This window comes from Lactuca virosa, chromosome 8, assembly GCF_052849685.1.
Source record: "Lactuca virosa cultivar CGN04683 chromosome 8, Lactuca_virosa_CGN04683_v6, whole genome shotgun sequence".
NCBI classification, from domain to species: Eukaryota; Viridiplantae; Streptophyta; class Magnoliopsida; order Asterales; family Asteraceae; genus Lactuca; species Lactuca virosa.
The window spans coordinates 266,434,922-266,507,010 of record NC_136433.1 but is presented as its reverse complement, the minus strand read 5'-3'; the positions used below and the strand labels follow the sequence as shown (position 1 = coordinate 266,507,010).

The 72,089-nt window shown below is 39.0% G+C and overlaps 2 protein-coding genes across 5 annotated transcripts; one reads left to right on the top strand and one right to left on the bottom strand.

The window, feature by feature from the left end:
* The first annotated feature begins 31,567 nt into the window (after positions 1 to 31,567).
* Positions 31,568 to 33,248, top strand: LOC145128763 (uncharacterized). 4 transcript variants are annotated; one of them, XM_079063568.1, is made up of 2 exons: positions 31,568 to 32,367; positions 33,136 to 33,248. In XM_079063568.1, the coding sequence occupies exon 1, from the start codon at positions 31,670 to 31,672 to the stop codon at positions 32,354 to 32,356; it is 687 nt and encodes a 228-aa protein (XP_078919694.1). In that variant the 5' UTR covers positions 31,568 to 31,669; the 3' UTR covers positions 32,357 to 32,367; positions 33,136 to 33,248. The 4 variants fall into 4 exon arrangements, with proteins under 4 accessions (XP_078919694.1, XP_078919693.1, XP_078919695.1 ...); XM_079063567.1 differs by lacking the exon at positions 33,136 to 33,248 and adding an exon at positions 32,550 to 32,679; XM_079063569.1 differs by lacking the exon at positions 33,136 to 33,248 and adding an exon at positions 32,545 to 32,679.
* A 3,085-nt stretch (positions 33,249 to 36,333) lies between these two features.
* FLA21 (FASCICLIN-like arabinogalactan protein 21 precursor) lies at positions 36,334 to 37,465 on the bottom strand. Its single transcript, XM_079068849.1, has one exon. It carries the CDS (start codon positions 37,369 to 37,371, stop codon positions 36,334 to 36,336), a length of 1,038 nt encoding a protein of 345 aa, XP_078924975.1. The 5' UTR covers positions 37,372 to 37,465.
* Between the last annotated feature and the right edge of the window lie 34,624 nt (positions 37,466 to 72,089).

The following is a 72,089-nucleotide window of genomic DNA, read 5'->3' as shown; positions in this document are numbered from 1 at the left end:
GCTAAATGGCGTCTAATAGATATAGTCAGAATAGAGTTGTGAGCATCAAGAAGATGTAAGAGGATGGAATGAACGTCTCCCACGGAACTTCGAATTATTTCCCTCTCAGACTTCAAATCATTAAGCTCGGTTGTGGCAGAGCGAAGCTTAAGATTTTGAATTTTGAGCTGAGATGTGCGTTTGTCAAGCTCATCCATAATTCGATTTTCAACAGGCAGTTCGGCTTCCAACTGATTCAAACGCTCCTTGACATTATCATGAAGATTCTCATTGACAGCTTCAATGGCCTGTTGAGCGACCTCAAGATTAGCCCTTTTGTTTTGAAGAGACCGCTGGAGATTCTCAACTGAAGCATTCACTGTCTGAGCGTTTTTTTGAGCGGCAGCCTGCAATGAATCTAGGAATAAGTTAGCCTCATAAATTAGTTTTTCGACTTTTGCGGTCGCCTCTTTGCATTCTTTAGATGAGGCCTCAACAGCAAGCGAGGCCTTCTGACATTGGGAAGTGGAGGCATCAATGGCCTTTGCTGCAGTGGAGAGAGATGCATCATGCTCTTTGACAACAGAAGAAAATAATTTCTTAAGAGCAGCTTCGGAGTAAGACCCAGCTGAAGAAAAGGAAAGAAGCTGATCAAGTTTGTCAGTAACAGCCTTTAAATGGCGCTTGGTAACAGGTGCATCGTCATCGTCATCACTTTGAACACGGTAGGGACTGAAGTAAGTAGAATCAAACTCCAAGTCCTCACCGCCAAGAACAGTGTTGGTTTCGGTAGATGGGGTTGGTGATTATGGTTCGGTTGTTACTGGAGGTTCGGTAGTGACAGGGGGTTCGGTTGTGATTGGAGGTTCGGGTGCCGAAGAACGAGCCCCCGTATCAGATACGTTGGTTCGAACTCCAGTAGTGGTGGTAGTAGTGGACTCAATGAAGATGGGTGTAGGAATGGGAATAGTAGAGGATGGTTGAGATGTAATGATAGGAAAAATCGGAGGGATGGAGACAGGAATAGAAACCAGTGGAGGAGAAGGAGCATGGGACCGAACGGGTACCTCTGGTGTAGGTGAACGTGGTGGTGTATTACCACGAACCGAACCTTCATCCTCTGAGCTTTCGCTGTCAGATGTGCTTGGAGGATTCGTTGGTTGATTAGGAGGTACATACTCTGAATCAGAATCACTTGATGATTGGAGAATGAGCCGACAAGTAGGTTTCTTGGCTTTCTTCGCTTTAGGCTGAGCTGGCGCTGCTTTCTCCAACTTGCGCTTCCTAGGGGTTTGAACTTTGGAGACTTGGCCCCCCTTATCCCCCTTTTTCACTTCTGGCTTTTTGCCTCTTTTCGCAGGTATGTCTGCGTCTTCGATTGACTTTACCATATCAGCAGTGAGTTCCCTTGGACCAGAGGAGGGAAGCTTCTTGTATTCCTGAATAATTTTGCTTGAAGGAGGCACAGACGCATACATCGACTCAGGACTGGAGCCAGTGAAAACGAATTTTGACACATGAGTAACGATGATGTTGGTAGTGTGAAATGTAGCGATGGAAGAGAGCATGGAGTCTTACATGATTGGAACATGAAACCGATCCATTATCCACTGAGTAACAATAGTCCAGAATCGAGTACAGGAAAATTCGGTGTGGCAAGATGAAGATGATAAACTCTGAATCAGTTGATGCCATAGAACCGTTCCAAAATCTAGATTAAGACCGTGGTACACACCATAAAGAAGAGACATGAAGTACTTACTCGCACCGTCAGAACCAGCACTTCTTTCAGAGAGCCCTTTGAAGAGTAGTGTGAAGAGGCCATTCCATTGAGGAGGAAGGCAAGACTTTTTGAACCTAGTTACGGTCGTTAGGGTTTCAGTATAACCCATGTTGTAGAACATTGAGAAGAGTTGGCATGTGGCAATAGAATCAGGATTAACCATGGAGTCTTCGATTGCAAGCCCTAGAAGAGTACATAAACGATTCTTTGAGATTGAAGCTTTTTGATTGAGAATATCGAAGAAAATTTTGTCTGTCCCTTTGTCATATGTTGCAGACGAGTAGATTTGAGAGAGACAAGACATCGGAACAACTTCAACTGTGGTAAGGGCTATGACGAGTGGGGAATACTTCAGACATTCCACCACTTGATATATGTACGTATCATAAAGAAAAGGAGAGAGATCGATCAGCAGGTTCTGATTAGGCTTGATCGCAAGAAGAGTGGAGCGTGCAGTAGTCTCTTGAACTGATGATGATTCTGCCATTGATGAAGGTTGTTGAGGAAGAATATGAACAGTGAGAAATTGATCGCCTGCGTTTGCTCTAGTGAATAGAAGTGTGGTAAGGAACAATCGCAGTGAAAATAGTCCTTATATACGATCTTGGAGAGAGAAAAATCGTAAGTGATGATTGCTGAAATCTTGGAAACGGCTGCTGAAAAGGCGTGATTTTGACAGCTTGCATCCCCGATATAGTGGAGATGACGCATGCTGACTAAATCAAATTTTGGCGCCTTTTAATCTTATCCTTAATTCAAATCGTTATCCGTTTAAACTTCCTGCTGAGTCATCGAATCAATCTTCAATAAAAAGCGATTACCATAAGATTCAAAAGGCGTTACACCAAATCGTCGCTTTTAATTTTGAAACCATCTGCATTAACTTGTTAAGAACTGAACAAGACCTCTTTGAGAATATAGAATGTGTGTGCATAAGGGTGTAAATGAGAAAGAAATAAAGCAAAGTGTTTGTGGGAAGGTGTGATGTCTATTAAGACATAAAGCTATTGATCACGGGCATGAATCTCTTCCTTCAAAGTCATGAGAGACTTCAAAGTGCTTGTGTGGCTTCCCCTTAAATAACGATCAAGTACTTGTTAAGAAGCATTGAAAGGCATCTTTTTAATTAAGGCTATAACGGGTGGCTTTCGCTTCAATTCATGATTTCGATACTTGATATAAGATCGAAACATAACAAAGTACTTGTGAGACCAATGTGGCCTGTTAAACAAGTAGGTAGGGAACGTATTCAGTGACTTGTTGACAATTGTTGACAGGAAATCTAAAAAAAATAAAACTGGATCCTTTTGGAAGAAATAGCTTGGTGAAAAAAAATTTCATAAAGATCTCGCAAAAATAAAATTTGAGATTTCCTAAGGTGACAAATAATAGCTAGAACTTTGGAGAGTACACCGTTAATTCATTATGAGAGTTGGATTTTGGGTTTCACTTGATTCGTGGTGGACAAATCAAAGATCATTAACACAGAACTTGTGTAACCATAAACCTCAGTGGTTATTTCTGAGAGTCTCAAGGGTTACATAATATGATACGAACCGTGATGGAGAAAAATAAGATGGGTAAGAGAACCGAATGTGCCTCTGCTAGAAAAGAGTGACAAAGCAGAAAACTCTTAACTCAATTTGAGAAGAGTAAGGCAGCTCATGATTAGAGTAAATGTGACAGCCTGATTGGTAAGACAAGATTTGTATGTATCAAGTCATTAAGGCTTTACTCAAAATCGTTCGAGGCTTTGGTCAACATACAGCAACATGCTTCTAGGGACACTTAGCTAGTACATAGTTTGAGATTGATACCTGCCCCAGCTGCACTAGTGAAAGATATTCTTGTACACAGAGAAACGAAAGAGAATATTTTTGGATTTAAAAAAAATATACTGAAAAAGAATTAAAAAAAAACAGAAAGAAAATATTTTTGAAGTTTATAAAATATACTGAAAAAGAATTAAAAAAAAAAGAAAATATTTTTGGATTATATAAAATATACTGAAAAAGAATTAAAAAAAAACAGAAAGAAAATATTTTTGGATTTTATATAATATAGTGAAAAAGAATTAAAAACAGAAAGAAAATATTTTTGGATTTTATATAATATAGAAGAAATGCACACAGGAACTTGCTGGAAAAGAGTATACATACTATACAACCGAAACCATAAGATAGAAAGAAGAGGCGAAACGAGCCCGGTGAAACCGAACCCGAAATGGACCGAGCGTTCGGGGTATTTCGGTTCCTAGAAATGGACCGAACCCAAAATGGACCGAACCCAAAATGGACCGAACCCGAAATGGACCGAACCCGAAATGGACCGAACGTTCGCTCTATTTCGCTTCTAATTTTTATTGAAACGTTGGAGATTTTGGTACGGATTCAGCTTCCATCATTCCTAAGCCTTGCAGTATTTTATTAAAACTTGCTTCAGGCAAGGCCTTAGTGAAGATGTCAGCCAATTGATCAGTGGTTCTTACAAAATGAATTTCAACGTTATCATCTTCCACATGATCTTTGATAAAATGATACCTCAGTGCTATGTGTTTTGTCTTTGAGTGTTGCACTGGGTTGTAACAAATCCTAATTGCGCTTTCAGAATCACAATATAGAGGGATTTTCTTCATATTCAGGCCGAAGTCACGAAGTTGACTTTGTATCCAGATGACCTGAGATGTGCATGATGCTGCGGTAATGTATTCTGATTCGGCAGTGGAGAGAGATACACATGTTTGTTTCTTCGATTGCCAGCTCACGAGTTTGCCATCCAGAAATTGACATCCTCCAGTGGTACTCTTCCGGTCGAGTCCACATCCCCCAAGATCAGCATCTGAAAATGCTTGAACAAAGAACCCTGATTTGGCTGGGTACCACAACCCGAGAGACGTAGTTCATTTCAGATACCGAAAGATATTCTTTACTGCCAGTAGATGAGGTTCACGTGGATTTGCTTGAAACCTGGCATAATAACAAACAGAGAACATTATATCTGGCCGACTAGCAGTTAGATACATCAGAGACCCAATCATTTGACGATAAAGAGTCATGTCAGCGGCCGATTTGTCCAGGGAAGGCGTTAACTTTGTGCCGAACGCCATAGGAACCTTCACTTTTGAATCTCCCATCATACCAAACTTGGCAAGCAATGTCTTCGTGTAGGCCTCTTGATTAATGAAAATGCCTTCTGGTCCCTGTCTTATATTCAGACCAAGGAAAAAGTTAATAAGACCCATTGAACTCATTTCAAATTTAGTTTCCATCAGCTTCCTGAACTCAGCAGTTAAGCTTGGATTTGTGGAGCCGAAGATGATGTCATCAACATAAATTTAAACGATCATAAGGTGGTTACCCTCTTTCTTACTAAAGAAGGTTGGGTCAACCGAACCTTGTTTAAATTTGGACATTTTCAAAAATCTAGTTAGAGTTTCATACCAGGCCCGTGGAGCTTGTTTGAGACCACAGACTGCCTTGTATAGGATGTAGCAGTGATCTGGATAATTTTCGTTTACAAAGCCCGGAGGTTGCTCTACATACACGGTTTCTTCCAGTTCCCCGTTCAAGAAGGCGCACTTTACATCCATTTGAAAGACTTCAAAGTTTTTGTGTGCGGCATAGGCGAGAAATATACGAACCGATTCTAGCCTTGCCACTGGAGCGAAGGTCTCTTCATAATCTATTCCCTCCTCTTGACAATACCCTTTCACGACCAGCCTTGCCTTGTTGCGTATCACGTTCCCTTCTTTATCCATCTTATTTCTGAACACCCATTTTAATCCGACCACAGAAGCATCTTTTGGTGTTGGAATCAGTCTCTACACTCTATTTCGTTCAAATTCATGTAATTCATCCTGCATTGCTTGCACCCAATCAGAGTGATCAAGTGCTGTCTTGACTGTTTTCGGTTCAACTTTAGAGACGAAGGAATTAAACATGCAAAATTATACTTTAGAGAAGAGTGTTGTTCGTTTCTCTTTTAGTTGAGAGCGTGTGAGAACTTTTTCTGTGGAATCACCAATAACTTGTGACTGGGGATGATCTTTGGTCCATTTAATGAGTGGAGGATAATTGGGATCGTATGAGGGATCCAATTCAGCATTCCCTTCTACTTCACACTCCGACTGAGTGTCATCATCGTTTGTGTTCATCTTCTCCCCCTCGAATGATGATACCTCCTCGGTTGCAGGATTAGAGGTTTTTACTTCGAAAGACGAGACTTCCTCAGTTTCAGGATCAGAATTTTCCCTTTGGTCTAGACTTTCGGTTGCAGAGTTCTCCCCCTGGAATGTTGGATCTTGATTGGGAGGATCAGATGAACCCTCCCCCTGAGACTGAGAGTAATCCTTTTGAGGGTCACTCGTGTCTGATCTGCCGGATTCCATAGGTTGTTCTTCTTCCATATTCGCTGCAGCGTCATCGATTATCTTCTTCAAGTTATCTACCTTGTTGTCTGCAGCTTTGGATTCAGAGAGAATAGCCTTTTCAGGCTCATCAAACAGCAGCATGTATTGTTCAAATAGGTTTGAAATAGGTATTGTAACCTGACCAAAGTTTGGAAATATGTCCCCAGCAGAACCTTCGGTGGTTTTGAGCCTCTTGACGTAATTATCATCGAATGTAACATAATAGGTCTCCTCGATTTTCTTTGATCGTTTGTTGAGAACCCTATATGCTTTGGAGGTTAAGGAATAACCTAGAAAGATTCCCTCATCTGCTTTCACATCAAACTTATTTCGGTGCTCCTTTGAATTAAAGATGAAGCACCTTGAACCGAACACATGAAAGAACTTGACATTTGGCTTTCGGTTGTTTAAGATCTCATAAGGAGTGATCGAAAAACATTTGTTGAGATAAGATCTATTCTGTGTAAAGCAAGCAGCAGCAATGGCATCAGCCCAGAAATACAGAGATAGTGAAGCGAAGCTCAACATTGTTCGGGCTGCTTCACTCAGAGAGCGGTTTCGCCTTTCGACAATGCCGTTCTGTTGTGGAGTGTATGGGGCCGAGAAGTTGTGAGTTGTCCCTTTTTCTGCAAGAAACTCTTCGAATTCTTCGTTCTTAAACTCCAACCCATTGTCACTTCTTATGTTACGAACAACCTTTCTCAACTGGACTTCGACCTGCTTGATGAAGAGCTTTAGTTTAGGAGTGGCCTCTGATTTCTGTTTTAAAAAGAATACCCAGGTGAATCGGGAGAAGTCATCTATAATGACAAGTATATACTTGTTGCCCCCAACACTTTCGATTGAAGATGGACCACACAAATCAATATGACGTAATTCAAGTGGTTCAATTATTTTTGTGTTGACGCGAGAAGGATGACTCTATCGACTTTGCTTCCCCATTTCACATGCAGCACAAAGGTGTTCTTTATCGAATTTCAGAATAGGAAGACCCCGAACATGATCTCCAAGCACCAATTTGTTGATGTCTTTAAAATTCAGATGGGAGAGTCTTCGGTGCCAAAGCCAGCTTTCGTTTGATTAAGCCTTTGACAACAAGCAGATAGCTGGTTTTCCCCATATGGGATTGAGATTCAAAGGGTACATCTCTCCTTTTCGCTTTGATTTCAGCAGAACAATGTTTGACTTCTTTTCAGTAATCTCTGATCCCTCGTCATCAAAAGACACCTTTAGTCCCGTTCCAACCACCAGTTGAGAAACACTGATAAGGTTGTGTTGCAAACCCTTAACATATGCCACTTTTCTTATCGAGAACTCGCCATTGGTAATCATACCATAACCTTTGATCATGTCATAGGAGTTGTTACCATACTTGACACTTCCACCATTCGTAAGAGACCAAAATTCTCTCAGTTCTTCCCTTCTACCTGTCATGTGACGTGAGCAACCACTGTCTGTGTACCATTCATCATCAAACTGCTCGTCACGTATAACCTGCAAAAGTTAAGCAGATTTAGGAACCCAAAGTGTCTTGGGCCCTCGTGAGCTTTTTACAGAACAAGGATTTGTAAGTGAAATATCAACTAAAAAGGTTCTTTTTATTAGCGTTGTTTCATCTTTTCTCTTTAGGGTGAAAACTCTGATTTTATTTTTAGGTGGAGTTGCCGAATATGTGTAATTTACGTTAGCATACTTTCGATCAACATTAGGCTTAGTTGACGAATCCTTTGAATTTGCTGGACAAAGCTTTTCTTTTCCTTTTTGATTATTCTGTGAGAGGAGGTTAGAGCTAGGAAAATGAGATTTGGAAACTAAGTTAGCCTTTTCGATATGGCTCGTTTGTGATTGAGAGTGAAGATTGCTTTCCTTTCGTTTCTGCTCACTGCTTAGACTGGAACCGAAACCACCCTTTCGGTTTTTCTCATTTCGAGAACCGAAGCCTTGTGTTTGGTTGACATCCTTTGGCAGACCGAATCTCTGTTTTCGGTTTGTCTGATGTTGAGGACCGAAACTCTGCTTTTGGTTGGTTTGATTTTGAGGACCGAAACTCTGCTTTTGGTTGGTTTGATGTTGAGGACCGAAACTCTGCTTTCGGTTGGTTTGATGTTGAGGACCGAAACTCTGTTTTCGGTTGTTTTTGCCATGAGTGTGAGTGCTGGATTTTTCTTTTCCTACCTCATTTTGCTTAGAAGATTTTTCATAGCGAACATAGTTGGGATTTTGAGAACGCCAGAACTGCTTCCTTTCAGTAAGGTTTTTCTTGTACCTCACATTCCTTTGATGCTTTCGATCTTTCACCTATTTTGGATTTCTGTGAATATTAGCCTTTTTCTCAGATTTTTGAGCACAAGCTTCACTTTTAAGTGAAGAGGTTTCGCTTGAGACTGCGACTTGTTCGGCTGAAGGCTTTTTGGTACCACTTGTACTAGGCTCATCAAAACGAGTAGGATCATTAAGAGGTTCGGCTACATATCTTCCTTTCACTCTCCATGAAGTTTTCTGAGACAAACCCACAGTTTCATCTACATTGTCAATGGGTGCTGACCAGAAATGTTCATCACAGCCCTCAGCATTATCTTCTGCAACAATTGCTGTCAGTTCGGTTGTTTGTTGCAAAGAAACTCCATTGACTTTGTATACCTGATTTGGAGTGGTTTGAACTTTTTGATACACAATGGCCTTTTCTTTAAGGACTTTGGTCTTGTCTTTGGATAAACGAGCAAACTCAACCGAATTTTTCAGAAATAAGATTTTTGTTAGTTTCGGGTTCGCTCTTGACAAATTCTGAACAATCAACCACATCATCTACAGAAATGTCACTCATATCATCATCCTCATCGAATTCAGAAGTATGTTCAACAACAATTTTATTCTCTGAACTCAACTTAACATTCAACAAGTCAAATTTCTGTACAGCTTCAGTTTGGATTTTCAATTTGTCATTTTCATCCAATAAATTTTTGAGCATGTCCTTATGGTCTTTGGACTTTATAAAGGACTCTATTTTGTCAAGACCAATTCTGTAGGCAGGAGAAATATCCTCAGAAGAAACAACGTTTTCACTGTCGTATGCGTCGGCATCAATTTCATCCTCCTTTAACTCAAGGAAGGGTAAAATCATACGATGTATCTTCTTCCCTATTTCACAATCAAGATGCAATTGAGTAATATTGGAATATAACCGCTTAGCAATTAAACAAAACACATTTCGTTGTTTTAAAAGCTTCAAATTATCTCTTTGCAAATAAATTGTTTCATCCCTAGACCTAATCAACTCCTTCTCCTTCTGCTCAATCCACATTCGCCTCTCCTCACTCTTCGATGACACCCTGCTGATTTGATCAGTTAGGTTAGAGTTTGTGATGCGAGTTTGAGTTAAACTTCCACTTAAACTAGAAAATTTAGATTTTAAATTATTAAGTTCATTTTCGTAGTCAGATATTGGAATTTTCAGAGAGATAAAAATAGATTGTACCTTCTGGATCAACTCGTCACAATCGTTGATCTGCTGACTTACAGGCTTTGCAGCGAAACAACGGTCTTCTCTTTCCTTCTCTCCATCATTTCCTCCATCAGTGGTATAGCCTCGCAAGTGTGACACTCCAGACGTCACCATCAAACACCTTCCTGTGTTGTTCTCTTCCTTCACCAACAGAGCCTTGCCATGAGTCGGTTTCCTCACTTCTTCGTCCTCTGAATCAGTCGACCAAATTTCAACGCCTCCAAATTCATCATCGATCGTATTTACCTGCACAATAAGAGCATTCATGGTGTTGTTAGATCCTGCTTTCTTCTTCCTGATTTCCTCCAAACGCCTTGTGAGGTTCGCTTCCTCGTCCTCATCTTCGTTCTTCTCAGACATCTTTCTGAGCATGCAGTCTTTTGCAAAGTGATTTTTGCCTCTACAGTAGTGACAGGTAAAGCCCGAGTCACCTCCAAGTTTTTTTTCCTTCTTCGGTTCTTCCGTCTGAGAAACACTTTTCGGTTCCTCCTTTGCTTTCTCTGCACTGTAACTGCCTTGCCAGTTTTGGTTTTTGTTTGTTGGAAATCTTCTCTTGATGAATTTCTTGGGATTTGACACCATTAGAGAATACTCTTCGCTTGTTAGATCATATTCAGAGAGATCTAAATCTTCCTCTTCCTTAGCAGCATTCTTACCTTTGGATATTAGAGCCAATGATCCCATGCCAGAAACCACATTAGCTTCTTTAGTCAAGGCACTCTCGTGTGACTTAAGTATTCCCACCAATTTGGCAAGAGAGTAACTTTTGAACTGTTCATGAGCCTTCACTGTTGACAATACAGCCATCCATTCCGATCTAAGCCCATTCATGAATGTTACCTTTTGTTCAATGACCTTCCTCTCGATTCCATGTTTAATCATCTTGCTTAAGAGATGATTGAAGCGATCGAAGGATTGAACTAGCTTCTCTTCAGGCTTCTGCTTAAAGTCACCAAATTCTGAGAGTAGTAGGGTCTGGATAGAGTGCTCAAGATCTTCATCCGTAGAGTACAGTTCCTTCAACCTGACCCATATTTCCTTTGCTGTCGTACATGAGCTCACCAGCCGAAATGTGTCTGACTGTAATGCAAACCTTATCATCCTTAAAGCTTTGATATTGCACTGAAACTTTTCTTTCTCTTCCTGAGGTATATCTTTCACGTCACTGATGAGTTGATTATATTCCTTTTGAGTTTTAACAACTCTTGAGGTGCTTGCATGTACGAACGGACCAACAGTAATCACCTCCCAAATTAAGTATCCATTATCTTCTGAGCCAATCACGTAGTCTTCGAAGTGATTTGCCCAGATTTCATAATCTTGAGTGTATAAGATAGGAATCCTTGTTGTCGATCCTATGCTGTTTGAGATGTTGATTGGGTTTGACTGAGAATCGTCCATGGATATGTTGAAGCTTGTTTAAACCTGCTTAAGATCAGACTTGTAAATAACGTTAGGGTAAGATCAAATATTCAAAGAACCACGTCAATAGCAGATGACGGCTCTATAAATATTAATCTAAGCGGAAAAACCTAAGATCTTCTTCAACAGAAGAGATGTGTATGAATTACACAGTCTCCTGCTCTGATACCAATTGTTGAGTTGAAAAACTCTTAGATCGATTAGATCTTCAACAGATTAAACAATAAAATCAAATAAACACAGAGAACACAACGTGGAATCAAATAATGTTGAATGATTCAAACGTAGTCACGCCTCAGCAGAGCTCGACAAAGAACTTCCACTGTAGAGGCGAGCTAGGGTTTCGTAGTACAACTCAAAACAATAATTATCAAAAGCGCCCCTAATTAAGGTTGCATGCATGCACCTTATATACTAAACCCTAAACAAAACAATCACAGTTGGACAGGCCCAAATTGGATAGGAAAACTGGGCTAAGGACCGAGCCCATGACGCAACACTATATAACCCAACAATTGGCAATAGTCTTTGTGACTTTGGTGCTATGACATTACGAAAGGACCGTTGCATAAAGTGTTAGAATCTAACATATTCTATAAGTGGCAAGAATTTGGTATTCTTACACCTGTGGTAAGGATTGGGAATTGTAAAATGAGTGTGATTGAAAATGTTATTCAATTATACTATTTCACAGAGTAAGGACCATAAGTAAACATAGTGTGCATGCTAAGAGCATGGGACAAATTGTCGTTATAATTCAAGTAAGAAGTTGATTAACCGAAACAACAAATAATGAGTAATCAATATGGTGATTAAATAAAAGGTGTTTTATTTATACTCAAAGTTTAGGGCCATATAAGATTAGTATTATTCTTATGTTTCAATTTGCATGTTTTGACTTCCTAAATAATTGAGTTATTTGAGAATAATCGAATTATTTGAACGTTCCACAGTCGCTCATACTTTGGGAGTAGGTATGAAAGAAGATTCTCATGAATTGGTTTGTAGATTGTCTAAAGTGTATTAGACATAGCAAAAGTTTGCTACAACGTTCATGAGTGTTTACGAATATGATTTGAGCATTAGATTAAACCTACGCTCTCTTGGATCGTTTCATGGATTTTATCACGAGTGATTGGTGAGACGATAATATCTTATATTCTTGAAAACGAGATGTGTGAGTTGTATCTTGCGAGTCGGTTACACATTGATAATATGTAAACGCACCAGTAAATTGGTGTTATAAAACGTATTGTTGTGTGTGATTCGGTGAGTGAGTACAAGCGGGCATTGAGTCGATGTTTATCCGTTCCTTTTACCCAATGTTGGATAAAAGCAATATTTGTGGTCCCCTCGATGATTTAGTGATGACAAAGGAAAGTGCTCGGTCGGGCCAGGACTGATTTGATTTGTTCAATTAGTCAGTTGTCATAAATCAGAAATCGGGAAACAACACATAGACTGAGAGAATGATTTCAATCCATGTCTCACGTCTATACGATATCTAGAATGGAGGAATATATGATTCCTTATCTAAAGGACGTGTATCTGATAAGATCAGAGTTGACAGCGGCTTTTGAAAGCTACGATTACAGATCAGGATCTGAAGTCATATGTAGAATGGTTGTTAGACTTATCCAAGTGGGAGAATGTTGGATTAGTGTCTAAGTCCATAACTATTTTGGTATGTACTTGACCCGATTGTGAGCATGGTCCTTTTGGGTTGCTTTCACCATAGCAATATGTAGGATGAATTAAGGAGAGAAAGGTTTAATTATGATTTATTAATATATTATGAGAATAATATATTAAAGGAGAAATCATATTGTTTAATTAATATTAGTCAAGAATTAATTAAGAATTAATTTTGTGACTAAAAGAGATTAATTAAACTTAAGGGACTTATTGTGTAATTATAAGATAATTACATAGATGGGCTAATGGACTCCATAGAAGTTGGAGTGGACGAATTCTTTGGGGAAACCCATTAGAAATCGTCCAAGGCTTCTAAAGAGGGAGTCCATGGGCTGCTTAGGGCTTAAGCAGTCAGATTAGGGTTTCCTAGCTGTAAACCCTAATAGCCAGCATATATAAGGAACCCTTATGGCCCCAAAAGCGTGGTGAATACTTCTTTTAAGGTTTCCAGCCATTTTTGGTGCCTCATCTCTCCTCCCTCTTCATCCAAGTTGCTTAGTGGTGTTTGTGACTCCATTAGAGGTGCAACACTTGAGGCACTAAGCTTTCTGAAGCCAAGGATTGATTGTTACTATTATATAACAATCAAAGGTAAGATCTAAACCGTAATTTCAGTTATACTTTATTAGATCTAGGGTTTATGGCTTTGGATTATCAATTGCATGTTCATTAGACAAACTAGATCCAAAGCTATTAGGGTTTGCATGTACACCATAGGATTGATGTAGTGCTCAAAACCCATCAGTGGTATCAGAGCCTAGGTTTGTTTGTTTGATGTATTTGATGCTATATTTGGCAATTCAAGCTTAAAATCGAAAAATTTGGGTTTCTGAGGGCTGGACTCGCCGAGTCCATGGCTGAACTCGCCGAGTCCACTGTGAACTAGACGAGTCCAGTGCTGACTCGACGAGTCTGAGACGCAGAATGCTGTTTTTGCGGGATTTTGACCCGTTTTGGCTGTGGATAATTACCTAAAACGTTTTTTGTCAATAAAATACGAATTTTATCTATATTGGGTGATTATCCTTGCCAAAATAGAAGATAATTGTCAAAATTTAGATAATCTTTTGTTTTATTAGATAAAGATTGATTATTTGTAATTTAGATTTGAATTATCTTGTGGAAAAGTTTCAATTTTCCCCTTTAGGTTTTATAGTTTAAATTTGAACTTAAAAGTTTTGTTTTTGAAATTTAAATAGTTAAACCCTAGTGTTTTGAAAAGTTTCAAAACTTGTCCTCAAGTTTTGGAATTTAAATTTTTGATTAAAAGTTTATTTTTGAAAGATTTAAATTCTAGACCCTAATGTTTTGAAAAGTTCAAAACTTGCCCTCAAGTTTTGGAATTTAAAATTTTGATTAATAGTTTAATTATGTAATATTTAAATTCTAAAACCCTATTAATTTTTTTTTTTGAAAAAGTTCAAATTACACCCTTATGGTTTTATTAATTAATTAAGGTGTATAATTAAAAGAGATTTAATAAACCCATAAAGTTTTGGTTTACATTTAATTAAATTAAAAGTATAATTTATTAAATTAGACCACCTAGTACTTTAAAAGTGTAAAATACACCCTATACTATATATAACATTAAAAGTCTAATATTATATATGTATGAGTAAACAGTCAGTCTTACCGTTATTAGGCCTCATTCACGAAGCTAGTCTATAAGGGGTGTTTAAGGAAATTGCCTATAAAATGGCGATTGAATGAGTATCCACTCTTACCCACCGCACTCTTGACTAGTGAAGGGTCGTTAGCCGAACGGGTAGGATAGGACGAAACCTTCCATTATAAGTATAATGAAGTACAAAGTAACTAAATGCTTTTACAAATTCCCAAATCATAGTTACTTTAGGCAAAATGTGAAATTGTATACTAATCCATGGAATTACACTTCGTACCCTTGTCAAACGTTAGTGGAGCGTGCGTGGTTAACCGGCACACTAATTTGGGGTTGACATTGGTAGTGAAGGGTGGCTCGATGTTTATCATAGATCAATGGAGCGTGTGTGGTTAACCGGCACATTGATTAGGTGGTAGTAGCATTGACTGCACCACGTAGATTCGCATGGTTATTCACACCTTATTTGTGATCCTCGGCATCCCAGTCACAAATAGAAGGGCATAATCGAGATTAAACATGCCATTGAAAAGTTCAATGAATCTCAAAAGATCTAGGAGTTTCAATTCATTTAAAACTTAAACTTCTTTTTCGTTTTTCATGGTGGAAATTGGTAAATCGTCATTTACCTACCTTCAAATATTCTGCAACTAGATTACGGCATCCCTCTTCTAGGTTGTAAAATATTGTGTTGGGTCCTAGCCTTGATGTTTCATTTGGGTGTTACATCAAGGACTCTTATCAACTAACTTGAATTTTCTCCCGTTTTGTAGATGTCTAAATCTTACAATGGTCTTCCCAAGTCCCTTGGAACAAGCTTTCCAAATGAAGATGACGTTCCACGATACGATCAAGGAAATGAGATTCATGCTTCACTTCCTCCACCTCCTCCAATTATTCTCCCTAACCCACAAGTTCAAAGGCTTGAAAATTTCAAGCTCACTCAAGCCCTATTGGCAAGTAAACACGAAGATGGGAAACCTGTGTGTGCACACGTCTTGGAGATAAAGTCACACATTGACAGGTTAAGGATGTTGGGTGTCGAGATTTCAGGTGAGTTGGCTGTTAACTGGGTTCTTCAGTCGCTTCCTGAATCATATAGTGAGTTCGTTAGAGAGTACTATATGATGAACCATGACGTGACCCTCATTGATTTGACCTATTTGATTATAGCTGCTGAATCAACAATGATTTGGCGTGCTGATCAAGCAAATTTGTCTGGTGAATCAAACTCCCAAACTTCAATGGACATTGAAAATGGTGACATTGGAAATCCAGAAAAGGTAAATTCTGAGATAGTTCCTTGTGCCATTCCAAAAGAGACCATTTGCTTCTATTGCCAAGAGAAGGGGCATTGGAGACGAAGCTGCCCTATTTACCTGAGAGATATGAGAGATGGGAGAGTCAAGACATATGGCTCTACTTCAGGTAAAATCCATTAACTAACTCTATAAGTTCCTATTCTTTGATTCTTAATACATGATGTGATAAAATTACATTTTGATGTTTTTGCAGGATCCAAGAAAAGAAAGGAAGCTTAAGGAAGAAGCGTGCTGAATCTGATCGTGAAGAAATGATTTTCGATCGCATGGATTCAAAGATCGGATTTTTGAGCTGCAACTTTAGAGTTAGGATAAATTGCTAAGAAATATGTAATAGCATAGTTTTCAGTTGAACTGCATTGTAAGGACAAATTTTTTCCGCAATAAAATAAATTTTGATTTTATCTTATTTATTTATCCTTGCAATGGTGTGTATGAAAAATTGATGTTTAATTGTTTCTATTATTAGCAATAACGGATTTGATTCTTAATTATGTTATTTGTGGAAATGTCGAGAATTTGCCAAATAAGGGAAGATTCTCATCGCCCAAGTTTCAATTGGACAGAAACTTGGAATCATAGAACTTGGTTGCGTGATGAATGAGAAGCTTCATATTTGGAAATTAGACTAATTCTTTGGCAAAGTGTCAAGAGAAGGACTAGGGGATCGAGTACACTAGATTGTGCGTTGATCAAGTCCACCACAAGAGTGATAAAGATATTCATCATGATTTACTAAAGTTTAGTAAATATGGTTATACTTATAAGATTAAGTATAATTATGAGTTGATTAAAAGAGTTTCAATCAATAGCAAAACGAATAAGAAGAATCAAGTAGGCAGAAAGATAAAAGTTTCTCTATTCTAAGAAGAAGGGAGAGTACCTTTTATTGTGTTCTATGATAAGTCTTAATAATTAAGAACCATATCTCAATTGATCCTCCAAGTGAGTCTTAGTGCATTTGTATGTCTAAGAAGAGGAATCGAGAATTGTAGAAATGGTTAAATCAAGAAGTCTATCATACTTCGTTCCAATATCAAGTCTTAGAGTCAAGATTCTGACATGAGTGACAAGTCTTAAGTAGGTTTATAACACTCGTCAAATGTGGAATTTGGAAAAGTTTTCTTATTCTTGCACATTTGAAATTGGTAAGTTGTGATGTCTTGGATAAGACAAAGACCAACCAGGACCAATTGTGTGAAGTGTTAAACTTGACAAAAGGCTACACTAACTCTTGAATATTTGTTTGTCAAGAAATGTTTCTTGACAAGAGAATCTTATATGTCAAGGAGTCAGTGGGAGTCTTAATGGTCTTGAAAAGTTTCAAGAACAAATCAAGAGTAAACCTAGTTAATCATCACTAGCGCACGACTTGAGGTTTATAACCTATCGTGTTAACATTATTTTGTTTCTGTGCCATTCCAATTAAGCTAAATATGTATGTGAGTTCTCATTTGAATGCATAAAGACAAAGCACCTTGATCAATGGAAAGTACATTGATATGTAGGGGTGAGTTGCTTGGAAGACATGGTGGGAATTCGTGCTACCATGAGGCAAGGAATCGAGTTTGAACGAGTTCAGTCCATATGAGATTGGATTTGTCGCGAACCTTGTCTTACGATTATGGTTGTGGCAAATTCACATGGATAGGAACACATACATCATAAAATCTAAGTCTAATAAGGTTTCCCTCCTTCATGAAAATGATTGTGAGGAAATGGTTTCACTAATAGAGATTTTAAGAAGATAGCAATTGTGAAAATTGTATTCTCAAATTCGATTATGATTACGGCATCCCTTTTCATAGTTCGAATTGTGAGATTTGGCAATTGGTCTGAGCATTTGGGACTTAGTAACATAAATTCTGAATTGTTTAGACACACATGTGAACTATCTAAGGCAAAGATGTATGAGCTTAAAAAGCTTAGATAAAGGCTTATCAAAGCACCAAGTGTTAGAAATATGAACTTAAGGAATTCAATAAGCATTTTCTTCTAGAAGTTCAGCTGTTTTCTGAATACATGTCAAAGCTAGTGGGAGCATAAGTGTTATGCTTATATTGTAATAATCATCGTGTTAGTGGGAGCATGATTATTATTTCAAGTATTGCGAGTTAGCAAAAGTAATTATAGAAAACAAAGATTAACTTTGCAAAGTTGTAGGGATTGAAAAGTCGTTTTGCTATAATTAAGGGAGAGAATATTATACTTCGTTTCAAAATCTAAAAGCTTAGATCGAGAAATGTTAATAAAATTTAGTCAAGGATACATAGCACGTTCTAAAAATTTGATTATGATTACGGCATCCCTCTTCATAGTTCGAATTGTGAGAACATGACTAACAAAATATTATGGCAAAAGACTGGTAAAGTACCACGTCTTTATGTAAGACATTATGCATCGTGTTCCATACGTTTCGAGTATAGGATCGATTGCATATGCTATAATATTTGACCGTTCTAAAATTTTTTAAATACCTAGTGCATTAAGAGGGGAAAAGGACTAGAATCGGTTTTGACTAAAATAATTAAACAACTATCAAAGGATGATCCAAAGTTCGCTGAGGATTGGTCGCTTGTGACTAGTTGGAAGTATAGTACTGGATGGACCATATCGACATTATTATGAATAGATAAGATTCTATTTAGAATGAGTTGTCATATGGAAAATATGGAAATGTTTCCATAATTGGGAGTTGGAAATTAAGAATTTATGTCTAGATTAGAAAATTTTATGCAAAAAGGATGTTCAAAGGAATGTACTTTGAGTGAGAGACATCACATCTATATAATTGTTTTGTAACAATATCTGATAGAGTACCTTGTGATTTCATTGGCCGAGTCTTTGTGATGTGTTGTGACTTCACGAAAGGATCGTTGCATAAAATGTTAGAATCTGACATATTCTAAAAGTGGCAAGAATTTGGCATTCTTACGCTAATGATAAGGATCGGGGATTGTGAAATGAGTTTCATTGGAAAAGTTTTTCAATTGATCTATTTTACAAAGTATGGACCATAGGAAACCAAAGTGTGCATGCTTGGAGCATGGGACAATTATGGTTATAATTCGAGTAATAAAGTTGATTTTCCGAAACATTAAACAATGAATAATGAGTAATCAATATGGTGGCTAAATAAAAGATGTTTTATTTATACTCAAGAGTTTGGAGCCATATAGGATTGAGTATTATCGTTGTGTTTCATTTTGCATGTTTTGACTTCCAGAATAACTGGGTTATTCGAACCTTCACAGTCGGTCATACGTTGGAAGTAGGTATGAAGCAAGATTGTCATGAATTTGTCTGTAGATTGTCTAAAGTGTTTAGACATAGCACAAGTTTGCTGCAGAGTTCATGAGTGCTTTGATAAGATTAAAGTATTGGATTAAACCCACGCTCACTTGAATCACTTCATGGATTTATCACGGGTGATTAGTGAGACGATAACATTGTATATTCTTGAAAACGAGACGTGTGAGTTGTTATTTGCTGGTCGGTTGCACATTGATGATAAGTAAACGCACCAGTAACTTGGTGTTATAAAACCTATTGTTGTGTGTGATTCGATTGGTAGGTGCAAGCAAGCATTTGAGTCGAAGTTTATCCATTCCTTTTACCCAAATTGGGATAAAAGCGATATATGTGGGCCCCTCGATGATTTAGTGATGACACCCTAAGCGCTTGGCCAAGCCGGGACTAAGTTGATGTGCTTAATTGTAGTCTGTTGTCAGTCGTCATAAATCGGATATCGGGAAACAATATAGAGAGAATGATTTATAATCCGTGTCTCGTGTCTATACGATATCTTGAGAATGGAGGAATCTATGATCCCTTATCTAAAGGACACGCGTATCTGATAAGTTCAGAGTTGACAGCGGCTTTTGAAAGCTACGATTGCTGATCAGGTTCTGAAGTTATGCAAAATAGTTATTAGACTTATCCAAGTGGGAGACTGTTGGATTAGTGTCTAAGTCCATAACTATTTTGGTATGTACTTGACCCGATTGTGAGCATGGTCCTTTTGGGTTGCCTTCACCATAGCAATATGTAGGATGAATTAAGGAGAGAAAGGTTTAATTATGATTTATTAATATATTATGAGAATAATATATTAAAGGAGAAATCTTATTGTTTAATTAATATTAGTCAAGAATTAATTAAGAATTAATTTTGTGGCTAAAAGAGATTAATTAAACTTAAGGGACTTATTGTGTAATTATAAGATAATTACATAGATGGTCTAATGGACTCCATAGAAGTTGGAGTGGACGAATTCTATGGGGAAACCTATTAGAAATCGTCCAAGGCTTCTAAAGAGGGCGTCCATGGGCTGCTTAGGGCTTAAGCAGTCAGATTAGGGTTTCCTAGCTGTAAACCCTAATAGCCAGCATATATAAGGAACCCTTATGGCCCCAAAAACGTGGTGAATACTTCCTTTAGGGTTTCCAGCCGTTTTTGGTGCCTCATCTCTCCTCCCTCTTCATCCAAGTTGCTTAGTGGTGTTTGTGACTCCATTAGAGGTGCAACACTTGAGGCACTAAGCATTCTGAAGCCAAGGATTGATTGTTATTGCTATATAACAATCAAAGGTAAGATCTAAACCCTAATTTCAGTTATAGTTTATTAGATATAGGGTTTATGGCTTCGGATTATCAGTTGCATGTTCATTAGACAAACTAGATCCAAAGCTATTAGGGTTTGCATGTACACCATAGGATTGATGTAGTGCTCAAAACCCATCACCTATTGGGTTGCCTTCACCAAAGCAACTTGATAGGATGAATTATGGAGAGAGAGGATTAATTATGATTTATTAATATATTATGAGAATAATATATTAAAGGAGAAATCATATTGTTTAATTAATATTAGTCAATAATTAATTTTGTGGCTAAAAGAGATTAATTAAACTTAGGGGACTGGAATTGTAATTATAAGATAATTGCAATTGGGCTATGGATCACCTTGGAATATAGGTTGGACGAAATCTATGGGAAGCTCATATGATTTTCGTCCAAGGCATGTTCCAGAAGGGGTCCATGGGCTGCTTAGGGCTTAAGCAGTCAAATTAGGGTTTCCTTGTTAGATAACCCTAATTGCCTACCTATTTAAAGGCCCCTTGAGACCCAAAAACGTGGCTAATCTTTTCAAGAGGGTTTCTGGACGTTTTGGAGTTCTCATTCTCTTCTCCTTCTTCTTCCTCTTGCTCTTGGTGTTTGTAAACCATTAGAGGAGTGACATTTGTGACTAAGCTTTTAAGGAATAGATTGTTATTGCTACATAACAATCAAGGTATGATCTAAACCCTTATTCTTATGTTAATATTGATTATCACATGCTAGATCTAGGGTTTATGGCTTTGGATGATTATTGCATGTTCATTAGACAAACTAGATCCAAAGCTTTAGGGTTTGCATGTACACCATAGGAATGTTGTAGTGCTCAAAACCCATCATGTGCATCAAGTTTGAAGCTTTACGTATAAAATGGACCCTAGGAGGCCAGATCTATGGTTTTGACGCGTTAAGACCCAGTATAATCGATTGTATAGTGTTGGACAAAGAGGGACTCGGCGAGTCACTTGGGTGACTCGGCGAGTCGGGACGTTTTTTTCCCCAAAACGTCTTCTGGAAATGGTTTAGATTGAGTGGAATGAACACTCAGCCTACTAGGGGTTTGTTCTGGAACTAGAAATCATAGGACTCGGCGAGTGTATGAACCGACTCGGCGAGTCCAAGGCAATCTCCCAACCCATGAATATGGACTCGACGAGTTGTTCATACAACTCGAAGAGTCATAAACTGAACACGTTCGTATGAGGGAGATGAACTCGACGAGTTCAAAGGGAACTCGACAAGTCGGTTGAAGATGGTCCCGATGCTATGGATGAAGGCGAACTCATAGAGTTCTTGCTAGACTCGACGAGTAGAGTCGGGGGTTGTATCACTTTGAAAGGATAGGGACTCGACGAGTTGGTGGACCAACTCGGCGAGTCAAGTCAACTGGATGTTGACTTTGACCAGGGTTTGACCTTGACTTTGACGTGGATTTGGATTGACCCTTGTAAGGGTTATGAGTATGCAATAGTAATCGGAAAAGGGTTGTTGTGTAGGGATTGGGGAGTAGAGACGAGTCGATTCCCTTGCCGAGGACCGTGCAGATACTACACGACATCGAGGTGAGTTACCTTCCAGTAGGAGTGGGTCTACGGCCACAATTCCGGCCCACTAGTAGGAGTTGTTTGTTAGATGATTGTCTTTGTGATAATTATCTGGTGTGGTTATCTGATATGCTTTATGTGCTAGCATGCTATGATAAATGCGTTAGTAGAGGTATGGGTGATATAGCCCTAGTTACCGGTTGAAAGATACCGAAGGGGTAGATAGTACCCATGCATGCCTAGCAGTATGATAATGATATGTTATAATGCGATCAGTATGCTTATGGTATGTTATTATGTGCTAGTGGTAGGGGTGAAATAGTCCCCGGTTACCGGTTGGAAGATACCGAAGGGGAAGTTAGCTCCCGGTTACCGGTTGAAAGATACCGAAGGGGAGGTTAGCTCCCGGTTACCGGTTGAAAGATACCGAAGGGGAGGTTAGCTCCCAATTACCGTTTGAAAGATACTGAAGGGGAGGAAGGTTCCCGGTTACCGGTTGAAAGATACCGAAGGGGAACCCAGCTCCCAGTTATGCCAGACAGATACCGGTTGAAAGATACCGAGGAATAGGCATTATATGGTATGTGGTAGATGGGGGAACTCACTAAGCTTCGTGCTTATAGTTTTCAGTTTTGTTTCAGGTACCTCTTCGGCGAAGGGGAAAGAGTAGGCGTAGTAGCGGCACATCACACTCACACATGATTCCGCATCGAGTTTTCTGGGATTGTACTCTGATTTTTATTACTATTGATGATATGGTTTCGAGACACGTTGTTACAGTTTTATAAATTGATATGACATTGGTAATGTTTTTGGTAAACTACTTTATGAGTTACTTAATTAAAATGAAATTTTTGGCCTTGAAAATTGGGATGTTACACTTAAACCGTTCTATTTAAGTATTATTGTACTTATAATACAGTTTAACATAATTTTAACTATCCATAAAATTATAAGAATAATGTTTTCCGTTTCGTTGGTGAAAAAGTAGTTTTAATCCCATAAAACCATTTTGTGAAGTGGTTTAAAATCCCATAAAGTCGTTCTGTTAAGTAGTTTTAAATCCCATAAAACCGTTCAGTTGAGTTTGTGGAGAGTGATTAATACAGTAGTATTTCTTAAAAAAAAATAAACTACTGGTGAATAACTACCCTATTATTAAACTAGTTAAATAGGGTTAAAATGTGATAAAGTTGTAACCATGCTAGACTAGAATGAACACGACAACCTACTGGCGTCGAAACTGAATATGTGACATTTGTCACCCCATGGCTTGTCTGCCGGACTGTAGCTAGCAGTCGGGATGTGGGATTGTCAGTCTCGTATAGATCTATACACACAATGCCCGCTCTCCCTATAGGAGACTCTGGTTACAAGGATGTAACATAACAAGTATATTGTCATGTCATGAAGACGTACCATCACATTTTAGTTTGAGTAAATATGGAATTATACCCTTTTCTTGACAAAGTAGTTTAGACCTCGTATATTTATCTAGAAAATAGATTTCTTGTTGGTTTCATAAATTATACCGATGATAATATATATGTTCTATCCGATTAGCATGATTTCTCATGAGTGTACCACTTTGCTCAGCGTGATACAAAGGTAATGATACCGATTGAAGTAACCTTTTTATATTCCCATATGTATAATATATATAATTAAGAAGGAAACGGCCTTCGGATAAATAACCCCACCTTAAACCCACATCCAAACAAGGAAAAGGAAATAAGGCAACTCATTAGTCCTAAGCCCTTTAAGTCTTATTTATATACTTATACATATATGAATATGATTTTGACAATTATAAGTTTAAAGAGTTATTAAAACATTTAAAAGAGTTTAACGGTATTCTAAAAAGAGTTTATATGACTTTTAGTTATTATGGAAGTATTTGGTAATCCTTAAAAAAATAATGAAATCTTTTATGTGATTGATATCACATGCAATTATTAACACAATTTAATTGTGTTCGACTTGTATTCCCCCCTAAAAGTATTTAAAATCATTTAAAAGTTAGATTATAGGGATATGAACTCACCTTGTGTGCGGTTTTGAATAAATATCGAGACGAAAGCGGTGACCTTCGGGATATAACACGGGAAAGTTGTCGTGATCCTAATGATTTTAAAACACACAATAGTGTGTGAATAATATGATAACATAAATATAAGTGTTTTCATAAACACTAAATAATATGTATAATACTTACTTAAACTTGTATTTGTTTGAAAGAAGAACAATCTTCTGGAGCTGTTTGATCTTAAGATTCAAAGAAATTGGTTTGCTATTTGAGAGAGTTTGGATGATGTTTTCATTACTGAATGTGCAAATGGATTTCATTTGCACCTTATATATGAAAGAAAACTTATGAGGCGATGTAAAGTTTACGGAGGTTATCTCATTGAGAAGTTGAATTAGATAAGATATGAAATATTTAAAAGGGTTTACGGTTACACTTAGGCCGTAAACACCATTTTGGAATCAAATACAAACCGTGAACTCCCTTTGCTCATTAATTCAAACCGTGAACTCCATTGGAGTTTACTTCTTGGACCGTGAACAACAATGAGAAGTGATTGTCTAGTCGTGAACTACATTTAATGCATTAATTCTCCAACCGTGAACACTCTTTTGAAGTGAATTATTGGGCGTGAACTCCCAATTGGAGTTAATTCTAGGTGTGAAATCCATTTAATGCATTGATTTCTTGGTGAAAACTCAATTAATGGGGGTTATTTATGTTTAAACCCTTAGACTTGTAAGTTATTCTCATTTATAACACTCCAATTTACTTTAAGTTTTCAATCCATACCTCTTTGTTAATTCTTTTAACAAGCCCTAAGGCTATAAATGTTAAAATGCAACAAGAATTGCAATGTGATACTCACTAGAACTTGGTTAGGGTTTAGACCATGTTAGGTCTAAAATTTGGAGTTGTGACAAATACCATATGCTTCCGTTGTTGGCTCGATCATGTATGTTATGACTTGTACTCGCCCTGATGTGGCCTTTGCTTTGAGCATGGTCAACATATATCAAGGGAAACCTGGTAAAGCTCATTGGACTGCAGTTAAGACCATTATTAAGTACCCGCAGAGGACTAAGGACTGGGTCATTACCCTTGGTGGGAGTGATGAATTGAGAGTGACAGGGTATAGTGACGCCAGCTTTCAAACCGACAGAGATAATTTCTGCTCTCAGTCGGGCTGGGTGTTTACCCTGAATAGGGGAGCAGTGACATGGAAAAGTTCCAAGCAGGAAACTATAGCTGATTCAACGTGTGAATCAGAGTACATAGCAGCAAGCGAAGCATCGAAGGAGGCGATATGGTTAAAAAACTTCATTGGAGACCTCGGAGTCATTCCATCCATAAAGGAGCATATGAAGATTTTCTGCGATAATGAAGGGGCGGTTGCCTTAACCAAGGAACCGAGAGATCATGGTAGATCTAAACATATCGACAGAAAATACCACTTCATAAGGCATCAAGTAGAAGAAGGACACCTCGTGGTAAAGGGGATATTGTCGGAGGATAACCCAGCAGACCCCCTTACAAAGGGACTGACTAGGGTCAAGCACTTGCGACATGCGAGGGGTATTAGGCTAACAGACAATATTAGTTTTAGTAATTAGATAAATTGAAACTTGTAATAGCTAAATTGTAATTGACATTTGATGATTAAATAAAAGGAGTTTTATTTATAAGTAAAGTTACTGTCTTGTGTCGATTATTTACTATTGTTTCACTTTGCATGGTTTGACTTCCAGAATAATAAAATTATTCAAACCATCCACAATCGATCATACGTTGGAAGCAAGTATGAAAGAAGACTGTCATGAGTTGGCTTGTAGATTGTCTAAGGAGTTAGACATATCAAAAGTTTGCTACACCATTCATGAGTGCTCCTGAAATAAGATTTGAGTATTGAAATCAACCCGCGCTCACCTGAATTACTTCATGGAATTTATTACGAGTAATTGTGAGACGATAATATCATATAATTCTTCAAGCCAAGATATATGAGTTGTTGACTACGAGTTGATTGTGCATTGATGGCATGAAAACGCATCAGTAACTTGATGTTATAAAATGTGTCATTGTGCATGGTTTGATGAGTAGTTAGTACAAGCATATAATGTCGAAGTTTATATGTTCCTTTTATCCTAAGAGGATTAAAAGCGATATTTTGGGCCCCTCGATGATTCTGTTTTGACTATGTGTCGGTCCTAGTCAGAACTAAATTGATGTGTTCAGTTATGTTCTATGTCAGACGAATCAGAAATCGGGAAACAAATTGCAGGACAATAAGTATGACTACGTTCCATGTGTTTGTCCGCATAGATATCTTGAGAACAGAGGAGTATATGATCCCTTATCTGAAGGACGCATCACTGACTAGGTCAGAGTTCGACAGCGGCTTTTGAAAGCTTACGATTGTTAAGTCGGATCCTGGAGTCACATTGGCAGCTATAGTTATTAGACTTATCCAAGTGGGAGACTGTTGGATTTGGTGTCTAAGCCCATAACTATAACTGGTATGTACTTGACCCGATTGCAGCATGGTCCCTCTGGGTTTCCTTCACCAGTGCAATTTGATAGGATGGACTTTTGAGAATAAGGTTATTTATGGTTTATTAATATATTACAAGTATAATATATTAATATGAAATCATATTATTTAATTAGTATTGATCAAGAATTAATTTTGTGGTCAAAAGAGACTAATTAAATATATGGGGATTGATTATGTAAATCAATGATTCTTGTAGTGTGGTCCAATGATCCATGATTATGTAGATGGGCTAAAGTAATCCATGGATAGTCCATGGAGGTTAAATCCATGTAGCATGAGAATGTGGAAAGTCATGGGTCATTAGGGTTTACAAAGTGTAACCCTAGCATGTGCAACACTATAAATAGAACCCTCATGAACCAAAATCGGTTACACATTCTCTTTGAGATAAGTAACTTATTCTCTCAAGCGTCCTCTTGCATATTGGTGTTTGTGAACCATTATAGGCATCACACTTGGGGTGCTCAAGCTTTCAAAGGTCAAGAACTACTAGTCCTTCTAAAATGTATGTCATCTAACTAGATATATTATTCATTTGGCAATTTGTATGCTAGTTAGGACAATGCTTTGGAAAATTTGAAAATATGCATGTATAATAGAGAAAACATAGATCCAAAGCATTTAAGGTTGCATGTGCACCATAGGAGTGTTATAGTGCTCAAAACCGAACAGTATGCCCATCCTAATCCACGTATGCCCAACATACGTGGATGAGATCCGCGGCCATAACAAGCTAGTACGCGAAGAGTACACTATGGTACTCCATGCATACTAACTAAAAGGGCCAAAATGCAATGATTTTTAAATATGAAGGGTTAAACACGAAACTTACAAATTTCCAAGTGTTACACATACTCACAAGGATGAATCTAAGGACCAAAATGAACCCAAAATACTCCTTAAACTAGATCTAACATCTAGAGTCATCAAGATAGAAACTTTATACCTCCAGAAGATAGATCAAGGTGCACAAAGGATGGATCCAAAAGCTCCAAGCAATCCCACACTTCTCCAAGAAGCTCCTTCTTCTTCAAAGATCACCAAAATGCATGAAATACCACCAAAAGCTCAAAAACCACACCAAATGAGGCTAGGGTTTCGATTCTAGGTTTAAAGGGATGGATGCTGAAGATAATAGGGTTTGGTGGTAAGTTAAGGAGCTTAAATAGGATCCAAGACCCTAAATTAGGGTTTGGGTCTGACTGGAGTACGCCTTACGTACTCCCTTAAGCATCCGCACCCAATCTGCCTAGTACGCCCAACGTACTAGGCTCAACACTAGTACGCCCAACGTACACTTATGTATGCCCCACATACGAAGTTTAACCCTCGAACCACCAAACTTCTGAAGGCCATAACTTCTTCGTTTTAAATCCGATTTGGACGATCCTTACATCCATGGAAAGGTGACAACAAGCTCTACAATTCTATCAACTCATCCTTGCATTAAAACTTCCCGAACTAAAATCCAAAATCAAACAAAATACCGGACTAACACTTTACCGATATACCCCTTGGCTCCAAAACACAAATCGAACACCCGGATCATCTAAAATACATTACCCTCACCCAAATGGGTCTAAATCTCTCTTTCCTAAAGGCCCTAAGCCTTATGACAACCGATCTTTGGGTCACCACCCCAAATTAGGAAACAATTTGGAACAGGGCGTTACAATATTCTACATGATCCTTTCTTTTCTTTCTCCATGTCATGCTCATTTACATGACCCTTTACATATAAAAATACATATATACATACATAAAATGTATAAATTAACTTAAAGAGGGAGAGAGAGAAAGAGAGAGAGGGAGAGAGAGAAAGAGAGTTATAACTCACCTTATCAGTTAAGGAGGACTAAATGTCCCACTTTAGCTCCTTTCAATTAATGCATATTGATCCATATTCTTTGCTCTTCAGCCACATGAGCTTTCAATCATCAATCCAATCCATAACCACCTTTGACCTCAACTTTCTCCTCCTTCCTTCTTGAAATCATCGGAGCTTAACCCTATAGGGATTGGGTGGTGTTTATGACGGAATGAAGGGATTAACAGCCTTTGTTCTGTCTCGTAACCGCTCCATGGTTACCTATTTGCCGCGCTGCGACGACCTTTTGACCTCAATCAATGGACATGCATTTGCTTGCCATGCTGTGACATTCTTTTTGCCATGCTGTGGTACTCTATCCCCACTAGCAACCTACTTTGGCCACCGCTTCGTGATACCCATATGCCCGCGCCGTGGGCATCTTCTTTCCACGTTGTGGTTCCAGTTTGATAGCAACCCTTGGTTGCTTTCCTTCCAGCTTTAAGACATTTTTTGTCCCAACTTCTAACCTTCATATCTTCTTTGTTACTAATCTATTTTCGATGTTCTTTATATCCACACGAGGGTGAGAACATACTCTATACATCTGTTAAGTCACTTATCAGTGACTTAATACGTGTCTTAATCTGTTAAGTCACAAACTTGACCTAAAAAGCATAAAATACCATTTTTATGTTTTTGGCCAAAATGCATATTCTCATGCATTCTTTCTCTTAAACTTACTCATCTAGCCTCTTCTAAGTTACTTAAACTTATCTTGGCAATTTTTATGAACTTAAAACTTCATAATCTTATTTTTCCTCATAAATGACCAAATTGCCCTTTTGGTCAATCTTTGACTAAAAGTCAACTTACTCTAACTTTCAGGTTCTTAAAGTGATAATTATTATATTTATTTGGTTGATATAGAGATATACATAATTCACATATGTATGAGATTGCTAGAGTTTGGTGCATAAGATGGAGAAAAAAATGATTTGAGAACACTCAAAACTCTACATTGTGCTGCATGTATTCATATTGAATGAGGACGAGGAAGATATAGATTTATATAAGCGGAATATATAAATTTTGCTTATATTGTTTGAAAGTAATATGAAACAAAATTTTTGGTTATTTTTTTTATTATCTATTTTATCGCGTGAAATCTTGTATTGTATTTTTCGACACTAAACGAGATTTACTAAACACATTTTAAATCAACAACACCCAAAGAGCATTCATAAAGAAACCAAAGCATAAAAAAGATTTCATATTTGATTAACAAGAGTCAACACATGGATGATTAGGAGATATATTCCAGCCAAAATTAACACTCAACAAACCAAACATACCACCAATTAACCAAATGACAATCATATTCGATTCACAAGAGAGAAACTAGAAGCTTCAAAGAGCCATGCTGATTCTAATTCCAAAGAGATTTGATGTTTTGAACTAATTTGATTACCTTGGTCACATGTGGTTGAGTAAGCCGTTGGTTGATGAGCTCTCTGGTGGTGTAGCTCACAACCAACCCTTCACCATTTATAGACTAGAAAACATGCAACAAAGACACAAATCCATAACCTACACCATAAACAAAAACATCACTTACAACCTACACTTCCACAACCAAATCAACACCTGGCCATCGTTATCCCCTTGTCTCATTCAAACCTGGTGATCAATTTAGAAAGGGGAAGGGAATAGGGAAGAAGGAGACACAATTGATGAAACCTTAAACTGAAATCATAAGTTGGAAATGAAATCAAATCCTAACCAACACAAACTCAAATGTATGGGAGTCGATTAAACCCTAAGATCGTCAACTGAGAGGGAAAATTCATTAAATGCTAATACGTTTATCGTCATCTTGATTGATCAGATCAACATATGGATATGAAGAAAGGCCAACAACAATAAACATTGATTAGCGTCGCCATCTCATCATGGGACCAACATGGAGGAGGTAGGCGGCTGGATGTCGCTGGTGGTTTTGGTGGCAAGTAGATTTGTTGGGTCGTGAGAGGGAGAAGGCGAGATGGTGAGTATTTATTTATTTTATTTGTTTTTAAATAGTTTTAATTAAAGAAAATGTAAAATAGATCAAAAATGCTATAAAGATAATTTTACATAAGTAAGAGACCAACCACGATATAAATATAAACCACAAAGACCTTCCATAAAATCAAAAAAATTAAAGACTAAACCTTATATTTTATAATTTTAGACAAAAACTATGAAGATTTTGTCCACGGGAAATGACAAAATATAAATGTTGATATATAATGTAAGTTGATATTATATTATTTTTTTGGTACATACATATTACGGATAACAAATTTTAATATATTTTATAATATTGATCGGACGAGATAACCATCGGAATAAAATATCAACTAACATTAAAAAGTTGATTTCGTTTCTAACCCATTAGTATCGTTAATTAGTAAATATATAAATAACTTAAGCTAACAAAGGCATATATAAAACAAACAGTTATAACCACAAAGATACAAATAGTGGTGTTCGTTTGGATGGATTGGTTAAATCCGATCCAATTGAGTCAATCCAAATTGATTTCGGTTTTCAAAATATGGATCCGAATTATTCAAACTAAGTTCAAATCCGATCTGATCCAATCAAATTCCAATTCGGTTGGATCAGTTTTTATAATTCGGTTTTCAAAATGCATAAAATTTTAAAACGATATATGATTATTATATTATCAAATTTCTATAGAATAAGCAAAAACAATTATTTAATTGTAATTTATAATATATAAACAACTACTAAGAAGGTGTATTATAATTTAATATTTAATAGATAAAACATTTTTGAGAGAAAATGCATATTTATTTTTTTTATTAGGTGAAACTTTTTGAAATTTTTTGAAAAAAATAATTTATAAAATTAATAAATAATTATAGATATATTAAAATTAAATAAATAATAAATTGTTATTCGATTTTTTTGGACTATTCAGTTCTTATTTTATAAACCAAAACCAATCCGAAATCCAAAATAATACTTCGGTTTTGGTGTAATCCAATCAAAAAATCCGAATATCCGAACCAAATAGTCTAATCCAAATTGTTCAATTAGATAATTCGGTTTTCTTCAAATAGTGAACAACCCTAAACAACCTAGACATAAAGTCTTAAAGTTAATTAAATGCGGTTAAAATGTGAATAAACAAAACATATGTTGCTCATTTAACAAAACTTAAGAGCTTGAGGGCAGATTAGTGAAAATTGTGAAATTCGACAACTCTTATGATTCGAAGCATTTAACGAATCAGATGATTTCTTGTGAATCAACAATGGAGGTCACCGTCTTCTTCTTCTTCACTTCATCTCTATCTAACGATAAGAAATCCTAACAATGGAGAAACACATTCAAACCTTCCTAAACAAAATCTCATACTTAGCAATCACCATAGCAACATTCACTCTACTCCTCGTCTTCCTCTTCCAAACCCCACCAGAAACCTGCATCAACCCTAACCACAAACCTCATCCCAAATCCTCCTGTGACGCCGCTCACCGCCCAATCACCACCATCGAAAAGAAAAACCACCGTCTATGGTCCACCCACACCTGGCGGAAATCCGTCGATTCGTTCTCTGCAATCTTCAATGATCTCCGAACCCTAAAACACATCTCCAACCACACACACGCTCTAATCGTCTCCGCCGGTGGCGGTCAGGCCGTCATGTCGCTAAAGGAGATCGGATTACACGAAATCACCGGTGTTGAAGTGGTTGATTCACCGCCATTAGTGAGTAGAGCAGATCCACATAATTTGCCCTTTTTTGATGGGGTTTTCAATTTAGGGTTCAGTGCGCATTTGGATCTGGCATTATTTCCATCGAGGTATGTTAGGGAGCTTGAGAGGACTGTTGTGGTTGGAGGCGTGATTGTGGTTTGTATGGAGGAGTGTGGAAATGGTGAGATGAATGAAGCTCTGAAACTCTTCAGGAATTCAAAGTTTTCTCAAGCGAAAAATGTCACATTGATGGGATCTAAAATGACAATGATCATCATGAAAAGAATTAAAGCTCGTTCTTGAAGATATTCGAGGTAATTTCTATGTAATTAATCACTGTAAATTATGTTTTGATCATTATGTTATATTTGTTGTAGATGATGATCTTCAATGTCTATATTACACCAACTACATTTAAATCCATTCAAATTTTTCTTTGCTTGATTATGAGCATTCATAGCTTCTCTTTGATTTTTTCTTTGCTTGATTAGAACAGATCTTCTTGTATTTTTCCCTACTGAATTACCGAGGAGTTTCATTGATTGTAAATTGTAATGTAGTATAAGTATGTATGGCTGTATACGTATTTGATTGTATAAGACTATAAGTATATCTGATTACTTAAACTATTTTCTGTTAAGTAGTTATGTTTTTCTATTAAGGTTTTCTTCTGTTTCCTTTTAGCTGTTTCTCTATTAAGCTGTTTTTTCTGTCTCTTAGATGATTTGTGATTCTGAATTTTAGATGTGAAATCTTGCCATCTTTATGTTTGAGAACATATTTGAGCTATTATCATGGTTTGTTTGTTTACTATTAAAATAAATATAGATGTTCTTTTGGATTTTTCTCATTAAGAAATAAGAAGAGAGTAAAATGGTGTAAAGACTCAAAAATTTGATGATTTTGGAAGTTATCATCTTCCTCTTCGAGGGGTGTCAATTTTCGACCAAACCTGAAAATAAATATGTTTGAGTTGATTTTTCTGACCCACCAACCCGTCAAATATATATGATTTCAGAAAAATATTTAATATTTATTAATTAATTGATATTTGGCTATTATTTGCTTGGAGTGTGTCCTAGAATCGAGAAGCCCAAATCAACAACACATCTAACACCCAATTTGGTGTTTGCCCTTCCATTGTCTTATTTTCACGCTCACACCCTTCGTCTCGTCGGATACTCGACACCAGCGTCAGCAAACGCGAGCTCTACCGTCGCCATTAGACGTCGCCCTTCCCCTTTCACCAACCCATCATTTCTGGCGAACCTGTCAGTAATTTGTCATTTTGTCACCAACATTGCTCTATATTCGGTGTATATGCTTAAATGTTAATCTGTAATTAATTCTAGAGAAGTGTATAACATGTATAAATTTGATATGTGAAAAGTTAACTTAAAACTGGCCCGCTGACCCTCTAACCTGGCCCACTGGCATGAAACTTGAAACTGACTTGCGAACCTGTATAATTAAACGGGTTATGTGGTTTGTGTATGGGTTGATGTTTCCAATCCACGAATATGTGACTCGCCAACCTGCCAAACTGCCAATTTGAATACATATATGAGTTGGGTTGGGTTGAAGTATGCTGAAACCCACGTCTCGAGAACTCGAATTCGACCTAATTGCCACCCCTATTGTTTGTCATGAGAAGAAGATTAAACATGAAAATTTCATTTACCACAAAATAGTTTAAAATGTTAAAATGATCATTTTTATCATTTAGCACAATCATTCAGATAACTAACCAAATAACATGTTTTCGTTTAGAAACAAATTTATGTGTGGCTTCTGAATCAATGAATCAATAAGATGTTGGTAAATCCCTTTTAGTGTTGTCACATTTCAATTTTTTTTTTCTTAATTTAAAATAATCAATGCAGTCTAGAATAATATTGATGTATCTCTTTTGTCATGCCCTCGACGAGACGATGTTTTGCAAACTTTTGAGCTGGTTGCAAAAAGTATGGCAAATATTGCATTGCTTTGTTTACGAGTGAAAGGGTATTCTAGGCTTTTGATGTCACTCTGCTCTCTCATGCATGAGGCGTTCGACTATAGTCAACGACAACTAAATAAGCTCATGTTTAAGAGTAGTATACATTTGTACTTGTTTATCTTTATCATTTTTCTTATAAAAAATGTACGAATAAATGTGAAATTACTTTTAATCTTCAATGTTAACTTGTACGGACATAAACATGTCATAATATAAAAACTTAAAATTGGTTCGTTACATTACATAAATCATTTATCTCGTACTTGTGTTATTACTTTGATGTAACTTATAATTAGTCATTTTAATAATTAAGTTTAATTTATAATTTGTAATTTACATTACCCAAATCATTTATAAATTCCAAAAAAATATAGACAAGATTGTTCAGAAAGTTCAATAACCAAGGCCGATTGTGGCTATTCGAGCACTCGGTATGGGCACGTTAAGGGAGCCTTATGGCTGATGTGGCTGGCAAAACGGGGTTATGACTTGATGAACACCACCCCTTTTTCTCGTTGAGAGGGTGTTATGGTGGATCTTGTGGTAACGAGGACAAAATAAAACAAGAAAGATGATTGGCTATCTCCTTCATAAACCAATCAAATAATTTTCTCTATTTTCTCTCTCTACCTCTTAACATGATATAACATGTGGAACACCATTTCCCCTTGGTGTTATGGATGAGGTGACATCAATTTGGTGTTACATCCAGTTGCCCACACCCAATGCTCTTAGGCCTACCGGTATGCTTACAACGAAAACATCCGTGGTCTATGTGGCCACACACAACAATTGTGAACACCATCCCATATCCTTAGTGGTGGCTAGTGGTGAGAAAATTTTTGGTCAATTGTGGAGGGAAGGACGAACCACCACATCCAATGAGCTTTTCTCTCTCTCCATGTCTCTCTATCTCTCTCTACAATTTAATTAATTAAAATATGTATATTTTTTATTTTAATAATCAAAAAATAAGAGTGATATAGTGGTAGGTATCCCAATATTTTAGTGGTTGAATATGGTGATGAGTGGACACTCACTACTATAATGGTTAGTGGTGAATATAACGGATGGTCTTATAGACACCACTTTATAGATTATATCTACTAGAATTACATCAGAAGTAGGTGATGCAAAATAATGACTAATTAAACTTAACAAATTACTCCCTCCGTCCCAAAATTATTGTCCACCTTACTATTTTAATTTGTCCCAAAATTATTGTCCACTACCAAAAATAGATTACACTTTTACCATTTTACCCCTAACATTTAATAAAGTAAACTTGAATAATTACAAACACACATTTCCCATTAGTTTTAGAAAAAAGCAAGAGGGTCATTTTACTCAAAAAGACAAAACTAATGATTGTTTTTTATAATCTATGTGTTTTTTGTCTGTGGACAATAATTTTGAGACGGAGGGAGTATATTTAAGTAACCGATGAAAGTGATAATAAGATTTACGGAAACTTACATCATGTTGTATAAAAGTGATATTGGAGCCGGAAATAACCAAGTTTAAAGTTATATCAATTGCATTTGCCAAAAAATTATTTTGTTGTCGTATTTGCAAATAATTATTCCAAATTGTTGAGGTACAATTTGTTTTGCTAACTTCTGCAAATGGTAATGACGTCCAAAATTGACATTTTTCGATTATTTGGAATTGTAAGATTGACGATCCAAATGTTTAATGAAATTCTAGAGAGATTTAGAGAGATTTCAAGAGAAATAGAGATTTGGGGTGAGAAATAATTTGAAATATTAGGGAATTTATAAGGCGAGATATTCATGTATCGAACTATTCATGCTTATGTTTGCTTATATTTTTGATTTTTTCTTTAATTCCTTCAAAACTTTGGATATTGCAATTGGATATGGAACACCAATACAAGTTTTACTAATATTGTTGAGATATTCATTTTTCCAAATAAAGTGTGTAATTTATGTATCATTGTTAAAGCTTATTTTATCAAATTGATCATCTATTCATGTTTTTTGATTTCTATCACGGAATCATAGAATCACAATTCACTCTTTGTTTGATCAAATTGATCATGTAACCCTTGACTCTTTGTGAGAATCTATGACAATTGTGACTTTGAGGAAATTGTGATTTTTAAATTGAAATTTTGATTTTGTAAATGAATTTTTGATTTCTTCCATAGTTGTGAAACTAACTTTTCTAATAGTCTATCTAAACATGTAGTGTTAGATTTTTTTATTTTTATTTATTTATTTTTTGAAATATGTATCAAAGAATCCAATTATCATTTTTATCACGACATGCTAGAAAGCTCGTCCATATTCAAAGGCCGAGCAATTCCATGAACAATAAACTTCTCCGACAAGAACAAATCTGGTGCAGTAATCGCGACTCCATTGATAAACACAACTTGAGAAAATCTAGACGTATCAGTGATCTCCACATCTTTACCTTTAACCAGAGTTCTTAAAGAAGCACCTGCTGGCATGCCCGCCAACTGTTTGATAGAATGCCTCAATGGAACTATATGAAACCTCATGAACTTATCCAACAATGGTGATGACATAGCCATTAACGCAACATTCGGAGGTGTAAAAATCGTCACCGAATCCAAATCTGGAAAATCTTTCAGAATCCCCTGAATCACAGAGTTTAATCCAATGGCAAACGGCATGAATCCGGATGAGCTCAGAAATTTCACCACTCGCCCCCATTCTTCCTTGTTCTTGATAAATCCACGGCCAACGCCGCCGCCGCCACCACCACCGGATTCACACGCTGGTAATGTTATGCTTTCTTGGTTATGATGGAAGGAAGCGAACGGACCTGCAACGCCATGAATAATGACGGGTCCTTGAAGAAACAAATTCGGGTGAGTAATCAACACGTTGTTGATTTCAAGAACATGATGTTTGTTATCGTTCTTCGTGATTGAAACTTTCTGGTGTTGAATCAAGGTTGCTAAGCAGGTTTTTATGGGTTTTTTGAACAGATCTTGGATGGTTAATTTTTCCGGCGAGATGTGGTAGGCGAGGAGGTGTTTGGTCATGTAAGGACGGATTGAGAGGTTGGAAATGGCGGAATCAGGAATGGCAAAGACGGTGGTTTCTGGTGTTGATAGGAAGAGGTCCGGTGAGATGTGGAGGAAGGTGGCTATGAAGTTGAATCCATTTGATCGGAGTAGTTTGGAAGCGTTGGTGGTGATGTCCGTGAAGGAGGAGGTAGTGTCGTTTGGGAGTTGTTGGTTGTGGTGGTTGTGGGAGCGGAGGGTGGTGGTGATTATGACGGCGAGAAGCATTGAGGCGGAGGTGAAGAATATTCCTTTACCCATTTTTGTGTGTTGAGTTGCAGAGTGAAAGAGGAGGTGAGGCCCGAAGCGGTTGATATAGATTTTGATTATATTTTCGTAAACAACCCTGGAATTTTGTAAATGTACAAGATTAGTCTATCAATAATTCAATATCTTCATTCAAGTACTCCACATCCCAAAATCAAATGAAATCTTTTTAAATCATGATTTTTTGTTTTAAAAAATATTGGGTAAATCTTAATGATTAATTGCAAAAAATAGTAATGAATTTATGTTATGTTTTTTGCTTAGCTTAACCAACTTAAAAATGTGATAACCAGTATAGTTACTTCCTGATAACTATATTATTTTGTTACGTATTATATAAATATGTGACGTGTTTGAATTTACGTAATAATATTCTTCCGCACTATGATGTTCTTGGTATTGTACTCTGACATTGTTACTATATTATGACATGCTTTTGAGACATATGATCTATGGCTTTGATGAAATGAAATAACTTGATGATGTTTTCTTTAAATTGTTTTTATGAGTTGTTATATCAAAAATGAAATTTTTGGTCATGATTTTTGGGATGTTACAATACATATAATCACATGTGATTATATGTATCTAATCACATATGATTAAAGTTGATAAAAAATAATTATTGAATCGAGAACACGATAATGACAAATGTGATTAAATATATCTAATCACATTTGATTAAATATATCTAATCACATGTGATTATATGTATCTAATCACATGATTTATATGGAAAAAAATAAATATTGTCCATATAAATCATATGTTATTAAATACAAATAATCACATGTGATTATATACACATAATCACGGATGGTGGTGATGGGTGGTGGTGGTGTGTGGTGATGTTAGGTGGTGAAGGGTGGTGGGGGTGACATGTGGGGTTGTGATTATAGTGGGTTGCAGGTGGCGGTGGCGAGTGGTGGTAGTGGTTGGGTGGTGGTTGGTGGTGAGAGTGGTGATGGTTTTGGTGGGTGATGGGTGGGGTGGTGGTGGTGGGTGGTTGTGATGGGTGGTGGTGATCGGTGGTGGTCGGTGGTTGTCAATGGGTGGTGGGTGGAGGTGATAATGGCGGGTGGTGGTGATAGGTTGTCACACCCCCAAACCGGAACGGCGGAAACGTTCGGGGGCGGAGGACGTCATGTACAGTATCACAACAATTCCATCATAGTAACCAAAGTAAACACAACCATTACATTGAATATATATAAGGTATTTACATCTGTTCGATACATAGTTTGTATAACAGCAAAAGTGTAACAAAAGTATAAAAGACGCGACTCTATACGCTTGGTCTTCTCAAAAGCCTGCGGGTGTACCTGTCTACCGGTTTCCTGAGAATACAAGCAGTTTTGAAAGAGTATCAACATGTAAGCTGGTGAGTTCATAAGTATGTTTTTGTAATGAAAACTTGTCTGTGAATCTGTAAAACGTTTGCATGTTCTCAAGAAAATCCAATATTTTCTTTAGTAATGAAAAGTAGTCTTAAACCCTAAGACCAAAATATACGTTCGTTACTGTATCCTGTAGTAGTATATGAAAATGTTAGTCTGTATGCCTGGTTACCACCAATTGTATTGTATAGTGTGTTCTGTACGAAAAACTTTGTATGAAAACCCTGACTATCACCAGTAATGTATAATGTGTTATGTATGAAAACCCTGGCTACCACCAGTATGTATAGTTGATCTGTATGAAAACTCTGGATACCACCAGTATGTAAAGTAGTTTTACTACTTGAAATAAAACCATGTATTTGTATTCCCTGGAATCCTCCAGTTGTAGTGTATGATAGTTCTATTAATGAAAATAAAACTATTTGAAGAATTGAAATCCTGTAAACAAATGGTTAGTTTATACTGTTGTGAGTTTGGTATAACCATGCTTGATATGACCTAGTGACCTCTACAACGTTCTTCAGGCGTCGGATGTTATGACATTTGTCACCCCAGGCATGGGCGAATTTAGTAAGGGCAAAGGTAGGTCCTAGGACCTACCTAAAATTTCAATTTTATTTACAATGTATATAGTCGAAAAATTAGGAACTACCTTAGAAAAAATAGAGGACCTACCTTGAATTTGTTTTTTTTTTAAAATGTCTTAAAAACAAGTTTAAAAAGGGAAAAAATAAGTTATTAGAGGCAATTTGTTATTTTAAATTATGGGATTGATAACAAAAAATTAATCACACTTAATCGACACTTTCAAAATATCAATAAATAAATAAAGTGTTCTAATAAAAAGAAGCTCATATGATAAAGATGCACACTCTCCGTTCGCCGTTTTATCAATAGACTAATAATCAACTAGTTTTTCGTTAAACCGTACGGTTTTTTTCATTTATATTTCAATCGGTTTTTAAAATTTTTTAATTGGTGGCGCCTGATCGATTTTAACTGGTTGAACCGGTTGGTCCAGATTTTTTAAGGTACACGACCCGACCCGACCCGACCCCTACAAGTGCTGTTGATTTTTTGTATTGGCTTCACTTAATTTGGGAACCACATGATTTTTTTGTTCTAGATTCGCCACTGACCCCAGGCATGCCTGCCTAACTGTAGCTAGCAGTTTAGGTGTGGGATTGTCAATCCCGAATAGATCTATTCACAAATCTCACGCTCTCCCTCCAGGAGACTTTGGTTATACCGTGGTAGGATTTAGTTCCGCACCCCGAAGGGTACAATTGAATTAGTGCCTCACAACCCTGTACTAACTAGTTTACGTGTAGTGTTGTAGTGTTCTCTTATACTTGAAATTGTATGTATACTTGTAGAGTAAAAAATAATTATACTTAAATAATTATTTAGTATTGTACTCTTGTTTTTAGAAAATAGTATTGTATTCCATAAACTATATCTATCATAGTTTATATGTTTGTTAATGTATAAGCTCTGGAATTGATAAAACCGTGTATTGAATCCCAAACCATACCTATTATAGTTTTCATGTATGTTGTATGTTCGATTCATGTGTTGTATAGAAAACTTTGCAATTATGATTGTATGTTGAAAACTTCCCTTATGCTCAACATGTTACAAAAGTGATAAAATATCTAAATATTTTAATAAATGTAGTGATCTCTTGGTTGTATCAATTGCATAAGTTTTAGTCCTATTGAAATCCTTTATATATGAACACAAAATTTCTTTGTGTTTTGCTTGTATCCCCCAATGAAAACGTTAAAAAAAGTAAAAGTTTAGGGTTATGAACTCACAGTGGATTATGTGTACGTGCTCGACAGCAAAACCGGAAAGATGACCCTCGAGTTGGAGTACGCGAAATTAACGGTGTCCTAATGATAATTAAACACATAATTGTATTTAAATTAGCGAAACCGTTAATTAAAGTGTTAGAAAACTATTGTTTTTGGGTTAGGAATGTTACCGAGACTTGTTTGAATTGGAAAAAAGAGAGTTTTCAGCCAAGGTTCACGGCTCAAGGTTGTTTGCGGCCGTGAACTGGGTTTGCGGCCGTGAACTAGGTTTACGGCTGTTTACTGGGTTTACGACTGTGAACGAGGTTTGCGGCTGTGAACTGGGTTTGCAGCCGTGAACTAGGTTTACGGCTGTGAACTAGGTTTGCAGCCCTTGAAGATTTGAAGGTTGTTCTTGGTGTTCTTGGCGAAAATATGAAGATTTGAAGGTTTGTTCTTGATGATATGAATGTTCTTGGGAGCAATTTGAGAGAGTTTTCGAGTGAAAAAGATGAGAAATGGAGAATCTCTCCGGGAAAAACCTTTATACCGGTTGGGTTTACGGCCGGACATGGGTTTGCGGCCGTAAACGGGTTTACGGCCCATGGTTTACAGCTGTCACACCCCCAAACCGGAACGGCGGAAACGTTCGGGGGTGGATGACGTCATGTGTAGTATCACAACAATTGTATCATAGCAATCATAGTAAACACAACCATTACATTGAATACAATATGAAAAGAGTTTACATCTGTTTAATTCATGTTTTTACACATAAAAAGTATAATCAAAAGAAAAAGACGAGACTCTATACGCTCCGTCTTCTCAAAACTCCGGGAGGTACCTGTCTACTGATTTGCTGAGAATACAAGCAGTTTTGAAAGAGTATCAGCATAACGCTGGTGAGTTCATAAGCGGTTTTTTGTAATGAAAACCTGTTGATGACTTTGTAAAAATGTTAGCATGTTTCCAAGAAAATCCAATATTTTCTTTAGTAAGAGTGAGATAATATCAGTTCCATCTATAACTACTTAGTTCATGCTAGCCACATATAAACCCATATCGAATAGACAGTTGACTATGTGGATCTGCCCTAAATCCACAACCAAACAAGGAACAGAAAATGAGGCAGAAACCACACATTCCATAGTCTATCGAATATGCTCCACACGTAACCCTGATGCCTAAACTAAGGAATTATAGAATTAACTATGAATGTTTGTTATTGTATTCTGTTGTAGTATAGAAAACGCTAGTTTGTATGTCTAATTACTAATAACTGTAGTATGGGTGTATTCCTGTACAAAAACCTGTGAATAGAACATTCTGTATGAAAAATTCTGGTTATCACTAGTGTGTATAGTAATTCTGTATGAAAACCCTGGTTACTATCAGTATCTAAAAGTAGTTTCATTACTTAAAATAAAACTAATGAAGAATGAAATTCTGTAAACAAATGATTAGTTTATACTATTGTGAGTCGTATAACCATGCTTGATATGACCTAGTGACCTTTACAACATTCTTCAGGCATTGGTTACATGCCATTTGTCACCCCATGCATGCCTGTCTAACTATAGCTAGCAGTTCAGGTGTGGGATTATCAGTCCGGAATAGATCTATTCACAAATCTCACGCTCTCCCTCCAGGAGACTCTGGTTATACTATGATAGGATTTAATTAAGTATACCTAAAGGTACATTTTTTGAAGTAGAGTCTCACAATTCTGTATAATCTAGTGTACGTGTAATTCTGTAGTGTTCTCTTGAATTTGATCCCGTTGTATAGGGTATATGGTAATAATTATATTTAAGTAATTATCAAATGATGTACTCTAGTAGTGATGTATATCATAAACTAAATCTTTCATAGTTTATATGTTTACCCATGTATGAAATCTGAATCGGTAAGATCTATGTATTTGAATTCCCCAAACTAAACCTATTTTAGTTTGCTTGAAATGTTATGTACTTGGTTTGTAAACTGTTTTGAAAATTATGCAATTGTGTTTCCAAAGTAAAAGTGTCCCTTATGCTCAACATAATACAAAAGGGATAAAATATCTAAATATTTTATAAAACGTGGAAATCTTTTGACTGTATCAATTGCATAAGTTTACAACTTGTTAAAATCATTTGTGTTTGACTTGTATTCCCCCCCCCCCCCCCCTGAAAACATTAAAAACCGTAAAAGCGTAGGGGTATGAACTCACCTAAAGTGAGTGGTTTGAATGAAAGATCGATATGAGATGCTGAGTGTCAAGTGAAGTCTCGAACACAAACGGATCCTATTTAGCATGTAATAACACACATATGTATCAAATTAGGGCATATCACAACTAGTTATGATAGGAAACCATCCTAGGGACTAGGAAACACTTGAAACTAAGTGTTAAAATCATATGTGATTGAATAAGGGAAGTTTACGGCCACACAAAGGCGTGTATGGCCTTGGGTGTACGTCCCATGAGTGTACGGCCGTACACTCATGAAGAAGTGTGTATTTGAGGTGTTTTTAAGGTACTAACTAGCATCAAGGGAGTGTTCTTGGTCCCATGTTTAGTTTTAATGCAAGTTTAAGGCCAATAATGAGCATCAAAGAGGGTTTACGGCCCTATGAGGTATGTACGACCGTACACCTGGGTCTACGGCCGTACACCTAGGTCTACGGCTGTACACCCTTCATGTTCTTGCTAAGATCATCGATCTTAAGGTGAAAAACAAGTGTTTCTAGTAGGTAACAAGCGTTGGAAGCAGTTACTCACGATTTGGAAGCTTGAAGAGGGTTTACAGCCACCAAGAACTAGTGTGTGTTCTTGGTGAAAGATGAAGATCTAACCAAGGATGAAATTAATGAGATGAAGAAATGGATTCACTACTAGATAAAGTAATGTAGCAACAAATCAAGGTGGGAAACACTTACATCTTTGAAGATCTTGGTGAGAAATGTGATGATAGTTGAGAGAAAACCCGAAATCTTGGCTTGGGAGTGTGTAAAGTGTTGAAAAATGGCTAATTACCACTTATATAGGTGAGAGTGTACGACTATGAGGGGGTGTACGGCCGTACACTCCTCCTGAAGGAGTGTTTGGCCCGAAATGCAACTTTATGACTTTGGTAACACATCCCTAAACCTCAACCTTGATTTTACTAAGCTTAGGACACTCAAACAGACCTTAAACAATGCTAAAAGATAGAAGAAACGAGTCTAACTTTGATTGAATTGAATGGCTTATATAGAAGAGAAATTTCGGGTCATCACATCATCCCCCCGTTAGAGGGAATTTCAGCCTGAAATTAGAGTTTAAGTAAATACAAATAATTAAGTGAAAATATGAGGATATTTCAGTTTCATTTGATCCTCGCGCTCCCAAGCGAATTTAGGCCCCCGCTTGGCATTTCAACGAACCTTCACTATCGGGATGCGACTTTGCTTCGTTCACTTGAACTCTCGGTCCATGATCTCTACTGGTTCTTCCACGAAGTGGAAGCTCTCGTCGATCTCGATCTCGTCGAGTGGGATTACAAGAGTCTCACCGGATAGGCACTTTTTCAAGTTCGAGACGTGGAAAGTAGGATGTACGTTACTAAGTTCATGAGGTAAACGAAGTTTGTATGCTACGGGACCGATCCTAGCGAGGATCTCGAATGGCCCAATGTATCTTGGATTCAGCTTTCCTCGCTTTCTGAAGCGTATCATGACTTTCCAGGGTGAGACCTTCAATAGAACACGATCACCAACCTGGAACTCCAAGGGTTTTCTTCTCTTATCGGCGTAGCTCTTTTGTCTATCTCTAGAAGCCTTTAATCATTCCCGGATTTGTACGATCTTTTCGGTAGTCTATCGGATGATTTCTGGGCCTATGAGAGTACTGTCGGGGACTTGGCCCTTGACTAGCTGCGTGTCACCCACCTCAGCCCAACACAGAGGGGATCTGCACTTACGGCCATAGAGGGCTTCAAACGGTGCAGCCTTGATACTGGTATGGTAGCTGTTGTTGTAGGAAAATTCGACCAAGGGAAGATGAATGTCCCATGACATGCCGAAGTCGATGATGCAGGCTCTCAACAAATCTTCCAATGTTTGAATGGTTCTCTCACTTTGTCCATCTGCCTGCGGATGGTACGCTGTGCTAATATCCAGCTTGGTTCCAAGAGCTTTCTGCAGTGACTGCCAAAATCTCGAGGTAAACCTGCTATCTCGATCGGAGATAATGGACGCAGGTACACCATGAAGGCGGACTATCTCTCGAATGTAGATTCGTGTAAGTCTCTCCATTTTGAAGTTTTTCTTGATTGGCAGGAAGTGGGCGGATTTAGTCAGTCGATCAACAATTACCCAGATGGCATCGTGCCCACTCGGAGATCTGGGTAACTTAGTGATGAAATCCATTGTAATTCTTTCCCACTTCCACTGAGGTATTTCTGGCTGCTGAAGTAGACCTGAGGGCTTTTGATATTCTACCTTCACCTTGGCGTAAGTTAGGCACTTGCCCACGAAAGTAGCGATCTCTGCTTTCATGTTCGGCCACCAATAGAGTTGTTTGAGATCCAGGTACATCTTATCTGAACCTAGGTGAACGGAGTATCTAGTCTTGTGAGCTTCATTCATGACAACCTCCCTATACCTACCGTACTTCGGGGTCCAGATCCGGTTCATGCAATAGTAAACTCCATCTCCATTGACCTTTAAGTTCTTTTCCATTCCTCTCAAGGCTTCATCCGACATGTTCTCTGGTTTTTAGGCTTCCAACTGAGCCTCTCTGATTTGTGCGGATAATTGGGAATGGATGGTCATTGTCAGCGCCTTCACTCTATGACCTGGATACTCTTTTCAGCCGAGGGCATTGGCTACTACATTGGCCTTGCCAGGATGATAGCGTATTTCACACTCGTAATCACTGAGTAGCTCTACCCATCGCCGCTACCTCATGTTTAACTCTTTCCGATCAAATATATGTTGTAGGCTCTTATGGTCGGTGAAGACAGTGCACTTGGTTCCGTAGAGATAATGTCTCCATATTTTTAATGCAAAGACCACTGCTCCCAACTCTAGATCATGAGTTGTGTAATTGACTTCGTGTGCTTTCAGCTATCTTGAGGCATAGACAATAACCTTCCCTCGCTGCATGAGCACACAGCCTAGGCCCTGATTGGATGCATCACAGTAGACAACGAAGTCCTCTGTCCCTTCGGGCAGAGACAAGATAGGTGCGCTGCATAGGGCCTGCTTCAATGTTTGAAACGCAGTGTCTTGATTTTCTCCCCAACTGAAGGTTACACCTTTCTGTGTCAGGGTGGTTAAAGGCTTACCAATTTTGGAGAAATTCTGGATAAATCTGCGATAATAGCCAGCGAGACCCAAGAATTGACGGATTTCTGTGGGCTTCTTCGGTGCTGACCAATTCTCAATTGCTTTGATCTTGGAGGGGTCCATGTGTATGCCTTCCTCGCAATCCACGTGACCAAGGAAAGTTACTTTTCGGATCCAGAATTCGCACTTTGAAAACATTGCATAGAGTTTCTCTACCCTTAGTGTTTCTAACACATGTCTCAAGTGCTGCATATGATCCTCCTCACTCCGAGAGTAGACCAGTATATCGTCAATGAACACGATTACAAACTTGTCGAGGAAAGGGCGGCACACCCGATTCATCAGGTCCATGAATACCGCCGGTGCGTTGCTTAGACCAAAGGGCATTACTACAAACTCGTAGTGTCTATATCGAGTTCGGAATGCTGTCTTGGGAACATCATTCTCATGAACTCTGAAGGGTCCAGTTAATGGTTTGGTCTAGGCTTTCATTGTAATAGTTCATTATGAGTCTTTAGTGTGTTTTGGGAGTTGTTTAGCAGTTTACGGCCAAGAGTGAGTTTACGGCCGTAAACCTAGTTTGCGGCCCAAGTCTAGTATAAATAGAGGAGTTGTAGGTCTTTGTCTAGTTGTTGATGCCATAGAGTTCACGGTCCATTCTGTCGAGTTGTACCAGACGTTTTATGCAATAAACGTGTGCAAGCTTGATTTCTTTCCTTCTTCTACTTCTATTGTGATTGCTATTGATTGTTTGTTGCTTGATCATTGGTAAAGATCCGTTTTCAGGACCTTACAATTGGTATCAGAGCGAAACCGGTGTCAAAGCTTCATTCAATCGAGTTTTCGGCTGTTTAGACTGACATTCTTTACTGTTCGAGATTGGTTTTGGGTGTTTTCGTGGTTAAAGGGATTGAATCTACTCCAAAATCGCGTTTTCAAAGAACTTCTGGGAGTTTACTATCGACCGTAAACTCAGTTTACGGCTGTAAACTCAAGAACATTAATCAACCGTAAACTGTGTTCTTGGACTGTAAACAGGGCAACTTCATTAACCGTAAACTAAGCTTCAATAACCGTAAACACTTAAACCGTAAACATCCAAACGGTAAACACATCAACCGTAAACGCAGTTTACGGTCGTAAACACATCAACCACCGTAAACGCAGTTTACGGTTGTAAACTCATCAACCGTAAACGCAGTTTACGGTCGTAATCTCATCAACCATAAACTCTTTTCTGACATTATTTTGCTTTAATTTCTGATGGAATCTCAAAGTCAAACCCACTTTCACGAACTTGATACTGTCATGGGCACAACTACGTGTATTCCAAGACTGATGTCTACAGATGGTTTTCCTGAGTGGAAATACAGGATTGAAAAGTACATTAAAATGAAAGACTTTAAAGTCTGGAGAAGCATCATCAAAGGTCTTGTTAGAATCACTATGACGGTTGGAGGACAAGTGATTGACAAAGCTGTTGAGAATTACATAGATGAAGAGTTTGAGAAAGTTGAAGAGCAGGAAAGGGCTTTAGCCACTCTAACCATGGCATTATCTCCTGATATTGCTCAAGGTTTCCGAGAGTATACTTCAGCTAAAGATTTGTGGGAAGCCCTAATTGAGGTATATGAAGGCAATAAAGATATGAAGGAGAGTCGCCAGGACATGTTGCGACAAAAGTTCAATATGTTCAACTACATTCCCGGAGAGACTCTTGAAGCGCAGCTGCAGCGGTTCACAACTATCACCACTGACATGAATATATCTGGGATTTTCTTGACCAAGTCAGAGATTAACAAGAAGCTTCTGAATGCTCTTCCTAGATCATGGGACATGAATGTTGCTGTGATTAAGAAGACCAAGGATCTGAATCGCCTCACTCTTGCTGAAATCATGGCGATCATCAAAGCTTGTGATATTGATGACAAACAGAGAGAGATTAACCATGTGAACTCGTACTCAACAGCAAATCTTGGAATCTCATCCAACAATGCTCTCTCATCAATCATGTCTTCCTCAGGTCAAGTATTTGCTGCTCAACAACCTCAGATTCATACCTTCGCTGCTGCATCATCCATTCCTCATTCTCAAAGCCAGCCATTTGTCACTGCACAAGCTGTTCCCCCTCCAAATGTGCCAGTTGTAGCCTCTTCCTCAAACACGAAAGACACTGATGAAAATCTGGCTCTAGCCACTGGGCTTGTTAACTGCTACAATGCTTTTGTAGCTGGAGAGCTTCCACCTCAGCTGTCATTTGCTGACCTGGATCGGATTCATCCAGAAGACGTGGAAGAGATGGACATTACATGGCAGATTGCTATGGCTGTTTTCAGGGCCAAGCAGTTTGCTAAAAAGACAGGGAAGAACAACTGGGGCATGAATGCTGACAAGAAGGTGGGATTCAACAAGGGCATGCTGCGATGTTTCAACTGCCACGAGCCGGGTCACTTTGCTCTTGAGTGTCCAAAACCAGATCGTAGGACGAACAACAACAGGGCAATAGTTGCAGTGGGAAACAATCGTGCAGGTGCTGCGGTTAATGGTGAGACTGCTATGGTCGCTCAATCCTTTGACTGGGAGGACCAGATTCAGGCTTTGAATATTTCAGGGCCAGAAAACGCTCACCTAGCTCAAATTGATGATGCTCCCCTGAAGAATGATGCAGCTGATCCTGAAGCAGAAATGATGGAGCTGCAGTTTGCTCTGATGGTGTCTTCTACTTCCGAGCCCAGGAAGAGTGAGGTAAATCTACCTTCTTGTTCTCAGGCATGTAATGAATATGTTAAACTTCTTCATGATGAAATTCAATTATTACGTAGAGAAGTAGAGGACCTTAGATATGAGGGCTATCAACTCAGGAAAGGACAAAAACCCCTTAAGGCCCAGTTAGAAACAAAAATAAAGTACTTTAAGAGAATTCAGACAGAATACAGTGAAAAATGTGAACTTTATGATTATGTTAAGAGACAAAATGATGAGTTAATTACTGAGCTTGATACATTAAAGAGACAATTTGAAACTGCAAATTTTGATTTTAGAAAATTTAATGGATCAAGCGAGGTAGTTGCCAACATGATTGATCACTGCATGCAGTTCAAATGAAACCAACAAAAGGGTTTAGGATACGATAGTGTACCTCCTCCTTATAATCATACATATCAGTATCAACCCCTATCCAAAGATGAGATTGCCAACGAACCATTCATGGTTTACGGCAAGCCATCTGGTTTCGTTTCAGGAGGATTTATTAATCTTGAAAGTACTAACGTTTCTACTTCCCATGCAGATCAATCCTTAGATCAGGCAAAGCGTGAAGTTGGAGAATCTGTTTCTGTTTCTGTTTCTGATTCTGATATTTTTGTTTCAAATGAAAAAGTTTTTGTTTCTGACATTAAAACTGAGAATGTTTCGTGTGATGCTTCCACATCTGCTACTGTTGAGTTTAATTTCTTTGATATGTTTGATGAACTGTTTGGTAATTCTGATGCTTGTGATTCTCATGAAAACCCATCAATTCCACAAGTTACACCATCTGAGGCACCCTCACTTATCTCACAACCTATTTCTCATGCATGTTCTTCTGAGAAGAGTAAGAGTGTCTGTCAAGAAAATAAATCTGAGAAATGCAGTACAAGTTCAAATAATAAACAGATTTGTTTTAATTGTGGTGTTGGTGGTCATATAGCTAGGAATTGTCAAAATAGGATTTTTGTGAACTATATGTCACCAAGAGGAGAGAACGAATCTCGAGGAAGGTCTTTAATTAGAAAATCCTCAAGAACTTGTTCTCGAAATGATGATTGGAAAGATGATCGAAGCAGAAAAAGGGCTGTTTTTCAAAAGGATAAAAAGGTTTTTAAGAACAAAGTCCCAAACAGTTTGCCAAAACCGAACAAGGCTCCGCCAAGATCGGTTTCATCAAAGAGTACTTCTGGATCTTCTATCTCTTCTGATAAAACATCCAGATGCTCAGTGCAAACTGATAAGAAACGCATTTCCAATCAATGGATGCCCAAATCAACTTCCAATCAATCATCATCATCCTCTGAAATGATTAGATATGAGGATCCTAAATTGAAAACTTTAAAAGATAAATCAGAGAAAGCAAAAAGGAAACCCAGGATAGTGATGACCTGGGTTCCTAAATCTAAATAATCCCGCTCGTTTTGCAGGGACAGTTGCGGAGGAATGTCGTCCGTCCTTGGTACGTTGACAGTGGCTGCTGCCGGCATATGACAGGAGACATCTCCTAATAGAGCGACATTCAATCTTTTAATGGAGGGTATGTTTCCTTCGCGGGCGGAGATGGTGGCAAGATCACTCAGAGAGGAACTGTTACAAATGGAGTGCTAAGTTTTGAAAATGTCAACTTTACTCCCGAGTTAAAGCATAGCTTGTTGAGTGTTTCCCAAATTTGCGACAAAGGCTATTCTACCCATTTTACCGATAAAGAATGCATGATTCTCAAGCCAGACATTGTCATCCCGGAAGAGTGGATTCTCGTCAAATCTAAGCGGGATGGGAATGCTTACATTATTGACATGAACAGTAACATACCTGAACAAGTCACTTGCTTATTTTCAAAAGTCTCGGAACAAAACGCAATGCTGTGGCACCGACGACTCGGTCATGCTAACGCGAAAAACCTAAATCGCCTTGCTAAGAATGAGATGGTCTGAGGCTTACCTGTCAGAGACTTTATTACATTTGAGAAGTGTGTGTCCTGCGCCCAAGGAAAACATCATAGAAAACCACACCTGCCAAAGCAAGTCAACTCAATCAGTCAGGTGCTCCAATTATTGCATATGTACTTATTTGGTCCGGTCAACGTCCTGAGCATCAACAGAAGTTCATACTGTCTAGTTGTGATCGATGATTTCTCTCGTTTTACGTGGGTCTTCTTCTTATCCAACAAAGCTGGGGTTGCTGATCTGATAAAGAAGTTCATTGTGATGATTGAGAATCAAACCAACAACCAGGTGAAGGCGCTTCGTACTGACAATGGAACTGAGTTCAAGAATGCGGTTCTTGACCATTTTTGCGCAGAAAAGGGGATCGTGCGTCAATACAGCTCTGCTCACATGCCTCAACAAAACGGTGTTGCTGAAAAGAGAAATAGAACTTTAAAAGACGCAGCAAGGACAATACTTTGTGATTCTAAATTACCTGTTTTCTTTTGGGCCGAGGCGATTAACACGGCTTGCTACGTGCGGAATCGCGTTTTAATCAACAAAGCTCAGATGAAGACATCGTAGGAGATTCTATACGGTCACAAGCCTTCAGTCAGTCATTTCCGTGTATTTGGCTGCCCTTGCACCCTTCTTCACCTGGAATCCAACCCTAAATTCAATGCCAGAGCCGATGATTGTTATTTCATAGGATATGCTGCACGCACCGCGTATAGGGTTTACGACAAGAAGACTAAGCAGATTGTCGAATCTTATGATGTGCCCTGGTTGGAGGAGAATGAAACGGACGCTCGATTGGGTCCCGACTGGTTATTTGACTACACATCGCTTTTCAAATCCCTAAATGTGTCTTCAAATGGTTCATGTGGGTCCTCCTCTGATTCGAAGATTGTTTCTAAAGACGAAGACGAAGAAGTTGTTTACAGACCTCCAACAGTACCGCTTGAAGGGGAGTCCTCTGCTCCATCTGAGGGGGAGTCCTCTGCTCCATCTGAGGGGGAGTCCTCTGCTCCACCTGAGGGGGAGTCATCTGTTCGACTTGATAGTCGAGAGTCTAAAGTTCAAAAGGAAACTCCTGATGCTGACGCTACACCTCTTACCCCTATTGAAAGAGAGTTCATGTCTAGAGATGCTTCCGCTGTCACTCCAACTTTTATGGAACTACTCTTTCCTGAAGAAATTGCTAATGAGTTTGTAGCAGATTCATCTAATATGGATCAATCAGCAAATGTTGGAGGTTTCAACATTCATACTCTTCCTGTTTCATTCAATGATATCGACCAAGAGATACCCTCAAGAATTCAATGCGATCATCCTATCGAAAACGTCATTGGTCAGCTGGGTGATGGAGTTAAAACCAGAAGTCAGAGTGGAGATGTCAATGCATGTCTCTATTCTTGCTTTATATCTCAAATAGAGCCCAAGAACGTTGAAATGGCTTTGAATGAGCCCAGCTGGGTGGATGCTATGCATGAAGAGCTAAATCAATTTGAAAAGCTCGGGGTTTGGAAATTAGTTGAGTTACCAAAGGGCAAAAGGTCTCTTGGCACGCGTTGGGTCTATCGTAACAAGCAGGACGATTATGGTGTAATAGTGCGCAATAAAGCAAGGTTGGTGGTTCGCGGGTTTCGATAAGTTGAGGGTCTTGATTATACTGAGGTTTATGCTCTCGTGGCTCGCTTGGAGGCTATTCGTATGTTCCTTGCATATGCTTCCTACATGAAATTCACAGTTTACCAAATGGATGTCAAGACTGCCTTCTTGTATGGCAAGGTGAAGGAAGAAATCTACATTGATCAACCCCCTGGGTTCGTTAATTCAAAGCTTCCTAATCATGTCTACAAGTTGGACAAGGCGTTATATGGGTTACATCAAGCTCCTCGAGCGTGGTATGCGACTCTCACAAAGCACTTGCTCGAGCATGGATACTCTCGTGGCACTATCGATCAAACTTTATTCATCAAGCATGTTGGTAATGATCAGATTCTAGTCCAGATCTACGTTGACGACATTATTTTCGGGTCTACCAGTCCACAGCTATGCAAAGAGTTTGAAGGCGTGATGAAAAAGAGGTTTGAGATGAGTTCATTGGGAGAAATGACCATGTTTCTGGGGCTTCAAGTCAAACAAAATTCAACTGGAATCCTGCTCCATCAAGCTAAGTATGTGGACGATATTCTTGAGAAGTTCGGGTTTCAAGACGCAAAACCTGCATCGACACCAATGGCTGAAAGACCCCTGCTGAATCTAGATATTGATGGCGAATCCGTAGATCAGACACACTACAGATCGATGATCGGATCGTTGATGTATCTTACTGCAAGTCGTCCCGACATCATGTTTGCAGTTTGTCAATGCGCTCGCTATCAGGCTAATCCTAAACTTTCACATCTTATTGCTGTCAAAAGGATTTTTCGGTATATCAAAGGCAGCCCAAAATTGGGTCTTTGGTATCCGAAGAATTCTCAATTTGATTTATATGCTTTTGCTGACAGTAATTATGGAGGCTGTGAGCTTGACAGGAAATCTACATCAGGAGGGTGCCAATTCCTTGGAGATAGGCTAGTGTCGTGGCAGTGCAAGAAACAGCATACCGTCTCCACCTCAACAGCAGAAGCGGAATATGTTGCTGCATCTGCTTGCTGCTCTCAAGTTATCTGGATCCAACATCAGCTGTTGGATTACGGTTTGAATTATCTAGAAACCCCCATTCACTGTGATAATGAGGCCGCGATTCAAATTACTAAAAATCCTGTCCAACATTTCAAAACCAAGCACATTGATATCAAAAACATTAAAAAATTCATCCAAAAACCTTTTGTTTCTGTTTTATTTTTTTTCAGAAAACATTCAAAAATCCAAAAACATTAAAAAATTCAGAAAAATCAAAATTATTGTCGCTAACAGTTTTGCTTGTAGATGTGGTACTGGGAAGTGATATTATCAAGTGATAACAGACAATCTGAGTCTGCGTAACGTACCCAAAGTTAAATTGTCTATGCTCTGTGTTTGATGCGCTGGTAGGCACGAAAGATTCTAAATGGACTTGACTAGGCAGAGTTGAATTTAAGGAATTCATAGACTTGACAAATCTTGACCTAGTTAAATCCGTTTAGCCTGACAATACGATGCTTGGATAGGTTAAGCAAGGAGATATATATGGGAATCTACTGGTCACATTAAAAGAACATGTATCTGGAACTGTGGATTAACTTTTCCTCGATGTGCGGATTCTGTCCTTAGTTCCGGTATTGATGGGGTGACTGGTGAATTCCGATAAATTAGGTCTGTAGAAAATTGTTTTCTCTCTATCTGTCTGTTAGTCATATGTTGCTTCCTTTGCATGATCGAGAGATCCGACCTGGACTGTAACATATGCAACTCTATTTCTCTGCATCTTCTATATATGCAATTCTTTCTATCTGTTAGCCATATACTGTCTCCTTTGTGTGACTCACAATCCGACCTGGTACACAGTATATGCATCATTCTTTTTCTCAATCCATCTAAGACTTCAGTTAGTCATATGTTTCACCCTCTGCGTGATTGGAAGAGATCCGACCTGGGTGTATAGCATATGCATTCTAAATCTATCTTCTCTCTTAATAATTGTCTGCTCACCCGATGTAAGGAGTATTCTGGAAGTCCTTGATTACTGGAGCATATCAGGAAGCGGGAAACATGTTCTAGTACAATTAAAATTGAACATTTACAGATTGTCTATAGATCTCGCTGCTCAATTTAGGTGGACAACAATATCCCTGGTCGTCGTCAGCTAAATGGTCCCTAGGAAATTTATCTAAGTATATAGGATCAAAAATGTCTTGTCTTTCTTAGTCTGTCCAAATTTTGTCACAATCTCTCGTGTTTAAGTGGACCACAATACCGGCGATCGACCAGACAAAGACGTGAAGATAAAGGTACCGACAAGTGGATTAAGGCTGTCTAATAACTTTGATCCCAATGTCACAAAATTATTTTCAGTGATTTTTGAGATAAATTTAAGTCTGTATTTATTTTATCTTATTTTTATTTTTATTTTATTTTTATTTTTATTTTTATTTTATTTTTATTTTTTATAATTGTCAAAATTTAATTTTTTAAATTCTTAAATTTTAGAAATTACTTTATTTTATTTTTAGTTTAATTTTAATTTTACTTTAATTTTAAAATCCTCAAAAGGCTTTATTTTTGAAAAATTAATTGGGATTTGGACTGTGCCTTATACTATGTGGGAGACAGGTAAAATTCAAAAGAGGTATAAAAGGTGGAGTTGACTGTTGGAAACCCTTTCCACCTCACTTTCCATCCTTCCGGCCGCAAACCCTCTCCACTCTCTCTCATCTCGAATTTTTTTTGTGTGTTTTTGCAAAATCGTTTAGTCCACATCAAAGGTATGCTAAAACCGACTGAGGAAATGTTGTTTGTTCATCGATTCGACTGATACTGGGGGATTAATCGAGGTTTTTCAGTTCGTCGGCGTTTACGGTTTAGGGAGGGCTTACGACCGTAAACAGTCTAAGCTTACGGCCTAGAATCTTACGACCGTAAACTGCTTTTGGAGCTTACGACCGTAAACTCCGTTTACGGTCAGTAGATTACTGCAATGGGTTTACGGCTGTAAACCCAATCTGGACTGTAAACCCTATTTTGACCATGTTTGACCGTAAACTCAAAATTTTTGATCAAAATATTTCCTTTTAAGGCCAAAATGAAATTGATTAATTAAGAAAACTTAAAGCTTTAACTGCTCAAATCTTTTGTTTTCTTACTTGGCCTGGTTTAGTGCAGATCAATGGCAAGTTTGAAGTTTGCTGACATGCATAACTTAGCTATTGTACTGGATGATCCTCCTGCTGCTCATGGAGATTTCAGGTCGATGATCTACAAGCTGAGAGAATGCTGCCTAGCCTCTGCCATTACTGTGAACCCAATCATTTATCAGAGAATTGTCAGGGAGTTCTGGCAGACTGCTAAGATGACAAGAGACAATGGAGCAGTTACCGTTGAAGCTGTTGTGAAAGGATGCAAGATTATGATCACTGAGCAGTACATCAGAGAAACATTGCTGATTAATGATCAACCTGATTTTCCTACTGAAATCGGGATTGAAGATGAATAAAAGATTCTCAAGAAGATGGGGTATGAAGGCATCTATCCTCCCACTGTGAAAAAGCTTCTGCCACCCTACTAGAGATTCTTGGCTCATGTATTTGTGAGCTATATCTCGGGCAGAAGATCAGGTGCTGATGAAATCTCGCTAAGGAACACAGGGGCAATTGTTTCACTAGCTGCAGGAATCGACTTCAACTTCTCAAAGTTCATATTGGATGAGTTCATAGTAAACATCAATGCTATAAACCGGGAGACCAGAGATTCTTTCTTGTTGTATCCTAGGTTTATTCAGCTGTTTATTGATACCCAATTTCCGGAGATGGTCAAAGAGGGAGACACACTAGATATGAAGTCGTTAGGCCCCCACACTGTTGGTCTCATTAAGCAGAATCGCAAGGGCAAGGTCGTCTTCCAAGGATTACATCCTCTTGTGAAATTCGGAAAATTTGCTGAGATAAATGAATCCTCCGAATCTCATGGAACGTCAGACAAAATGTCATCTGAGCCTACTTCTTCTGAGAGAGTCATTTCGGAAGATGATGTTATTACAGTGTCGGATCGTGCTGAAGAAGAAGAAACTCCAGCTCTTAATGCACAAGTAGCTGAGGAACATGAACTGACATCTGTTCAGGTCCAAAGTGATTATAATGAGGGGTGTTCAAAAAGCGGAACGGAGACTGATTTGTATGAAGACCTCGATCTCACTGGGTTTGATAAGGATGAAATTCCTTTAAATTTTGGTAGTAATGAAGACTTCATGACCGGTAAAAACCTCAACACGCTACTTGACAATATCGATGAAGTTGCTCATCCAACAATAGAGATAAGGGAAAATGAAGACGTTCTCGAAGCCACGCCTCCTCTTACCAATCCAATGGCGGAAATAGCAATTCCTATGGTGACACTGTCAGGGATTCCTCCCCTTGATGTTGTTTCACGTACATCTGAGCCATTGGAGAGTGATCGCACAACTACGCAGGCCTCTCAACCTCCGATAAAGAGACGAAGACTTGACCCTAGACAGGGAATTCCTGATTCGGGTGTATTTCAAAGCTTTACAACTCCACCAACAACTACTCCTGCTATTGTTTCATCTGAACCCGTCAGTGAAGGTCCTAGCACCTTCTATGAAGTTGGTGGCTCTTCCTTCCCCACAGGTTTCTCTCCTCCCAGGCCAGACCATGATGCTGCTTTTGTGAGGCTAGCCAGGCATTTGGCCGAAGAACAATTCACAACGCCTCCCTCACGTGGCAAAGGAATTTCTATTGGGGATGGTAGCTCAGGAGAAGAGAATCCTTCAATACTTGGACTTCAGAAGGAGATCGATGCACTGAATCAGAAAAATATTGATTTAGATCAGAAAAATATTGAGCTGGATATCAAGGTTGCAGACCTTCAGACTGAAAATGCCAAGCTCAATATTCAAGTTGCCGAACTTCTTGAAGATAAAGCTCTGAAGACGAAGCAGATTACTGATCTTCAGACACATTTTGGCTTATTGAGCGCCAACTATTATGACTTGAAGAAGAAGCTGGAAGAAGATTTTGGCGACAAATTCAAGTCATCTGTCGATGAGAAAAAGATTTATCTTCCCAATCAAGATGCTCCCATAGTTCCACCACCTAAAAGAACAACCACCGTTGTTGATCGTTTTGACAAGGAACTGGCGCAGGCTCCGAATGTAGTGGCATTGAAACGTGCTAAATTGGCCAAGTCAGCTGAAAAGGGTCAATTTTTATTCAAAAGGAGCTCAGATCAAAATGCTCCCTGGGATCAATCAAAGATCACCTTTACGGATCTGGGAGAAAATCGTTTTCAGAGACGTTTATGGTGATAGGTCAGGGATCATTTCATGGGGATTCCATGACACTATGAACATATGGATCGTGAGAAGAAAGAGTGGCAATACTGAACTGTACAAAGATGCTCACGATTTTCACTCTTTGACTAGGGTTGACCTTACAGAGTTGTCTAATGCTCCTTTCTCAAATCCATCAAATATACCCAAGGCGACTCAGTTCAAGACATTTTTGGAAGATCAAGTGGCTAAGGGCTTTCCCTCAATGAAGACTGCAGAGTCTATCATCAAGATTTACCCGAGTGTCATTGATCCCAAAACAAATCAGCCTCTTCGGTCAGTGATGTGGCCCGCTACTGCTCAAGTAAAGCAGATTCCCGTCCTTCAGAATCATCCAGATGGATCTCTCAAATCCATGCAATACTGGGTGTTTGATGAAACTACAGCTTCTGCTGTCATCAAACTTGAACATGGATGTATTCGGTTATATGACAAAAGGGATCTGCTTCAGTTTGGTATGTGGGATATACATCAGCTCTCTCTTCATCAGATCAAGGTGGCTGAAGATCTTTTTGAGTCCGCTGCTAAGGCGTACACTGCAATGGTTGCTGATATCATTCAAAAGGAAATGTGGAATGGAGCTATGGGAAAATCTGATGTGCTGGTGACTGACAAAGACTGAGTCCAAGCTAGCACCAAACCAATGGGGAGATTGAAGGGTCCAGTTAATAGTTTGGTATAGGCTTTCATTGTAATAGTTCATTATGAGTCTTTAGTGTGTTTTGGGAGTTGTTTAGCAGTTTACGGCCAAGAGTGAGTTTACAGCCGTAAACCTGTTTACGGCCGTAAACCCAGTTTGCGGCCCAAGTCTAGTATAAATAGAGGAGTTGTAGGTCTTTGTCTAGTTGTTGATGCCATAGAGTTCACGGTCTATTCTGTCGAGTTGTACCAGACGTTTTATGCAATAAACGTGTGCAAGCTTGATTTCTTTCCTTCTTCAACTTCTATTGTGATTGCTATTGATTGTTTGTTGCTTGATCAGTGGTAAAGATCCGTTTTCAGGACCTTACAAACTCGCAACTGGTGGTACCCTGATCTTAGGTCTATCTTTGAGAAATAACTGGCTCCCTGAAGTTGATCGAAGAGGTCGTCGATTCCGGGTAAGGGATAACGGTTCTTGATGGTAAACTTGTTCAGTTCTCGATAATCAACGCACATCCGAAAGGATCCATCTTTCTTCTTCACGAATAAGATCGGGGATCCCCAAGGTGAGGAACTTGGCCTTATGAATCCTTTACTGAGAAGCTCATTGAGATGACTGGATAACTCTTGCATTTCTGCCGGCGCTAGACGATATGGGGATTTAGCTACGGGAGTAGCTCCGGGGATTAAGTCGATACGGAACTCGACTTGGCGCTCGGGAGGGATTCCTGGAAGATCTTCAGGGAAGACATCAGGAAAGTTGCAGACTTTGGGGATGCTCTCGAGGTCCTTAACTTCCTGGTTTTCGTTAACGACATGAGCTAGGAATGCATGGCACTCCTTTCGCAGGTATTTCTGGGCTTGGATACAGGAAACGATACGAAGGTTTGAGCTGAGTTCATCACCGTAAACTACGAGAGCTTCGCCGGTGGGAAGATTGAGACAGATGGCTTTTTCATAACAAAGGATATCGGCACGATTGGGGCTCAACCAATCCATACCAATGATGACATCAAAGCTTTTTATGGAAACCGGCATAAGATCGATGGGAAAGGAATGATCGTTTAGGGTAAGGGTACAGCCTATGAATATGTCGTTAGTTCTCTCTTTCTTTCCGTTAGCCATCTCGACGATAAATGTTTCTGTTAAAGGTTGGGATTTACATTTGAGTAGGTGTTTGAATGCATGACTAACAAAACTTCTTTCCGCACCAGAATCGAAAAGGATGCATGCATAAGAGTTGTCAAGGAGGAACGTACCCGTAACAACTGTGGGATTAGCAACTGCCTCCTCCTGGCCCATCGCCAGCACCCTACCTGTGTTACCACCTGTTATTGCCTTGGGGCAATCTCTCTTGAAGTGCCCAACCTCTCCACAGCCATAACAGGCTTGACCGACGCCCACTCCAGGAGCCTGATTGGTTGGTTGGACTGGTTTCTTGAAGAATCTAGCTGTGTGCCCCTTCTTACCACAGCTGTTGCACAACAACTCCCGACACTGCCCATGATGATGGAAGTTGCACTTGTTGCACTTTGGAAGAGTACCAGCATACACACTGGTAGGCGCTTGGGTTGTTGGAACAGCAGCAGGAGTAGTAGCAGTGTGGACTGCCACTGTTTGTTGTTTCTTGGAGGGCTCCTACGAAGACTGCCCCTTTCGTTTGTCCCATAACTTTTTCTTCCCACCACTTGGCTTTGGTGGTTCGGCAGCGGCTGCTACCTCATCAAGATTAACCCCGTGATCTATCAGGGTCTGCGCCAGGCACTTGGCGCTGTGGAATGTGGTAGGCTTAGCGGCCAAGACATTTCCTTGAGTTGGGGGCGTCAATCCCCAAATGTATCTTTCTATTTTCTTGCTCTCCGGGGTGACCATTCCTGGACAGAGAAGAGCCAGATCGCAGAATCTAGATGTGTAAGTAGCAATGTCGGAACCCTTCATCTTTAGGTTCCAGAGCTCGTGCTCTAACTTCTGCATCTCACCCCTTGGGCAGTATTCAGCAAGCATGAGTTCCTTTAAGCTTTCCCAACCCATGGCATTCGCTACCGACAGGGTTAGGGATTTGATGCGACCATTCCACCAGGTCAATGCTCTTTCTGTGAAGGTGCAAGCGACAAACTTGACTTTGTTTGCTTCGGAACATGCACAGATCTCGAAGACCAATTCGATCTTCTCGATCCATCGAGTGAGGGCAATAACACCTCCATTGCCGTCGAAGGATTTGGGTTTCACGTTCATGAAGTCTTTATAGGAACACTCCTTTTGATGTCCCTGATCGCCGAGGTTCTGGGGATGAGTACCACCTCTGGATCCGCTAGCCCCACCGGGGTTAATTTGAGCCAATACTGTAGTCACGACGGCTAAAACTGCTGCCTGGAACATGGCAGGATCGAACTGAGGAGGTGGTGGTGGCGGAGGGTCGTTGTTCTTCTTGCTGAGTCTCTTTCTGGGAGGCATCTTGTTCTAAAAACAATCAGGAAGAAGAGGATGGTAAGTCCCCTATATTTTTAAATCAAGAGATATGAAACAAGATATATCTCATCCTGATAGATAAAGTGTTCTACTAAGCGATAAACAAAGAATGGTTACTAATGCAAGTAAACTATCGCTAGAAAGAAATAAGTAGCAACACTTGGAATGAATCTCTATAATGTATTCGGCTCTAGCTAAAATACTCCTATAGTATTTTAAGTTGTATGCTCTGTTCTATTGATATCTTGAAGTATATAGTTTGGTAAGTTTTAGGCTTGCTGCAACACCACGATCACTCCCAGACACATGTTGGTCATGTCTCAAATAAATATAGTTGATCAGGCTATATTGATTCCAAACATGATTACATAACTACCCAGGTTTAACCGCAGTGTCCAACATCCAAATACTTTTGTTTTATTCTACTTATGATAATGTTTCTGGCACTTATGGATACTTGTATACTCTTTATAAAATACTTATATTTTAAAAGTATACTTTTAGTTCAGAGCACTTAGGCCTCTTAGTTTTTATAGTTGTATACCATGTAAGGTTCGATATACTTAGTTCACTATAAACAATAGCTCTGATACCAATCTGTCACACCCCCAAACCGGAACGGCGGAAACGTTCGGGGGTGGATGACGTCATGTGTACTATCACAACAATTGTATCATAACAATCATAGTAAACACAACCATTACATTGAATACAATATGAAAAAAGTTTACATCTGTTTAATTCATGTTTTTACATATCAAAAATATAATCAAAAGAAAAAGACTAGACTCTATACGCTACGTCTTCTCAAAACTCCGGGAGGTACCTGTCTACTGATTTCCTGAGAATACAAGCAGTTTTGAAAGAGTATCAGCATAACGCTGGTGAGTTCATAAGCGGTGTTTTGTAATGAAAACCTGTTGATAACTTTGTAAAAATGTTCGCATGTTTCCAAGAAAATCCAATATTTTCTTTAGTAAGAGTGAGATAATATCAGTTCCATCTATAACTACTTAGTTCATGCTAGCCACGTATAAACGCATATCGAACAGACAGTTGACTATGTGGATATGCGCTAAATCCACAACCAAACAAGGAACAAGAAATGAGGCGGAAACCCCACATTCCACAGTCTATCGAATATGCTCCATACGTCACCCTGATGCCTAAACTAAGAAATTATAGAATTAACTATGAATGTTTGTTACTGTATTCTGTTGTAGTATAGAAAAACGCTAGTTTGTATGTCTAATGACTAATAACCGTAGTATGGGTGTATTCCTGTACAGAAACCTGTGAATAGAACATTCTGTATGAAAAATTCTGGTTATCACTAGTGTGTATAGTATTCTGTATGAAAACCCTGGTTACTATCAGTATCTAAAAGTAGTTTCATTACTTAAAATAAAACTAATGAAGAATGAAATTCTGTAAAAAAATGATTAGTTTATACTATTGTGAGTCGTATAACCATGCTTGATATGACCTAGTGACCTTTACAACGTTCTTCAGGCGTCGGTTACATGCCATTTGTCACCCCAGGCATGCCTGTCTAACTGTAGCTAGCAGTTCAGGTGTGAGATTGTCAGTCCGGAATAGATCTATTCACAAATCTCACGCTCTCCCTCGAGGAGACTCTGGTTATACTATGATAGGATTTAATTAAGTATACCTAAAGGTACAGTTTTTGAAGTAGAGTCTCACAATTATGTATAATCTAGTTTACGTGTAATTCTGTAGTGTTCTCTTGAATTTGATCCCGTTGTATAGGGTATATGGTAATAATTATATTTAAGTTATTATCAAATGATGTACTCTAGTAGTGATGTATATCATAAACTAAATCTTTCATAGTTTATATGTTTACCCATGTATGAAATCTGAATCGGTAAGAGCTATGTATTTCAATTCCCCAAACTAAACCTATTTTAGTTTGTTTGAAATGTTATATACTTGGTTTGTAAATTGTTCTGAAAATTATGCAATTGTGTTTCCAAAGTAAAAGTGTACCTTATGCTCAACATAATACAAAAGGGATAAAATATCTAAATATTTTATAAAACGTGGAAATCTTTTGACTGTATCAATTGCATAAGTTTACAACTGGTTAAAATTATTTGTGTTTGGCTTGTATTCCCCCTGAAAACATTAAAAACCGTAAAAGCGTAGGGGTATGAACTCACATGCAGTGAGTGGTTTGAATGATAGATCGATATGGGATGCTGAGTGTCAAGTGAAGTCTCGAACACAAACGAATCTTATTTAGCATGTAATAACACACATATGTATCAAATTAGGGTATATCACAACTAGTTATGATAGGAAACCATCCTAGGGACTAGGAAACACTTGAAACTAAGTGTTAAAATCATATGCGATTGAATGAGGGAGGTTTACGGCCACACAAAGGTGTGTACTACCATGGGTGTACGACCCATGAGTGTACGGCCGTACACTCAAGAAGAAGTGTGTATTTGAGGTGTTTTTAAGGTCCTAACTAGCATCAAGGGAGTGTTCTTGGTCCCATGTTTAGTTTTAATGCAAGTTTAAGGCCAATAATGAGCATCAAAGAGGGTTTACGACCCTATGAGGTGTGTACGGCCGTACACCTGGGTCTACGGCCGTACACCCTTCATGTTCTTGCTAAGATGGTCGATCTTAAGGTGAAAAACAAGTGTTTCTAGTAGGTAAGAAGCATAGGAAGCAGCTACTCACGATTTGGAAGCTTGAAGAGGGTCTACAGCCACCAAGAACTAATGTGTGTTCTTGGTGTTCTTGGTGAAAGATGAAGATCTAACCAATGATGAAATTAATGAGATGAAGACATGGATTCACCACTAGATAAAGTAATGTAGCAACAAATCAAGGTGGGAAACACTTACATCTTTGAAGATCTTGGTGATAAATGTGATGATAGTTGAGAGAAAACCCGAAATCTTGGCTTGGGAGTGTGTAAAGTGTTGAAAAATGGCTAAGTACCACTTATATAGGTGAGAATGTACGGCCATGAGGGGGTGTACGGCCGTACACCCATGTGTACGGCCATACACTCCTCCTGAAGGAGTGTTTGGCCCGAAATACAACTTTATGACTTTGGTAACACATCCCTAAACCTCAACCTTGATTTTACTAAGCTTAGGACACTCAAACAGACCCTAAACAATGCTAAAAGATAGCAGAAACGAGTCTGACTTTGAATGAATTGAATGGCTTATACAGAAGAGAAATTTCGGGTTGTCACAACAACCCATGGGTTTACGGCCGTAAACATCTGGCTGAACGAGTTTGTCGACTTTTCGAGGGAAATCTTGATGTTTCGAGCGTTTTTGGTTCCGAAAACTTACATAACCCCTTATTATATATTTTAGATTATTTTATAACCCATAAGACCTTAACATAACAAATAAAATTTGTAATTTATTTAACGTAAATTGACTTTTGTTGACTAGTAAGTATCGGGTTGTCACATCATCCCCCTGTTAGAGGGAATTTCGTCCTGAAATTCTTTCAAAAATGAATACAATTATGGAATAGGGAAAGAGATGCGGATACTTCTGTTGCATATGGTCTTCTCGCTCCCAAGTGAATTCAGGCCGCCGCTTGGCATTCCAGCGAACCTTCACTACCGGGATGCGACTTTGCTTCGTTCGTTTGACTTCCCTATCCATGATTTAGACTGGTTCTTCCACGGGATGAATGTTGATAAGTTCTTGGGGTAACCGGAGTTTGTAATCTACTGGGCCGATCCTTGCGAGGATCTCAAATGGCCTAATGTACCTTGGATTTAGTTTTCCACTCTTTCCGAAGCGTATCATGCCCTTCCAGGGTGAGACCTTCAACAGAAGATGGTCACCAACCAAGAATTCCAAGGGTTTTCGTCTTTTGTCGACGTAGCTCTTTTGTCTATCTCGGGAGGCTTTTAGTCGTTCTCGGATTTGCACGATCTTTTCGGTGGTTTCTCGAATGATTTCAGGGCTAATGAGAGTGCTATCAGGGACTTGACCTCTAGCTATCTGCGTGTCACCCACCTCAGCCCAACACAGAGGGATCTGCACTTACAGCCATAGAGAGCTTCGAATGGAGTAGCCTTGATACTAGTGTGATAGCTGTTGTTGTAAGAAAACTCGACCAGGGGAAAATGGGTTTCCCATGACTTGCCAAAGTCGATAACGCACGCTCTCAGCATGTCTTCAAGGGTTTGAATGGTTCTCTCACTCTGCCCGTCCGTTTGAGGATGATAAGCTGTACTCATGTCCAACTTAGTTCCAAGAGCCTTCTGCAGTGACTGACAAAATCTCGAGGTAAATCTGCTATCTCTGTCCGAGATAATGGATACGGGTACCCCGTGTAGTCATACTATCTCTTGGATGTAGGTTCTAGTCAGTCTCTCCATTTTGTATGTTTCCTTGATTGGCAGGAAGTGGGCGGACTTGGTCAGTCTATCGACGATCAACCAAATAGTATCATGACCACCCGGTGTCTTGGGTAACTCGGTAATGAAATCCATTGTGATCCGCTCCCACTTCTACTCAGGTATCTATGGCTGCTGGAGTAAACATGAGGGCTTTTTATATTCTACCTTGACTTTGGCTCAAGTTAGGCACTTGCCCACGTAGGTAGCAATCTCTGCTTTCATCTTTGGCCACCAATAGAGTTTCTTGAGATCCAGATACATCTTATATGAACCTGGGTGAACGGAGTATCAAGTTCTATGAGCTTCGTTCATGACGATCTCCCTGTAACCACCGAACTTTGGGGTCCAGATCCGGTTCATGAAGTAGTAAACTCCGTCTCCCTTGATCTCTAAGTTCATCTCCATTCCCCTCAAGGCTTCATCTGTCATGTTCTCTAGTTTCAAGGCTTCCAGCTGAGCCTCTCTGATTTGGGCGGATAATTGGGAATGGATTGTCATTGTTAGTGCCTTCACTCTACGACCAGAGTACTCTTTCCGGCTGAGGGCATCCGCTACCACATTGGAATTTCCGGGATGATAGCGTATTTCACACTCATAATCATTGAGTAGCTCTACCCATCGCCGTTGCCTCATGTTAAGCTCCTTTTGGTCAAAAAATATGCTGGAGAATTTTGTGGTCGGTGAAGATAGTGCACTTGGTTCCGTAGAGGTAATGTCTCCAGATTTTCAGCGCAAAGACCACTGCTCCCAACTCAAGATCATGAGTAGTTTAGTTGACTTCATGTGTCTTTAGCTGTCTCGAGGCATAGACAATAACATTTCCTTGCTGCATAAGTACACAGCCTAGCCCCTGATTAGATGCATCGCAGTAGACTACGAACTCTTCTGTCCCTTCAGGAAGAGACAAGATATGTGCGCTGCACAGGGCTTGCTTCAGAGTCTAGAACGCAGTGTCTTGTTGTTCTCCCCAACTAAAGGTTACACCCTTCTGAGTCAAGGTAGTAAGCGGTTTAGCGATTCTGGAGAAGTTTTGAATAAATCTGCGATAGTAGCCAGCAAGTCCCAGAAATTGACGGATCTATGTGGGCGTTCTTGGTGTTGACCAATTCTCGATTGCCTTAATCTTGGAAGGGTCCACGTGTATGCCTTCTTCGCTAACCACGTGACCCAAGAAAGTTACCTTCCTAATCCAAAACTCACACTTAGAGAATTTCGTGTAAAGCTTTTCTGCCCTCAGTGTTTCTAGGACTTGTCTTAAGTGCTGGCTGTGTTTCTAGGACTTGTCACACATAGATAAGTATATTTTCTATGAATAATATCACGAATTTGTCTAGGAATGGGCGGCACACCCGGTTCATCAGATCCATGAATACCACAGGCGCGTTGGTTAGACCAAAGGGCATCACTACAAACTTGTAGTGACCATATCGAGTTCGGAAAGCTGTCTTAGGATAATTACTCTCATGGACTCGTAAGTGATGGTACCCTGATCTTAGGTCTATCTTTGAGAAGTAGCTGGCTCCTTGGAGTTGATCAAAGAGGTCGTCAATTCTGGGTAGAGGGTAACGGTTCTTGATAGTGAGTTTGTTGAGCTCACGGTAGTCTATGCACATTCGGAAAGATCCATCCTTCTTCTTAACGAACAAGACCGGTGCTCCCCAGGGTGAGAAGCTTGGTCTAATGAATCCCTTGCTAAGCAGTTCGTTAAGTTGGCTGGATAATTCCTGCATTTCCGCTGGAGCTAGACGATACGGGGATTTGGCTACGGGAGGTAGCTCCGGGAATTAAGTCGATTCAGAACTCGACTTGGCGTTCGGGAGGAATTCCTGGAAGATCCTCAGGGAAGATATCAGGATAGTTACTGACTTCAGGGATGCTCTCGAGGTCTTTAACTTCTTATTTTTCGTTGATGACATGGGCTAAGAATGCGTGACACTCCTTTCGTAGGTATTTTTGGGTTTTAATACAGGAAATGATGCGAAGGTTCGTGCTGAGTTTGTCGCCATAGATAACGAGGGCTTCGCCAGATGGCAGATTGAGGCGAATGGCTTTTTCGTAACAAAGAATATCAGCACGATTGGGGCTCAACCAATCCATGCCGATGATGACATCAAAGCTTTTTATGGAGACCGACATAAGGTCAATGGAAAAAGAGTGGTCGTTTAGAGTGAGGGTATAACCTATAAATATGTCGTTAGTGCTCTCTTTCTTGCCGTTAACCATCTCGACGGTGAATGTTTCAGTTAGAGGTTGGGATTTATGCTTGAGTAGGTGTTTAAATGTAAGACTGACAAAACTCCTCTCCGCACCACTATCAAAAAGAATGCATGCATAAGAGTTGTCGAGGAGGAACGTACCCGTGACTACGGTGGGATCATTAACTGCCTCCTCCTGCCCATTGCTAGCACTTTTCCCGTGTTTCCAGCAGTCGTTGCTTTAGGGCAATTCCTCTTGTAATGCCTGGTTTCTCCAGACCCATAGCAAGCGTGGCCTATTCCAGCTCCGGGGTTTTGGTTGGTTGGTTGGGATGGTGTCTTGCAAAAATGGACTGTGTGCCCCTTGTTGCCACAGTTAGTGCATTTCATGTCACGGCAAGGTCCGTGATGATGGAAGTTACATTTTTCGCACCTTGGAAGGGTTCCAGCATATCTACTGGCAGGTGCTTGAGCTGTAGGAACATCAGTAGGAATGGTAGCAGCGTAAACTGCCACTGTCTGTTGCTTCTTGGAGGGTTCTTGTGAAGGCCGGCCCTTGCACTTGTTCCAGAACTTTTCTTTCCAACACTCTCTTTAGGTGGTTCGGGAGCGGTTGCTACGGGTTCATAGCTATCCCCGTGATCTATCAAGGTCTGCGCCTGACGCTTGGTGCTATCGAATGTGAGAGGTTTAGCAGCCAAGACATTCCCCTGAGTTGGGGGTGTCAATCCCCATATGTATCTCTTAACTTTCTTGCTTTCCGGGGTGACCATCCCGAGACACAGAAGAGCCAGGTCGCTGAACCTAGCAGTGTACGCAGCAATGTCGGAACCCTTCATCTTCAAATTCCACAACTCTTATTCCAGATTTTGCATCTCGCCCCGTGGGAAGTATTCGGCGAGCATCAACTCCTTCAAATCGTCCCAACTCACGGCATTAGCCATCGGAAGAGTTAGGGATTTGACTTGGCTGTTCCACCAAGTTAGTGCTCTATCTGTGAAGGTGCACGCTGTAAACTTCACCTTGCTGGTCTCGGGGCACGCACAGATCTCGAAGATTGATTCGATTTTCTCGAACCAATGAGTTAGAGCAATGACACCTCCATTACCGTCGAAGGATTTGGGCTTGACGTTTATGAAATCCTTGTAGGAACACTCCTTCGGGTGTCTCTGGCTGCCGTCGAGGTTAAGGGGATGGGTACCACTACCCGACCTGCTAGTGCCGCTAGAATTGATCTGCAACATGGCGACATCAACAACGGCTGTAACTGCTGCTTGGAACACAGCAAGGTCGAACTGAGGAGGTGGCGGCGGTGGAGGATTGTTGTTCTTTTGGTTGGACTTCTTCTTCGGAGGCATCTTTCTCTAGAATAATTCAAGAGAAAAATGAAGATAAGTCCTCTATAGTGGTCGAAAGTCAGGTGATATTGAATAGGATATATCTCAACGTGATAGATAAAGTGTTCTATTAAGCGATTTTACAGAGGAAGTCTACTAATACAAGTAAACAATCGCTAGGAAATAAATAGCAACACTTGGAATGAAATGTCTACAATATGTTTGCTCTAGATAAAATACTCCTATAGTATTTTAGGTTGTGTGTTCTGTTCTATTGATCTCTTTTGTATGGAGTTTGGTAAGTTTTAGACTTGTCGCAACACCACTATCACTCCCAAACACATGTTGGTCATATCTCAAATAAATATAGTTGTTCAAGCTATATTTATCCCATATATGATTACATAAATGTCCAAGTTTAATAGCAGTGTCCAACATCCAAACACTTTTGTTTCGTTCTTCTTGTGATACTGCTTCTGGTATGTATGTATACCTGTATACTTCTTATAAAATACTTATATTTTTAAAAGTATACTTTTAGTTCAGAGCGCTTCCGCCCCATAGTGTTTATAGTAGTATATCTTGTAAGGTTTGATGTACTTAGTTCACTATAAACAATGCTCTGCTACCAATCTGTCACACCCCCAAACCGGAACGGCGGAAACGTTTGGGGGCGGAGGACGTCATGTACAGTATCACAAAAATTGCATCATAGTAACCAAAGTAATCACAACCATTACATTGAATATATATAAGGTATTTACATCTGTGTATAACAGAAAAAGTGTAACAAAAGTATTAAAGACGCGACGCTATAAGCTCCGTCTTCTCAAAAGCCTGTGCGTGTACCTGTCTACCGGTTCCCTGAGAATACAAGCGGTTTTGAAAGAGTATCAGCATTTAAGCTGATGAGTTCATAAGTGTGTTTTTGTAATGAAAACCTGTCTGTGAATTTGTAAAACCTTTGCATGTTCTCAAGAAAATCCAATATTTTCTTTAGTAATGAAAAGTAGCCTTAAACCCTAAGACCAAAATGTACGTTCGTTACTGTATCCTGTAGTATTATATGAAAATGTTAGTATGTATGTCTGGTTACCACCAGTTGTATTGTATAGTGTGTTCTGTACGAAAAACTTTGTATGAAAACCCTGGCTATCACCAGTAATGTATAATGTGTTATGTATGAAAACCCTGGCTACCAGCAGTATGTATAGTTTGATCTGTATGAAAACCCTGGCTACCAACAGTATGTAAAGTAGTTTTATTACTTAAAATAAAACCATGTATTTGTATTCCCTGGAATCCTCCAGTTGTAGTGTATGATAGTTCAATTAATGAAAATAAAACTATTTGAAGAATTGAAATCCCGTAAACAAATGGTTAGTTTATACTGTTGTGAGTTTGGTATAACCATGCTTGATATGACCTAGTGACCTCTACGACGTTCTTCAGGCGTCGGATGTTATGACATTTGTCACCCCAAGTATGCCTGCCTAACTGTAGCTAGCAGTTTAGGTGTGGGATTGTCAGTCCCGAATAAATCTATTCACAAATCTCACGCTCTCCCTCCAGGAGACTCTGGTTATACTGTGGTAGGATTTAGTTCCGTACGCCGAAGGGTACAATTGAAGTAGTGCCTCACAACCCTGTATTAACTAGTTTACGTGTAGTGTTGTAGTGTTCTCTTGTACTTGAAACTTTATGTATACTTGTAGAGTAAAAATAATTATACTTAAATAATTATTTAATATTGTACTCTTGTTTTAAGAAAATAACATTGTATGCCATAAACTATATCTATCAAAGTTTATATGTTTGTTAATGTATAAGCTCTGGAATTGATAAAACCATGTATTGAATCCCAAACCATACCTATTATAGTTTGTATGTATGTTGTGTGTTCGATTCATGTGTTGTATTGAAAATTTTGCAATTATGATTGTATGTTGAAAACTTCCCTTATGCTCAGCATGTTACAAAAGGGATAAAATATCTAAATATTTTAATAAATGTAGTGATTAGTTGTATCAATTGCATAAGTTTTAGTCCTGTTGAAATCCTTTATATAAGAACACAAAATTTCTTTGTGTTTTGCTTGTATCGCCCCTGAAAACGTTAAAAAAAAGTAAAAGTGTAGGGGTATGAACTCACAGTTGATTATGTGTACGTGCTCGATAGCAAAACCGGAAAGATGACCGTTGAGTTGGAGTACGAGGAATTAACGGTGTCCTAATGATAATTAAACACATAATTGTATTTAAATTAGCGAGTGAAAAAGATGAGAAATGGAGAATCTCTCCGGGAAAAACCTTTATACCGGTTGGGTTTACGGCCGAACATGGGTTTGCGGCTGTAAACGAGTTTACAGCCCTGGAGTTTACGGCCCAGGGTTTACAGCCCATGGGTTTACGGCCGTAAAAGTCTGGCTGAACGAGTTTGTCGACTTTTCGAGTGAAATCTTGATTTTTCGAGCGTTTTTGGTTCCGAAAACTTACATAACCCCTTATTATATATTTTATATTATTTTCTAACCCATAAGAACTTAACGGAACAAATAAAATTCGAAATTTATTTAACGTTAATTGACTTTAGCTGACTAGAAAGTATCGGGTTGTCACATAGGTGGTGGTGGTCAGTGGTGATGGGTGGTGGTGATGGGGGTGGTGGAGGTAGGTGGTGGAGGCGGGTGTAGGTGATGGGTAGTGGGTGATGGTTGGTGGTAATGGCGGGTGGTGGTGGTCGGTAGTGATGGGTGGTGGTGGTGGTAATGGGTGGCGGAGGCGGGTGGTGGTGATGGGTGGTGGGTGGTGGTTGGTGGTAATGACAGGTGGTGGTCATAATGGTGAGTAGTGGGTGGGTGGTAGTGATGGGTGGTAGAGTTGAGTAGGTGGTGGTTTTGGTGGGTGGTGGGTGGGGGTGAATGGGGGCAGGTGGTGGTGATGGGTGGTGGTTTTCGGTGGTGATGGATGGTGGTGGTGACGAGTGGTGGTGGGTGGTGGTAGTGACGGGTGGTGGTCATAATGGTAGGTAGTGGCTAGGTGGTAGTGGTGGGTGGTAGAGGTGGGTGGGTGGTAGTGATGATGGTGGGTAGTGGGTGGGGGTGATGGTGGCGGGTAGTGGTGATCGGTACTGATGGTTGGTGGTGGTGGGTGGTAGTGATGGGTGGTGGAGGTGGATAGTGGTGGTGGGTGGGTGGGATTGGTGGTGGTGATGGGTGGTGGTGGATGATCGTCGTGGTTGGCAATGGCGGATGGTGATGATGATGTTGGGTGGTGGTGATGGGTGGTGGAGGTGGGTGACGGTGACAGTGGTGGTGGTGGATGGTATTGTTTGGGTGGTGAGTGGTGTTGGTTAGTGATTTTTGTTATTTTTTTACTTATTTCTTGGTTTATATTAATATTATATGATGATTTTAATTTAAAAAAATTATGTGGTCAAATTTTGTTCTCAAATGTTATCGCAATAAGAAATATTCTCTCTCT

Bases quoted from the DNA above. Each gene is read 5' to 3' on its own strand.
- LOC145128763 (XM_079063568.1), top strand. From the start codon at position 31,670: ATGGAGAAACACATTCAAACCTTCCTAAACAAAATCTCATACTTAGCA.
- FLA21 (XM_079068849.1), bottom strand. From the start codon at position 37,371: ATGGGTAAAGGAATATTCTTCACCTCCGCCTCAATGCTTCTCGCCGTC.